The following is a 60,948-nucleotide window of genomic DNA, read 5'->3' as shown; positions in this document are numbered from 1 at the left end:
TCTGAAAATGCCCGACACCGGGCACGGGAAGTCCTGGCCACAGAATCCAATTGGCTCTTTCCAGGGATTCCAATTAACAATTTTCTACCAGGTTTTCAACCAAGAGTACTCTCATGACAGTTGCTGTAAATAGGAACTGTTGCTACTGACCTTCAGTTTTATGGCTCTCTGGCAGGGTTTTCAAAGCAAAAGGAAAATTTGAACCACAAAGATGCCCGTGTGCCAGAAGCAACAGTGCAGCAAGTGCCAGAGAAACTGACCTACAATTCCGATTTGTTTTTTAAAGCCAGTCTTCCACATCTGAAGCTCTGGTCACTCAATCTGGACAAAGACGAGAACTTCATTTACGACAACAAGCAATGGATCCCTAGCCCCCAGGCCCGTGTTTTGCACCTTGTGCACCCACCTCTTCCAGGCCCTGAGGCAAGTTGGCACGGAATATAGATCAAACTGACAGTGAGAGGATAGTGTCAAGCCCAGTATGAGCATGTTGTATTATGTCAGTCAATACTTTTCAAAATTGGATGCTAATAAGCTGGTAAGGTGGCTGCCACAAATCATGTGACTTTGACATTTGTACTACAGACAGTATCAAGTCTCTGACAAATAACTAATGAAATATAGACATTGGTGAGGGTACCTCACAGCCATCTGTGGAATTCACATATCTCATTGGGCAAACACCTAAAGACTATGGAGTTTCCAAACTGACTAAATCCATGTTTCAAACTGGACCAAAACAAAGGTTGAAATGCCATGGCCGCTATCAACTTCCCATTGTATCACAATGGTCTACCCCATCCAAACTAGACTAGGTAGGCCTCATCAGTGTTAACCCAGTGGTCATGTGATTGAAACTGGAGTCAGAGACTGTACCCTTATTACCCCAGGACCCAGCAGATCCATCAGAACCATCAGTTGTCAGCCAGTCTGAGAACCAGGCTCTGAAACTAGCTGCAAGTCATCAAGCAAAGTACTTAATCTGTTCCGGTTTCAAGAGTGACCTGAGGGCCTCCTAGATATTCAACAACAAGAAACCTCGCAACCTGCTGTGGATCCCTCACTTTATAAAAACCTCACTTCAACTTTAATCATTAAAACCATTCAAGGAACCACAGGCCTTCCACATGGGAGACAGGAGATTGTAAATCAGAGACTGAAATAACTATAAGCTATAAGGGTGCATTACCATTATTTGTATCCAACCTTTGTGTGTGTTTGTGTGTGTGTGTGTGTGTGTGAGACCGAGTGTGCGATGTTGTGATAATTCAGGGTAACTGTATCAGAATAAATAACCTTTATTTTAAAACACAAGAAATCTTGCTGCTGAATTATTTAATTGGGATACACACTCCAAGGGTAAGAAGACATACCTCTTTCCATTCAAAACACTCTGATTACAGGCAGTAAGAGAACACATACATTCTGTCCGTGACAATAGAAGCTGTCTGTTTTACACACATGAAGAGTGAACCATTTGGATCAGGTACCAGAGGGGAGGGGGAGAAAGTGGAAAAGGAGAGAGAGAGTGAATACACCGTGAATACCCATTTCACAAACAATATTAAATAATAACTTGTCCCATGAAATGTTGAATAATGCTCAGATTTTATTGATCTTTGTCCAAGGAATATAACAGCTCCAAAGAATCTTAGTCTTGTTCCTGGCCTATCCATTTTGGAAAGTTCCATCACTTTTGAGACACCCCATCACTTGCTGATCTTATTAATATTCATCGTGGAATGGATACTTGGGATGTCCAGCCAACCTGAGATGGAACAGGACAACATGAACGTAACTAAAGAAGCTTAAAATGATTGAGATTTCCCTCTAATAATTGTAGATGAGGGAGTTTAGTCAAAGCTGAATTAGTTACGCCTTCACAACTGGCATTTATGCTGACTAAACACTTGACAGCAGCTCCAGATTAGATCCAGGCAACACATTTATCTCCAATGTTTGATACACTGAAGATGTCAAAAACTCAGTAATTGTTCCTATTCATTTGAGTTCAGCAGGGGATGATTTCGATGACCCCGCAGCTCGGAGGAAGTAGCTCAGCTGCTTTAATCAGCAATTCAATTGGCTAAGTTCCATAAAAGAGCTGTGAGGTCAGGGGTCAACCATTGGTTTCTTGTCCCAAAAAGAAACTCATGATCGCCAGAGATTGTCCATAAAGGCTGGTGGAAAACCAGAGACAAGATGATCTAAAAATCAAAGCCAAGCAGCTTCAAAGGTGTCTCCTCGTCAGAAAAGCTAGAGTTTGCCCACAGTGCACTTTACCTTCTATAGGTGAGAACTAAGTGAAGAAAGATGAGATTTGCTTGGACTGCTATTCTGTTCATTCACTTAGGATTCACTTAGATGAATCAATGGCCCAGATTTGATGGGGCTGTGGTGTCCCCAATCATCAGAAAGTCAGGAGCAACCCTGCCCCAGCCAGTCATGGGAGCTCCGACTGCATTTTACATTCTTTAGGCAGTTAATTACCTGCAGTTGGGGCTTCGATCCCATGGTCCCACACCCAAGAGCTGCCCATCATCCGACTGGCTGGCAGCACCTTCAGCCCCAGAAGTGCCACTGGGAGTAGCGGCCAGCACTGCTAGGACTGTAGCAGGCCCAAGCCAGCCAGGACAGTTGGTTTGGGCTGGCAAGGGTCAATCAGGCAGGCCCCAGTAAGTTAGGGAGGGGAGATAGATCATGAGGGCAAGTAGTGATGGGGGGAGTATTTGGGTGGTGGTTGGGGGCGGGGTGCAGGGAACGGTGGGGCGTGGGTTAGGCCTCCAAGGGCGACAGAATGCCTGATCAGGAGGTTCCCTCCCCCTTCCCAATCCTAAGCCTGTAAAGAGGGCACCAGGATATGCCTGCTGACCTGACCACATGGTGAAGTGCCCACCCGATGCTGGTAAAATACCAGCAGTGGCATAAAGAGGCCCTCAATTAGCCAAATGGTCAGAGGGTGAGAGGACCATCTTCTCCCTTTTCCATCACTGGCAAAGTGCCAATGTTGGCAGATGGGCAATAGGCACACCACCCGCTCCATCCCACCTGCCTGCCAGCATACTGCCTGGGTTGTCTAAAACCACTGCCTTCATTTATAAATCATTCATCAGGCAGTTTTTCCGAAGACTCTAGAAGTGTATGTAATGGTCTGTACACGGATACTCCGGGCAGGATTTTGCCCTTGGCGGGCGGGCTCGGCAGTGGTTGGGAAGCCAACTGCTGCCCGCGACCGGGACCGGGCCAATTAAGGCCCTCCCAGCATGAAACGTGAGCGGCAGCGCACAGCGCTGCCTGTGCAGCTGGTGCCAGGTGGGGGGGAGGAGTGGAGGGCGTGTAGGCTGAATGTGAAGTTCACACGTGTGTGCGCGGTTGAGCCCTTGGCAATCTCCCTGAGCTGCACTATGCAGAATCTCAATCGGTGTGTGAGACAAGCACAAGAAACAGAATTTGAGGATTGATCCATGTCAAGAGCAGGAACTCCTGCTCATAACTTTTCAGAGGAACATGGATAACATCAGTTTCAGACATTAACCAGTATGTCCTTTATGATCAGAACAGAATTTACCCTAGGAACCTCCTCAGCTTTACACAAAGCTGCACCCTCTAAATCCTGGAATGTGGCCATTCAGCCCCGTGCACAGCAAGGCATCTACAGCAGTCAACAAAGCCAGAATTAAGCACCACCGACAGAATGTTTCCTGCCACACTGTATTTGCTTAACCTCTGAGGGCTCCAAATATTGGAAGAAAGGTTTCTGAGCCTCCAGCAGAGACACATGGACAATGTGAAGACTATTTTAACATCGTCAGTGCAAAAAGACCGAACATTTAATCACAAAATGTTCAATCGCAGGGATTGCTAAAGCCAGTAACACCAAAATCCACACGTCAGAACAGACATAGCAACTTCAGAATGGCCAATAGGGAGAGGATGTGGAAAAAGTGTCACTCTTAGCAAGCACCCAAAGTTACAAGTACTACCAGGGACCAACTAAGCCACATTCCTTCCAGTGGTAGGGGGCCCCTTATATTAAGGGTCACAGTACAGGAATTAGACTCAATGGTATTACTCACGGTTTCTGAGATATATATCGGCAGCCTCGGTTTATTCCATCAATCGCTTTCATCTCTTCTTCAGTTAGCTGGAAATCAAAGATCTGCAATTGCATAGAAATAGATTCAATCAGATCTAAGTGTGGAAATTGCTGCATTTCCTTCACTATTACACAACAATCCTTGGACATTGTATTTATATGTCACAGGGTGATTCTATCATCAACCTCCATAACACAGCAATACGTAGCCTCCTCAGTAATTTGATGGGAAACTGGAATGATACAGAACAGAAGGAGGTCATTGGCTCCAATGTGACAATGCCAGCTCTCTGTTACAGCCATCCACCCTTTTCTCCATAGCCTTGTAATGTTTTTCTCTAAGTATTTATCCATTTCTTTTTGAAAGTTATTATTGAATCTGTTCCTTACAACTAGTCTATTCCAGATCACGACTCACTACACGTATGAAAACAAGTGTTTCCTCATTTTACCTCTACTTCTTTTGCCAATCACATTAAATCTGTGCCCTCTGGTTACTGATCCTTTCTGCACTGGAAACAGATTCTCCTTAAATATTTTATCAAAACATTTAATAATTTTAAACATCTCTACCAAGGAGAGCAATCCAAACGAATCCAGTTTCCACTAAAGTCCCTCTTCCCTGGTATCACTGGTCAATCTCTTTTGTAATCTAAAGGCTTTTGCATCATTCCTAACGTGTGGTGCCCAAAACTGAACATTATACTCCAGCTGAGACCTAACCAGTGATTTATAAAGATTTAGCATAACTTTCTTGCTTTTATACTCTAGCTCCATTAATAAAGCCAAAGGTGCCATTTTCTTTTAATACAATTTTCTCAATTTGGTCCTGCCACCTTCAAACATTTGTGTAAATATCGCACTCTTTTCCTGCACCCGTTTAAAGTTTTACCATATGGTTTATATTGCCTCTCCTCATTGAAATGATTCATTTGTTAGGAACAATCCTCCCTGTGTTAAACTTCATCTACCATGTGTCTGCTCTTCACCACTCCGTCTCTTTCCCCCTGAAGTCTGTTACTATCCCCCTGACTGTTTACTACTTTTCCAAGTTTCATAACATCTGCAAACTTTGAAATCATGCCCATTTATACCCAAGTCTAGGTTGTTAATATAAAATGGCAGTACTTCTAAAACCATTGTGTACTTCCCTTTGTCTGAAAAAACAACAGATCACCATTACTGTTTTGCATCCCCCAGCCAATTTAATGTCCATACTGCCGATATCCATACTGCTGATAACTCTTTAATACCAAGGGCTTTAATTTTGCTAACTATTCTTTAGACGGTGCTTTGTCAAATGCACTTCGAAAGTCTACATGCACATCCTGTTCCTCAGTAACTCATTAAATGGGTACAGTTCCGTGGACCAGTCATTTATGGAATACCACATTCAAGGGACCATAATACTCAACAGTACTGTAGGTTTAACACCATCCAGGACAGAGAAATTTGAATGATTGATTCTGCTCTTACTGGACTCAATACCTGCCCTGTCACTGACACATTGACTGCAGAATCTACTACCTACATGATGCATTGCAACAACCTCACCTCAACAGCACCTTCCTCTCATATGGCCTCTGCTACCATGCAGGACAAGAGCAAATCAGAGAAACACCATCTCCAAACGCACTTCAAATCACATGCCATTCTAACTTGGAAAGATATTGACATTCCTCGTCATCACTATATCAATATTCTAGCATTTCATACTGAACAGCATTGTAGGAGCACCATCACCACAGGGACTGCAGAAGTTCAAGGAAAATCCCACCAGCACTTTCATGGTGACCAGGAATGGCCAATGAATGCAGGCTTGCCAGGGTCACAAATAGTTGAAAAATGTTGCAGACAAGAAGAGTTTGAATGAACAAGATATTCAACTGGGTGATTGATCTCCCAAATGCACAGTTGATCCTGTCCACAAACACACAAAGGAAATGGTTCAATGTATTATCCCCACCTTTGCCCTATCTGCACTACCAAGGAGCCAATCAGCCAAGAGCTAGAAGAGGGAAGAATCTGAAGATTAGGGAAGTCAATGTCTGGCTAAAGGGTCGATATCAGGAAGAGGATTTGTCATATGGGTCAAGAACACATTTGTTTTGGTCTTATTTGTCCTGAGAAGGTAACCTTGAACTTCTGCTTAAAACATTGCAATCCTTCTGGTGATGGTGCGAGGTGAAGAATTCCAGGATTGTCACTGGAGGTGAAGTAATGGTAAATGTCTACGTCACAGTGGTGTGAGACTGGGAAGTGGCATTTCCATGACATTGAAGCTCTTGTCCTCATCAGTGAGGATGTGATTTACAAGGAGATACTGTTGAGCAAATTCTGCATATTGCTGCAGAGCATCCAATTGATCCCATGTGCAAATGCAGCGAGACCAGGACAATATCCAGGCTTTGGCTGAAAAGTGGCAAGTAACATTTGCAACAAACAAGTGCCAGGCAATCACCATTGCCAACAAGAGAGAATCTAATGATCACCACTTGACATTCAATGGCATTACCATCACTGAATCCCCTACTATCAACATCCTGGGGTTTACCATCGACCAGAAACTGAACTGGACTAGCCATATAAATACTGTAGCTACAAGAGCAGGTCAGAGGCAAGGAATCCTGCAGTGAGTAACTCACCTCCTGACTCCCCAAAGCCTGTCCACCATCTACAAGGTACAAGTCAGGAGTGTGATGGAATACTCCCCACTTGCCTGGATGAGTGCAGCTCCCACAATACTCAAGGAGCTTGACACCGTCCAGGACAAAGCAGCCCACTTGATTGGCACCCCATCCACAAACATTCACTCCCTCCACCACTGACGCACAGTAGCAGCAGTGTGTACCATCTACAAGATACACTGCAGGAATTCACCGAGGCTCCTTATACAGCACCTTCCAAACCCACGACCACTACCATCTAGAAGGACAAGGGCAGCAGGCACATGGGAACACCACCACCTGGAAGTTCACCTCCAAGTCAATCACCATCCTAATTTGGAAATATATCGCCGTTCCTTCACTGTCTCTGGGTCAAAATCCTAGAACTCCCTCCCTAACAGCACTCTGTGCGTACCTACACCACATGGACTGCACTGGTTCAAGAAGGCAGCTCACCACCACCTTCTCAAGGGCAATTAGGGTTGGTCAATAAATGTTGGCTTAGCCAGCGATGCCCACATCCCATGAATGAATAAAAGATATATTATGTACTGCAGGCACAATGTGTTAATAGTGGAGGGAGTGGACATTCTGTTCAAGGGTACAGGCACTGATCAAATGTATTGCTTTGTCCTGGGTGGTGCTGAGTTTAGTGTTGTTTGTGGCTGCATCCATCCAAGTGAGTGTTCACATTCCTCAGCAGCCTTGTAGATGGTGAAAAGCAGGGGTGGGGGGGGGGGGTCACTTGATGCATAGGACCAAGCCTCTGCACTGTTTCTGTAGCCACTGTGTTAATCTGGCAGCTTCCATTAAACAGGGAATTAAATTTGTCAGGAGGAAGCACCAAGCAGTGTGGAGTGATTTAAAATCTCCAAGTATTAGAAACATGACATTAAGAATGGCTGAAGGTACTGGAACAGCAAAGGCTGTGGACCTAGACAACATCCCTGCTACAGCACTGAAGACTTGTGTCTAGAACTAGCCGTGTCCCTAGCCAAGCTGTTCCAATACAGCTACAACACTGGCACTAATGGTGACTCTCCAAAAAGAAAAAAAGGGAAGGGGCAAGCGGAAGAAGGAAATGGATTGGGAGGGTGTGGGGGGGTGGGGGGGGGGGTGGGGGGGGGGGGGGGGGGGGGGGGTGGGGGGGGAAGGAAATTGACTGGGGTAGGAGCCAGCCTTGATTGTTATAAAACTCTTCTGGGTCCTTTAGGGAAGCAAATCTGCCATCCTTACCTGGTCTGGCCTACATGTGACTCCAGACCCACAGCAATGTGGTTGACTCTTAACTGGTCTCTGAAATGGCCTGGCAAGCCACTCATTTCAAGAGCAAGTAGGGATGGGCAACAAATGCTGGCCTTGCCAGCAATGCCCACATCCCATGAAAGAATAAAGGAAAAAAAGGTTCCAATTCATTTACGTAGAGATTCCCTGTCACTTTAAACTCTAAGTGTTGCTATTGTTTTGGTAAATCCCTGGTGTTTTCAGCACAGCTGGAGACCTGAAGATGTTAGAATGGGGATTGAGAGTGGATAACAGATTATGGAATTCATATGCCTCAAGATTAGTGCAGGTTACTAACAGAATCAATCCAGTGGGATTATAAGCATTTGGTTGGGTGATAAAGGGTGAAGACATCTGGAGGGTTGAGCTGTAATGTGTGCATCTCTGTGGGAATTTGCGGATTGCCACGGTCTCTGAATGATACTCATGGGTTAATTTGGCATGATCTGTCTAATGATTAAAAACACCAGATGGCCATGGCTAACTCGGGAAAGAATGTAGCAAACACGATAAGTCCTTTGTTCCTTACTGTAAAGGCAGGGACCTTCCAGTCGAATTCGGATTTCACCTATGAACTGGGTTTATGACTGCTGGCAAGGAACACGAGGATATCTCTCAGCCAGTTGTCACCGCAGGGTCCCCGACAGGCAGAAGGGTGTGAGGTTATTGCTTGTAGTTGTGTAAATACAATAAAGTCAGTTGTCTCCTTTGATTCCACTAATATTGGTCAGATCCGAACAAAGCATTACCCTATAACACAACAATCTCCTGCCACTGATGCAATCTTGGTGTTGGCCCTGAGTATGTGCAGGTTAATGTAACCTTCAGGTATTTGATTGAATGTGAAACAAAAACAGAATTACCTGGAAAAACTCAGCAGGTCTGGCAGCATTGGTGGAGAAGAAAAGAGTTGACGTTTCGAGTCCTCATGACCCTTCGACAGAACTAAGTAGAAATAGGAAAGGGGTGAAATATAAACTGGTTTAAGGTGTGTGTGTCTGTGGGGGGGGGGGGTGGGGGGGGGGGGGGGCTGGTGCGGGGTGGGTTGGGTGAGGGGAGAGAAGTGGAGGGGGTTGGTGTGGTTGTAGGGACAAACAAGCAGTGATAGAAGCAGATCATCAAAAGATGTCACAGACAACAGAACAAAAGAACACATAGGTGTTGAAGTTGGTGATATTATCTAAACGAATGTGCTAATTAAGAATGGATGGTAGGGCACTCAAGGTATAGCTCTTAACTGGTTGATTAACAATTGATTGAATGTGAATTCATTCCTACAGACAGTATCCTTTGTAATGTGACAAAACTCAAATAGCGAATGCCTCGAGGTGTTTCCCTGAGTCAAAGGTCCTACATTAATGCAAGTTGTTCTAGTTGAGTGGAGGTAAGGAACAAGTGAAAACAAAACAGTTGAAGGCAATAAAAAGGATGAATATTTTACCTCTCTGTTCTGCTTCATCCGCCCAGGATTGAAACTCTTCGGAATAACAACTACGCCTCGTTGCACCTGATAGCGCAGGGCTACTTGAGCTGGGGTTTTGTGGTGTTTTTCACCAATTTTTTTCAGATCCAAATCATTCAGAAGGATGGGATTGCTTGGGTCGAAACTGTGTTGGAAATTGAAAAGAGCCATTGGAAGATCTGAGGGTTTCTCAAAATTCCTCCCTCCCTCTAATATACAGTGGATGCCTCCATCTATCTTTTCTATCTTTGGCACTCTCTTCCCCGGGGACCAGTGGAGGCAGTGTCAATGAATATTTTTAAGGCAGAGGTAGATAGATTCTTAACTAATAAATGAGTCAAATCTTATCAGGGGTAGACGGAATGTGGAGCTGAGGCCACAATCAGATCAGCCATGATCTTATCAAATGGCAGAGCAGGCTCGAGGGGCTGAATGGCCTACTCCTGCTCCTATGTATGTATCTGATGCTGGCAAGTAATAATAAACACAAAGATTAAAGGCCTCTAACCAGGATGGAATTGAGTAATTCGACCCAGAATGTTTTGGTTAAGTAGAGTTGAGATGGCCTAAAAATCACTGGACTGGGAAGTGATAATCAATTAAAAGATAAGTCAAGATCTCCAGCTCTGGTGTGGAGGCCAGAAAACTGTGTGTTTGGTTCAATTATGATGTCCTTCATGACTCAATAGGCTGCCAATATTCACCGCCTGGCCTCCTCACACACAGTCACGTAGATGAGGCATTTGTACAAGTGTCCCTAGTTTCTCAATGAGACTCCAGACCAAAATAATTTTCTCCCTACCATCTGCTAGACTATTTCTGGGAGCAAGAATCCTCACCCTTCAGGGCCTACTCAGAAAAGTGCTCTCCCAAAGAGCTGGTGAGTGCCCCCAGAATCAGCCTGGAGTAGGCCAGCTTCCCCCAAGTAAGAAAATGACAGGCAGCATCGCCAACCAACAGTGTGTAATCAGAAAATCTACTCCTTCCACTTTATCAGGGAAATATCTCTTCCTTCAGCTCTGCCCTGCCACTTGGTGAATACTCTTCTGCCTGGGGGGTGGGGGTACAGTAAGATCAGGAACATTTTGCCAGCCCCACATTTGTGATGGAATATCACCCAGCCACAAGCTGCTACCTCCTCCTCGGTCTCCTTCATTTTATTGCAATAACATTCACCCATTCTTAACCTGTACCTTCCTACTCCTGTACATCTATCACGGTGACATGGGCACAGGGGGAGGAAGAGACTGAGGCTACATTATCTCCTGGTTAACTATGCTGAGAGGGAAAATCAGGAGGAGAGGTTTCAACTGATAGTCCCTGCTGAAATGGTGGTGCCTTCAGCAGGTGAGCGACCCCGCTTGCTGCCGGAGTGGACTGTGCCGAGGCTCTTTAGCTCAGTCACAGCATTATCACCACCACTTCCGGGGTTCCTGACCAGAGAGGCTGGACGGAATCTCACGCCAGATGCCCATCCCTAATTGCCCTTGAGAAGGTGGCGGTGAGCCGCCTTCTTGAGCCGCTGCAGTCCATTTGGTGTGGGTACACCCACAGCGCTGTTAGGGAGGGGGTCCGAGAATTTTGACCCAGTGACAGTGAAGGTATGGCAATATATTTCCAAGTCAGGATGGTGAGTGGCTTGGAGGGGAAATTGCAGGTGTGCCGACTGAAGGATTTCTGATAAAAAGGAACCGAGAAGGGGACAGGAAGGCTGAACTGGACAGTGATTCCTGAGGGTGGAGCAACCCAAGCAGTGGAGAGGAAGCCTGGGAAAGGGGCTTTTAGAGATCCTGCTGTGGGATCTGAGGGATTGCTACAGTGAGGTGAGGAAGACAACAGCAGGCGTGGAAGTCAGCAACAAGAGTACGGTCCCCCAACCAGCAGCCAGTGCAACAAGAGGATCCAGAACTCCAGGAGGGTAGGAAAGGTGAGGGGCCAAACCCCACACTCTGACCTTCAAAGCACCTGCCCACACAGTGCTCCTCAAGACAACACATCTTGCAGCTCCATTCATTCTTCTCAGTCCAGGTACCTCCTCACATGCCCATCCAAAACAGCTAACACTCACCCCGGTGCCTCACAGGCGCCCTCCCCTAATGTTGTCCTTCCTTCCTCGCTGCATAATTCATTTCCCATATCCAAGACTCTGCCTTCTCTCCTTGTAGGAGAGAGTGCAGAACTTTGCAGACAGGCAGAGACCTGAGCATGGGGTAGAGGGGCTAGCCCTCCAGTGACAGGCACCTTGTAATGTGTGCCCACCTGTTCCACTGGGAAAGAGGTCTTGTTCCTGCAGGTGTCAGTGACAACATGCCGAGGGAGCCTCCTGAGGTACTAGTGCTCTGACATGTTGGGAGAGCTGATCCTCCACTTGTAGACTCTCAGTTGATCACACCTCCTTCAGGCTGCATATCTCTGTCCCTCCTTTCTGCCCTTTGGAGGGGAACATGGCTGAGGAGATGGTAGCTGGTGCTGCTCCTGCTGCTGCTTGGTGTTGGTGTTATTGTCTCTCTTGTTGCTCATCAGAGGTGGAAGGTGGAGTTGTATAAGCTGATCCCATGTCATGGTAAAGGCTAGCAGCAGGGACCTCCAAGAAGTTGGCAATCGCCTGTTAAGCACTGAAAGCACTCACTGAGGAGGAGTGCCATGAGCTGCAACTTCTCACCTGGCCATGGCTGCAGCTCTTCAGTTTCATTGATCAGAGCCTTCCCAGCCTGCCTGTTTCACTGGAGAAGCTATCCCTCCTGTGCACTCATCTCGGTGACCCTGCTGAGTTGCTGATGGCTCAGGAGCTGGCTGTTAAAGGCTGAAAGGTAGCTTAAAACAATAATCACTGACTTAGTTGAATATCTTAATTACTTGCCTTACAGCTCCAAGGGGCTTTCCTGTATTGCAACTCATCCAGGTGTAACTGTGAAGAGTGGGGGGGCTAATATTGGGATGATGAGCCTACATCACTTTTAGGGGATTTAGCTCCCCATATGCATATCCATCTTGGCCTCCTCCTGAGATCCCCACCATGTCAGATGTCAGTCTCAAGTCAAATCAATTTACTCCATGTCATATAAAGAAGCGATGTTGCACTGAATACAGCAAAGGCACTGGGCCCTGATACTACCTCGACTGTGTTGTTGAAGGCTGGTGCTCCAGAACTAGCCACGTCTCCAGCCAAGCTGTTCTAATACTGCTGCATCACTGGACTCTACCCAGTCAAGTGGAAGTATGTCCAGATATGTCCTGTCCACATGAAGCAGGGCAAATCTAGTCCTGCCAGGTACCACCCTGTCAGCCATCTTCCAGGAAAATGGCTACTACCGTCCATAAATGTCTCTGAACCTGATATTGATGCTTCAAGCTGACTCCACACTATCTACAAGGCAACTTCATCCATTCATCATCAAGACTTCTACCTTCAAATTCCCTCATCATCTCTTGCCTAGCCTCCATTTACAATCATGACTTGTCCCTCACAATCTGCCATGCCAATCTAATCTGGACTCCGTATCAATTTGACCGTACATTTTGGCTGCCATTACTTCCATGTGCCTATTTTTTGACAAAGCGATTCCTATTAGACAATTCTTTTTTGGCCATTTCCAAGCTGTGCAGACTTATGCTGGTGCACAGCTACTCCAGGCCGCCAGATCTGGCTGGATCACATTAAATATTATCAGGTCTTGCTCGTCCCTGCCAAAAATTCTATTTCTTATTCTTTCATGAGATGTGGGTTTTGCTTGCTAGGCCAACATCTGTTGCTAATTTCCCTTGAGAAGGTGGTGGTGAGCTGCGTTCTTGACCCGCTGCAGTCCATGTGGTGTAGGTACACCCACAGTGCTGTTAGGGAGGGAGTTCCAGGATTTTGACCCAACGACAGTGAAGGAACGGCAATAAGTCAGGATGGTGAGTGGCTTGGAGGGGAATTCCAGGTGGTGGTATTCCCATGTGTCTGCTGCCCTTGTCCTTCTAGGCGGTAGAGGTCGTGGGTTTGGAAGATGCTGTCTCAGCAGCCTTGGTGAGTTGCTGCAGTGCACCTTGTAGATGACACACACTGCAGCTACTGCACAAGGATTAGGGGGAACGTGAGGAAGAACCTTCTGATACAGTGAGTGGCACTGGCCTGGAACTCGCTGTCTACGAGGATGGTGGAAGCGGAGATTTTGAAAGGAAGTTGGATGGGCACTTGATGGAAATAAACTTGCAGGGCTATGGGGATAGAGTGGGGAATGGGGCTGATTGGATTGCTCTACAGAGAGCTGGAATGAACTCAACTGACCGAATGGCTTCCTTCTGTGTCTTACTACTCCACAACTCTAAGAGGACATTTCCATTTGCTAATAAGCTGGGGTTATTAGGATTCCCACAGCCTTCTGGCACCTCACTCGATTGTTTTCTGAATTTTGGCTGTCATGGGAGAGTTGTCAAATTGGCCACTGGTTTTTCTTTCACCTCTGCCAGCTGACTGGGTAGTTACAGGGTGGGTTAATGGTGAATGGGATGCATTGTGTCTGGATGGGGAAAACTCAAACTCTTCTTGACCTATTTGAGGAAACCAGTGTCATAAATCTCAAAGATCCCTTTACATTCTGGATCTCCAGCTCCCCGGACCCAAGGAAGATCTGCAGACAATCACGTCTGATCATACAGAATGCTCAAAATTGAGTTTCACCTTTCAGCTTGATTTCAATGAACTTACTTGCTTGGGTCCTGTGATGTCCCCAAGGGACTGTAGCCCACGAGCACAATATTGTTGGATTTACAGTATTTCAGCAGTTTGTTCTGGTTCAAGTATGGGTGACATTCAACCTGCAAAATCCAAAGGCCAGAACGGTTTATCCGTTTTCTGCAACATGAGGGAAACATGATAAAGCTTAACAACATCTGCATTAAAATATCTCAAATGCTGCCAATGGACTACTCATGGATTTCAGTGAGGCTGCTCAACAGCAGTCATTAGTAAATCCAATTTAGATGCTGCTAGCCAGAGCTGCAGGAGAATTCATTAACTAGTATTGTGGGACCTTGAACATCCACCTGAACAGGCAGATGGAGCCTCAGTTTAACAGGCAGCACCTTTAGAGATACTGCACTCCCTTCGTATCGCATCCGAGTGCCAGCTTAGTTTTTGTGCTCGTGCCCTGGTCTGAAGCTTAAGACACAAGTTACCTACTGAGTCAAACTAACACATGGGTAACCTTAACCATCGCCCCCACGTCGCCCTCCACAACCTCTCCCCCCACCCCAACTCCTGCTAACCCCCAGCAAGGGTGGGAAGTTAAAATATTCAAGGTTTCAAACAGGACCCCAAACGCAGCTACCTCCAGTTCTAACAGAGGCAGGTTAAAGGGTGGACAACCAAACCAATCACTCTGGGAATGGTAATCAGTCATTGAAACTTTTTAAGGTGTCTACGAGCCTCCATTTTGTGAAAGCTTCTACTGCAGATGCTGGAAACCTGAAATCAAAACCGAAAGTACTGTAAACACTCAAGATTTCAAGGTTTCAGAATTTGATGAGAAGTCCTTGCCCTGAAATGTTAACTCTGTTTCTCTCTCCACAGATGCTGCCTGACCGGCTGAGTGTTTCCAGCATTTTCTGTTTTTATTTTTAATTCCATTTTTCCAGGTCTCCCAGCAGGTAAAAAGGGGTTGAGAAGGGCTGAATGCATGAGGTAAATGCCTTCATGGCAGTCCATGTGTGCCAGGAGGAGCCCACAGTGTTTCATCCAGGCCTGACAAGTAAATCCTGTAAACCTGTCTGAGGTTCCTCTTCCCCATCATCACAACCTACCTACTCCTGGCTTGTGGTCTTGTGCTGCAGCTTTCCTCACTGAACAAGCATTTGATCCCATCAATCAGGCTGGCCACCAGCTGAGGATCCTGGGGGAAACCTCCACACTCCCGGCTTTCCCAATCCTCACTCTCCACCCCCACCTGTCCAAAACCAACCTCAGTTGATACTGGAGCCACAATCTCTGTAGCTCAACAGTTGTTGCCTGGGAAACAAGACCGTTTGAAAGGGTGAAGAAACTTATCTCCCAACCATGGCTGAAGACTCAAAATGGAGTGGCACGGGGGTAGAGAGAGAGTTTAGGGTGACGGCAGCTCATCACTATTTGGTATTCCTTGCTGTGTGTGGACTAGATTAGAACAGAATTAAACAATTGTTGGCCAATCAGTGCTATCACTCACTCACTCAACTCCAATTTGAGGGATGAACATTTGGTGAAGGTGCCAGAGGGCTTCAGACCTGCAACTCTGCTGTCCTTTCAGGTTCATTACGAAGTAACTCTCCTGGAGTACAAAGGACAGCTGACCCCAATACTAACAAACACAGCTACTGGGTACGTAACACCATTTCTGATTTCTTAGAGTGCTTCCTGTTCCAAAGAAGAGTCATGCTGGACTGGAAACATTAACTCCATTTCTCTCTCCACAGATGCCGCCAGGCCAGCTTAGGTTTTTCTAGCGTGTCCTATTTGTATTTGCTTCCCGTGTCTTACCTGATTACACACCGGCTTGTATTTCAGCTTGGGCATCTTCAGGATCATCTCCAGCTGGCTGCGGTTGAAGTTGGACACTCCTATAGATCTCACCAAACCAGCATCTTTGCAACTTTCCATAGCCTACAGGGGATAAATGGACAACCTAACTTTATACAGGAAAGATTAAGAGGAGGTTTAATGGAGCTGTTCTAAGGTTTTGATAGAGTGAATAAGAAACTTTTTTCCACTGGCAGGAGGGTCGGTAACCAGGGGGACACAGATTTAAGATAATTGACAAAAGAATCAGGGAGGAAGATGAGAATTTTTTTTTTAAAAAACACAGCGAGCTGTTAGATCTGGAATACGCTGCCCAAAATAGTGGTGCGACCAGGTTCGATCATGACTTCCAAGAGGGAACTGGATAAATAATTAAAGGGAAAAAAAACGCAGGACTCTGGGAAAAATGCAGGGGAGTGAGGCTAACTGGGTAGCTCTTTCAAAGAGCCAGCACAGACATGATGGCCCGAATGAGCTCCTTCTGTGCACCGATTACCAGCCAATTTGTTTAATAAACAATTATTTACTGGTTATGTTTATAAACCTGGTGCTCGTATTCTGTTAACCTAAATTAAACAGTTTGGTAGAATTGGGGCAATCTGGTGGTCTAATCAAACTTTTCACACTTATCTCAGCTCGGGGAGCAGTGAGGCTGATATTACAGCGCAGTATCCCCAGTGAGTCGTGACACATGACACAAAGTTCCCTCCAATTCAATTTGCTCTCATTGTTGCTCCTTGTCTCTTGTATAAAATCTGATTAAATGTCCATATAGACACTCGCCTATCCCCCAAAGCAGCAGCATCAATTGATGAGTCAGATTTAATCTACCTTTCACAACACCACGCTGATGCTAATCAGCTCACACTTTGACCAAGTGCCTGGTCACTAGGTGTCTGATGATAAGATTTCAGTTAGTTCCCACAACTGGTGTTCTGGTCTCACACTCCCTTCTTAAGGCCAGAGTTTTGTGTTCCCTGCAGGTGGGTGCAGGCCTGACCCATCCGGCTGCAAAACAGTGTGAGATGAGGTGGAGCAAGCGTCCCGACATCATCACACACTCGCGCAATATCTCGCCTGGTGGGCGGGCACAGCAATCGGAATTAAGCGGGCAGTTAAGCCCATTACGGAGGTAATGGAAAGTGGCTTTTTGTGGCCTGTCCACATTTATGTTTGGTGGATGGGCCAATCGGCCTTTACATTTTTGCTCGAACCTCGATCCAGGGCAGGATGAAATCTCTGTGGGGAAATGAAATAAAATGAGAGATCTGGAGACTGTCTTTTAATGAGTTGTCCTTCCGGGCGCTTGATTGTGCTGCAAGGACATATTTTGCAGCATTGCTGTAGTTTCCTTTATTCTGTGGAGGTCCTGCAGCTCCATGTGGCAGCTGCCTGACTTCAGGTGACTCCTTCTTCCTGCCCTCACCGGCAGTGCTCAGCCTTTCCCAGCGTGCTAGCCGTTAATGCTCCAGCCAGCGTGAAATCGCGGATGGGGGCTGACACAGTCGGGGACTGATCACAGGCGGGGGCCGATCACAGTCGGGGCTGATCACAGTCGGGGGCCTGTTTCCTGTCCCCTCCTGAGCCCACAAATCATGCGCGGTCGAAGAGCAAGAAATTCAGGCCCAAGTAACTGAATGACATTTGCAATTTTGCAATCCCAGACGATCCCTGTGGAAAATTGGCATTAACACATCAGCAACTCCCTCCCTTATTTCTTTTAGCCACTTGTAGTGGAAAGTATCTGGTCCTGGAGATTTCTCCCTCTTAAGGTCCAACATTTTCTCCACTTTGCTTTTTTTTAACTACACATGTTAGCTCCTCCCCTCGCCTTGTTATTAAGTTCCCTTATTTTTACACATATCCATTCTGCTCACTCCATGACAAAGCCTATGGGTTTGGAACTGTAAGCATCCCATATTTCATTTTTTAACAACTCACAAGATCCTTGCACCTTCTCAACGGCAATTAGGGATGGGCAATAAATGCTGGCTCATCCAGCAACACCCACCATCCCATAAAAGAATAAATAAAAAGGGAGGAAAGGACTTTAGTTTTAGTTATGAATATTCCCAATTGTCACTTACAATTCTACTTCTGACAGTAAGTACCTACCGCCCAAGTTTCACGGAAATCCACATCAAGCTGAAGAATATTTCCACTTGCATCCGTAGGGTACAACTCCTCTTCACTTGGCTGCAACAAACAACAACAACTTGTATTCATATAGCAGCTCCATCATAGCAAAACTTCCCATGGTGCTTAAACAAGATGGCGATGAATTGAAAATGATTGATTACCGAGGCATATAAGGCAATATCAGGTACGGATGGACAAAGAGATGGGCTTTAAGGAGCGTGGCAGAGAGGCTTAGGCAATTCCAGAGCTCCCTGAAAAGGCATGTGGATTAAGCATGGCAGCCAACCATGAGGCAATTAAAATCAGGAATGTGAAGGGGCCAAAATTGAAGAAAGCGAAGAAATCGCACAAGGTTCATAAGACTGGAGAAGGTTACAGAGATTGTGGGGGTGGGGGGTAAGACCACGGGAGGACTTAAAACAAATACGAGGATTTTAAAATGGAGGCCTTGTCAGACTGGGAGCCAGTGTCGGTCAGTGAATACAGGAATGTTATGTGAGCACAGGGTCCCATGTTTTAAGGGATTGTCCCATGTTTTGACTGTTTGCCTTGCGTCCCTTCAGGGACACCTTTTGCCTTTGTTCTAGGACAACCTCATTGGGAGACTGACTGGGAACCTCAGCTTGCCTTTCCCTCTTTTTTTTTGTGAGCAAGTGCACTGTGGCCATTGGCTACCAAGGGGAGTTTGAGTGATTTGAGCGGGATCACAATCTGAGCAGAATCTGAGTCGGCCAACGAGAGGTAATAATGTTGTCATTTTGGAAGATCAGTTGTAAGTTTTGTTTCCCCTAACCTCCGGCCTGACCCCGCCCACCTCCAACCAACCCATCCACCTCGCTCTTATGGTCACCAGAGACCCCTCCCCCATACTTTGGCATGGTGACCGGCACCTAGCTCTATGGTCACCAGCACACCTCAGCATCCCCTCTTGACAGTTGAAGTGTCCTCTATTTTTTTTCGTAAGAGTTGGTGACCCAGTGTGGGCAAGACGTGAAGAAAATTAACATAGGGGCAGCAGGATTTTGAATGAACTCAAGTTTATGAAGGGTGGACGATGGGAGACTCGGACAGCATTGAAATAGTTGTCTTGAGGTTACCAAGGCACGATCGAGAGTGTCTGCAGCAGTTATGCCGGAGTCAGGGAATGTTATGGAGGTGAAGGTAGGCAATCTTATTGATGGTACAGATATAGGATCAGAATTTCATCCCAGGCTCAAACACAACACCGAGTCTGGATCAGTGTCAGGCAGTTGGTAGGAATGGAAACAGCTGCCGGCAACAGAGTTTGGGGCAGGAGTGAAAGGAAATGGCTTCAGACTTCCCAATATTCAGCTAGAGGAAATTTCTGCTCCAGTACTGGATGCCAGACAAGCGGCATGGCATGTTGGAGACAGTGGACGAGTGCAGAGAGGTGGTGGTGAGATAGGGCCAAGTGGTCAGCGTACATGTTACAACTTTGAGTAACGTGTGCAGTTCTGGTTACCACATTACACAAAGTATTGAATTGCTGAGATTTAGGAGGATATTGCCAGGACTGGAAAATTGCAGCTATGAGGAAAGATTGGATAGGCTGGGGTTGTTCTCCTTGGAGCAGAGGAGGCTGAGAGGAGGTTTGATTGAGATGTACAGAATTGTGAGGGGCCTGGATAGAGTGGATGGGAAAGGCCTAGTTACTTTAGCAGAGAGGTCAGTGACTAGGTCGCACAGATTTAGAGTGATTAGTAGGAGGATTAGAGGGGAGATGAGGAAAACGTTTTTCATCGACGGGAATGTAGAGGTCTGGAACTCACTGCCTGGAAGGGTGGTAGAGACAGAAACCCTCAGTTGATTTAAAGGTCTCTGGGAATGCAGCTGTAGTGCTGTAACCTGCAGGGCTACGGACCAGATGCTGGGAGTGGGATTAGACTGGGTGGCTCGTTTTTCAGCCGGTGTAGATACAATGGGCTGAGTGGCCTCTTCCTGTGTCATAAATTCTCTATGGTTCTTGATGTTATTGTCTGAGGATTATATTGTGAAGGATAGGGGGCAAATGAGAAATAGAGGGGGGCAAAGAATAGGTTCCTGTGGGACACCAGAGGTAACGGCGCAGAAGCAAGAAGAGCAGTCATTGCTGGTGACTTTCGGACTATGATTAGATGGATAAGAACATGACCAGGCGAGTGTAGAGCCACCCAGCTGGACCACAGTGGAGAGGTGATGGAGGAGAATGGTGCAGTCACCATCTTGAAGGTTATAGACAGGTCAAGAAGGATGACAAGGGATAATTTACCACAATCACAAAGAATGACATTTGGGACTTTGTTAAGGGCTGTTTCAGTCAATAGTTTGATTGGAGTAGGATTGAGGACGCAAGAGGTGGGTCTTACGGACAAGATCAGCTTGGAGACATTAAGAAAGAAGATAGGATAGAATCCACTGAAATTAGACATTTAGAAATGGAAATTCTGTCAGTAATTTTCCAGTTGTCCCTGGTTTTATGAGGAAGAGCACGTGCTTCCTCAATGGTCTCATAATTGATACAATGCTAGTGCTGTGTTGAGATATAAAGAGCAGTAAAGTCACATTTCTAATATCTGGCAATCCTCAGTTAAGTGATGGCAGGGATGGTACTAGCTTGAGTGCTTCTGGGAGGGTGATAGGTGGTAGGGAGAGAAAGTCAGATATGGCGGCAACCCACAAGTGTTATCTACCAGCTCCTGGCCAGAAAATGCACAGGTGAGGAAAGGGTTAAGTTTGACTATGCCAGCTCGCACAGTCGAATCACCCAGCGGCACAATGTCCAGACTTGGTGCAGTACTGAGGGGGCAATAGAACTGTTATAGAGTCATTTACGGCACAGAAGGAAGGCACTTGGCCCATTGAGTCCATGCCCGGAGCAATCTAGTCAGTCCCACTGCCCAGCTCAATCCCTGTCGCCCTGTGGGTTTATTTCCTTCAGGGTGACCAACTGTACTTTTTTAAAGTTATCCCATAATATTTTGCTCATTGTCCTGCATCCCTTATTTCTCCCCAGGACTTTGTCCTGTACTTTTAAAGTTATTTACACAGCTGCACTTCTGTCATCGGACACAAGGTGGCTTTGGAATGGTGTACCCAGAGCAGCACATGTGGCTGCCATCATTATAGAGGGCAATGTGTAGCAGGCAGTATGTGCAGCCACCATCTTTATAGGAGGCAATGTGCCACCATCTTTATAGGGGGCAACATGCATCAGGGAGCATGCGCTGCTGCCATCTTTATATGGGGCAATATACATCAGGGAGCATGTGCAGCCACCATCTTTATAGGAGGCAATGTGCAGCAGGGACCACGTGGTCATCTTGGGCCAGGAAGCTGGGTGAAAGGGGCTTCACTGGGTCTTCAGTCCAGGGCGACCAACTGCCCTGGAATTTCCGGGACCGTCCTGTAACTTGGTCTTCTGTCCTGTATCGGGCCTTTCCAAGATGCATTTGTCCCTGATTTCTGGTGTCTCAGCAGTCCTTTTGTCTGCGCATGTGTCGGGCATGGCTTATAGTCATAGAGTTATACAGCACGGAAAGAGGCCCTTCGGCCCATTGTGTCCACGCTGGTCATCAAGCCCCAATTTAATCTAATCCCATTTTCCAGCACTTGGTCCATAGCCCTGTATGCTATGGCATTTCAAGTGTTCATCTAAATACTTCTTAAATGTTGTGAGGGTTCCTGCCTCTACCACCCTTTCAGGCAGTGAGTTCCAGATACTCCCCAGCCTCTGGATGAAAAAACTTTTCTTCAAATCCCCTCTAAACCTCCTGCCCCGTCTCTTAAATCTATGCCCCCTGGTATTGTCCCCTCCACTAACGGGAAAATTTTCTTCCTATCTACCCGATCTTTGCCCCTCATAATTCTATACATCTCTATAAGGGCCTCCCCTCAGCCTTCTCTACTCTAAGGAAAACAACCCCAGCCTATCCAATCTCTCTTCACAGCTGAAACGTTCCAGCCCAGGCAAATCCTGGTGAATCTCCTCTGCAGCCTCTCAAGTGCAATCACATCCTTCCAATAGTGTGGTGAACAGAACTGCACACAGTACTCCAGCTGTGGCCTAAGTAACATTTTATACAGCTCCAACATAACCTCCCTGCTCTTGCATTCTATGCCTCGACTAATAAAGGCAGATATCTCATATGCCTTCCTACCCACCTTATCTACCTGTCCTGCTGCCTTCAGAGATCTATAGACGTGCACACCAAGGTCCTCCTGATCCTCTGTACTTCCTAGGGTCCTACCATTCATCATGTACTCCCTTGCCTTGTTAATCCTCCCAAAATGCATCACCTCACACTTTTCAGGATTAAATTCCATTTGCCACTGTTCTGCCCATCTGACCAGCCCATCTATATCATCCTGTAATCTAAGGCTTTCCTCCTCGCTATTTGCCACACCACCAATTTTCGTGTCATCTGCGAACTTACTGATTATACCTCCTACATTCATGTCTAGATCATTAATGTACACTACAAACAGCAAGGGACCCAGCACCGAACCCTATGGTACACCACTGGACACAGGCTTCCAGTCACAAAAACAACCTTCAACCATCACCCTCTGCCTCCTGCCACTAAGCCAATTTTGGATCCAATTTGCCAAATTGCAGTGGATCCCATGAGCTCTTACCTTCTTGACCAGTCTCCCATGCAAGACCTTGTCAAAAGCCTTACTGAAGTCCTTGTAGACTACATCAACTGCACTACCCTCACCTACACAATGTAGTCACCTCCTCGAAAAATTCAATCTAATTTGTTAGAAATGATCTCCCTCTGACAAAGCTGACTATCCTTGGTTTAACCCTTGCCTCCCCAAGCAGAGATTAATTTTGTCTCTCTGAATTTTTTCCAAAATTTTCCCTACCACTGACATCAGACTCACTGGCCTTTAGTTCCCTGGTTTATCCCTACCACCCTTCTTGAATAATGGTCCAACACTAGCTGTCCTCCAGTCCTCTGGCACCTCTCCTATGGCCAGAGAGGATTTGAAAATTAATGTCAGAGCCCCTGCAATCTCCTCCCTTGCCTCGCACATCAGCCTGGGGTACATGTCATCTGGGTCAGGGGATTTATCCACTTTTAAGCCTGCTAAAACCGCTAATACCTCCTCCCTTTCAATGCTACTTTGTTCAAGTATATCACAGTCCCCCTCCCTGATTTCTACATCTACATTGTCCTTCTCCATAGTGAATTCAGATGCAAAGTACTCATTTAGATCCTCATCTACATTTTCCAGCTCCTCACACAGATTGACACTTTGATCCCTGGGCCCTACTCTTTCCCTGGTTATCCTCTTGCCCCTAATATACTTATAAAACATCTTTGGTTTCTCCTTTATTTTACCCACCAGTGTTTTTTTCATAACCCCTCTTTGCTCTCCTAATTTCTTTTTTACCCCCCGCACTTTCTATAATCCTCTAGGGCTTCTGCTGTTGTGGGACTTTACAGAAAATGTGAACTGTGGGAACACAGAGTGAAAGACCAAGCAGCAAGGTGGTTAAGAACCCAGTATGTGGGAATCAGAGACCAGTCAGCATTCATTTTGTGGCCCAGGCTAAATTTATCCTCCAATAATTTGCTGCTGACACAGAACCAGCCAAGTGGGCAGGGTCACCTGCCCGGTTATTCATTGTGCCCTGTACAGTCCTGGTCTGGAGCAAGAGGGAGCAGCGCCTCCTGGGAGGAATTGCAGCTACTTAAAGATAGGTAACTGTCCATGGGGGTAACTGTCCATGGGGGTAAACACTCTGGAGAGCTTTAAGAAACACTCTAAGTGTATTTTAGCGAAAGATCGAAATGGAAGAAGTGAAAATCTAATGTGGAGGCTTACCCCAGCGCAGTGGGGGCTGTTGTACATTCTGATCACACATCAGGGGCTGGCAAAGTGAAGACGCTTCAATTGGTGGGTGACTCCAGGCCGTCCTCCCAGATGACAGCAGTATACCACACCGCGTATACACCCCCTGGAGGACCAGGGGATAGAGGCAGGAAAGGGTGGCACGCTTTCATAGACTCCGGTAGGAGAAGCAGCTTGGCTTTCTACTTTTTAAATGCTAATCATTTGGGGAAAGGGTGTAAAAAGGTGCTGAGTGGGTGCTGTGCTAATAAAACAGGCCTCTTTAAAGGCAGGTTTTAGCCCATAAATTTGGGGCATTTCTTTTAATTTAGCCACAGAATGTGGCAAAGCCAGCATTATTTATTGCCCATCACTAATTGCTCTTAAGCAAGTCGTGGTGGGAACTGAGTAGCTTACTCGGCCCCTACAGAGGGCAGTTAGAGTTTACATTTAACAAGCTATGATTTGGTTCCATTGTAAGCTGTTTTTTGCAATGGCACACAGAAACCGTGAAAGCCACTTTGCACAATTTGTTTAGCTTCTGCTTGAGTAACATTACAAAATTAACTAATATCTTTAACACTAACTCGCTCAAGGACCTTGTTAATTAACATTGAAAGATGGGATCATTGTCTGTCTCTTCTGTCTGGCTGATGGTCTAGAAGATCTCCCCCTTATTAACTCACTTCTGCTGAAAGTGTTAATTCGTAAAAAAGCCTCTTTTGAAGGACCAAAGAGACCCAAAAAATATTGTCAACATCGCAGTTCTAGACATCTGAATGACTGACGATTGCTAGCAAATGGGCCAGTGTTTGAGGCCTCTGTGAATTTTAAATCATCGCCTGTGTCTGTGACTAATTGAGCATGGGGCTTTAGAAATGATCACCTTTCAGGTTAGCCTCTGCCTCAAGATACATGTTCAGACAGCTGTTGTTTGTTCCTAGAAAATGACCACCAAATCCCAAACTGTGAGGTGGAACTGGCGCTGGGGTAGTTGGAGAATTATCATGAGGGGGAACCCTGGCTACTCTGACACAAGATCTCCGAGGGCAATTGTTGAACCTTGATTGAGATCAGCTAACCCAGCACAGACTAAGGATTGAAGCTGAGAATTCTCATTTGTTTAGCCCAGTACTAGACAAGCCTATTCACTCACAGGGCATTGGGAGCTCCATCTTTCACTAATTTTTTTTACTAATTTTTACTTTACCTTCAAACCCATAGGCCAGTGCATAAGGTATAGATCAACGTAGTCCAGCTTCAGGCGTTTCAATGTTGCCTCAAGGGCTTTCTGGACCAGGCTGGGAGACAGACAGGTCATCCATAGCTACAGTCAAAACACAACAAGGGTTGTTAGTTCAATCAGAAAACCATCCAGTGCAGCTGCTTTTATTCTGAACATTAAGGTATCCTCCATGATCTTCTGGGCATGTTTATAGATCGTAGTGTTCTGGTCACCCAACAGAGTTTATTCAAATTTTAACCCACTAGCTGATTGCCCTCATTTTGCTCAATGGGATCCTAGAATCTCGATCACAGTTGCGATGTTCAACTTAGACTGTCCTTTTTATGTCAATCAAGCTTTAAATAGACAAATGCCATAAATAAACAGGTTACAGTTATGCGTAAGGCAGTTATGGCTCCCTCTGAATCTGTGCTTTCAATACAATTAGAGGTTATCCTTTTAGGACAGGGATGAAGAGAATTTTTTTCTCTCTGAGGGTTGTGTGACATTGGAACTCTCTGCCTCAGAAGGTGGTGGAGGCGGGGCCACTGAATATTTTTAAGGCAGAGGTAGACAGATTCTTGTTAGGCAAGAGAATCAAAGGTTATCAGGGTAGATGGGAATGTGGAATTTGAAACACAAACATATCAGCCATGATCTTATTGAATGGTGCAGCAGGCTCGAGGGGCCGAATGGCCTACTTCTGCTCCTATTTCGTATCTTTGTATGTGACTTCATTGGCTGTAAAGCACCTTGAGACACCTGATGGTCATGAAAAGTTCTATAGGAATCTTCTTTTCCCGTGAGGAAGAGCAAAGGAAGAGGCCAACAATATAAGACAGTCACCAAGAAATCCAATAAGGAATTCAGCAGAAACTTCTCTACCCAATGAGTGGTGAGAATATGGAACTCACTACGGGGAGAGGTTGAAGTGAATAGTATAGATACATTTAAGGGAAAACTAGACAAACATTAGGGAGAATGGAATAGATGATTATGATGATCAAATTAGATTTAAGACAGATGAGTGGAGGCTCGATTGGAGAATAAATGCATGGACAGGTTGGTAAAAACCTATCTGGTTCACTAATGTTCTTTAGGGAAGGAAATCTACCGTCCTTACCTGGTCTGACCTACATGTGACTCCAGACCCACTGCAATGTGGTTCACTCTTAATTGCCCTCTGAAATGGCCGAGCATAGCATTCACTTCAAGGGCAGTTAGGGATGGGCAGCAATGCTGACCTTGTCAGTGATGCCCACAACCCATGAAAGAATGAAGAAAAAAAGAGAATGGCCTGTTTCTTGCCATTTATTTATCTAATACTATGTAATCCTAAAACCTCATGGAATCGTGGAACAGGTTCAAGGGGCTGAATGGCCTATTCCCGTGTACCTGGATGAATTCCTAACCTGCTAAGTGATTCATGCATTTTTGGTTTTTACCTTCAGCTTTCCAGCTCCCACAGTATTCTGCTTTTGTCGAGACACTGGTGGGATGTCGGGAGCGGGAGTTGGTCTATCCACCAACTACTTTTGTCTGAAGACACTTGTAACCATTTCAGCCTTTGCTGTACCATGCTGGAGGATGGAGATGATCATTGTTCTGGTCAGTTGTCCATTCTCTGTTGGATAATGTAGGGCCGCAGAGCTTTGTTCTGACCAGTTAGTTGTGGGCCTATTTACCTGTCAATACTTTGCTGCTTTTGCAGCCAAGCAAGCCGAGGTAGCGTCGTGTGGCAGCTTCACTCATACATCATTCCAAAGCATGCCAGGGTGCTGCTCCTGGCATAGCCTTCTGCAGTGAACCAGGGTTAGTCTCCTCGCTAATGGTGATCACAGCATGTATCAGGCCATGAGGTTATAGATGGTAGCAGTAGTCAATTCAGCTGGTGTTGAATGTCCAGCTTTGGGCTGTGTAAAACCATTGGCTTGATAACACCACAAGGCACACAGTACATTGAAATCAACTGGCAGCAACTCTTGCTTTACTTCCCAGCAAAGGTGCTGTAATCTGAACAGAAACATAGACCCCTTCCACCACTCTCAACATTCAGCACATTTAATACAATAAAACATCACAAGGTATTTGTGTCACGATGACAGGAAATTGTGACTGAGTGAGATCTACCTATAACTTCACCAGCTAACCAAAAACATATTGAACTGTTTAAAGAGGACCAGTTCCCTAACATCTGTCATGAGGAAAATGTTAGAAGCTATTATTAAAGATGTTATAGCAGGGCACTTAGAAAAATTCAAAGCAACTGGGCAGAGTCAACATGGCCAACTTATTGGAGTTCTTTGAAGGGTTCACTTGTGCTGTGGATAAAGGGGAAGTGGTAGATGTACTGTACTTAGATTTCCAGAAGGCATTTGATAAAGTGCCACATCAAAGGTTATTGTGTAAAATAAAAGCTCATGGTGTAAGGGATAACATGATGGCATGGATAGAAGATTGGGTAGCTAACAGGAAGCAGAGAGTTGGCATAAATGGGTCTTTTACTGGTTAGCAAGACGTGACAAGTGGTGTACCACAGGGATCAGTGCTGGGGCCTCAACTCTTTACAATTTATATAAATGACCTGGATGGAGGGATGGATGGTTTGGTTGCCAAATTTGCTGATGGCACAAAGATAGATAGAAAAGTAAGCTGTGAAGAGGACATAACGAGGCTACAAAGGGACATAGATAGGTTAACTGAGCGGGCAAAGAACTGGCAAAAGGAGTATAATTTGGGCAAATGTGAAAATGTTCATTTATGCAGGAAGAATAAAAAAGAAGCACATTATCTAAATGGTGAGTGATTGCAGGGCCCTGGGATTCAGTCGGTTCTGGGTGTCCTAGTGCATGACTCACATAAGACTAGTATTCAGGTACAGCGAGTAATTAGCAAAGCTAATAGAATGTTATCATTTATTGTGAGGGGACTTGATTACATGAGTAGGAAGGTTATGCTTCAGTTATACAGGACACTGGTGAGACCACATCTGGAGTATTGTGTACAGTATTGGTTTCCTTATTTAAGGATAGATGTAAATGCTTGGAAGCAATTCAGAGAAGGTTTACCAGACTAATACCAGGAATGGGTGAACTGTCTTATGAGGAAAGGTTAGACAGGTTAGTCTTGTATCGGCTGGAGCTTAGAAGAGTAAGAGGCGACTTGATTGAAACCTTTAAGATCTTGAGGGGTCTTGACAGGGTGGATGTGGAGAGGATGTTTCCTCTTGTGGGAGAATCTAGAACTAGGGGTCACTGTTTAAAAATAAGGGGTCGCTCATTTAAGATAGATATGAGGAGAAACTTTTTCTCTCAGAGGGTTGTGTCTTTGGAACTCTCTTGCTCAAAAGGCAGTGGAAGCAGAGTCTTTGAATATTTTTTAAAGCAGAGCTAGATAGATTCTTAATAAACAATGGGGTGAAAGGTTATCGGGGGTAGGTGGGAGGTTAGAATCAGATCAGCCACAATCTTATTGAATGGCAGAGCAGGCTCGAGGGACCCAGTGGCCTACTCCTGCTTCTAATTCGTATGTTCCTATGAGATGCTCAAAGGTGTGGTCATTTCCAGAGGACTTGGGCGTGGGGTCAGGCTAACGTGAAGGCTACAGCCCCACTACCATTGTGAGCTGGGCAGGTGGTGGAAAGTATAGCCTGGGGGGGGCGGGGGTGCTTCATTAAGGGGAAAGGTGTCACCACCCTTCAGCCATTTCTCCATCAAGGCCATGTTGTCATTGTGATCATGCACAAAAAGCTCATGGGCGGCAAAGGCCTTGTTCACAAGAGAATGTATTTTCTGCAGGGCGATGCAGTGAGGGCCAGTGAAAGCAGATCCACTGGCAGAGTTCAATGAGGTCAGAGCTGGGATCAATGGAAGGGCCAAGGTGGGGGCGGGGAGGAGATTGGCCAGATTAACTCTCCCACTGTGTGCCTGCTAGAGGGTCAGTAGCAGGGGCCAAGTGAGGTTCCCGTTCATGAGGGGAAAGTGAAAAGAACCTTAATGGGGCTTTTGGAGAATGGAGGGGGAAGATATGGGGGGTGTTCAGCCTGGGATAGCAGCTGGAGAGTAGGAAAAGTGAACAGTGCTGAAGGATTGGGGTTTGAGGATAGAAGGTGGCGAAAAGGAAGGAACAATGATGTTAATGTATTGTCAATTACTTTGTTAAGGTTAAGAGAAACTGGTGATGGGTATGAATTGTCCTTGAGCATATATAAATAGGTGATGGCTGAGACACTGGATTGTGTGGGAGGACAGCTGGGAGACTGAACAAATCAATGAATCTCTCATTAAATAAAATCTCTGTGTCTCGGTTTCGGCTTCACCAACTGGCTTGGATGGTGCTAACAATGATAAAGGTAGGGATACAGAGAAAACAGGATCAACAGAGAGATAAGGGAAGTAGAAGTGAAGAGCTCGGGTCCAGAGCAGCAGCCAAAACACACAAATGAATGGAGACAGGGAAATTAAGCTACATAGGCATGGTCACTTACTAGTTTAAGGTAGCTATACTGAAAAATTAACAGAGGGCAGAGGGGAGACAACATATGAAAAACACTTGATTTAAAGTCAGGGGTCTGATGAAGTTGATCTACTTTGATATACTGGCGTCTAATAAAGTCTGTGAAATTAGTGACAAGGTGAATGACAGCAGAAGTTATTTGATGGGCAGAACATTGAGTGCCTTTCCAAAAATGCAAGCATTTCCTGTGGCCATATTGAAACAATGGTTGCTGCTGCTTGCCACACAAAGAAAAAGTGGCACCTTGACAAGCTCTGCTGATAAATCGATAAGTCACAAGAACAAAGTAGCATTTCTCCAACTGAGAATCAAAAATCATATTCATGGTTTCCTATTAAAGACCAGGTGCTTGGAAACTAAGTAATTCCCCAGTTCTCACTGCCAGCAGATCAAGAAGCAGTGAGAACTTGCCATTCCAACTACTGTTGCTCTAAGGCCCTTGGAGTGACTAGATAGGGAGACAGCCTGAGAATATAGAGCAGGGTCCATCAGGGACATTCTCTGCTGCCTGAGTTTCACAAGAAGAATATTGACTGTTGTAGCGTACTGAAAATTGCATTATTCATTTTGTCCACTTGAGACAATCATTCACACATGTACCAGCAGGAGGAGTCTGCTCGGAAGGGATAATAAAGGATCCATATTTAATAGTCCATACAGTTCCAATTCTAAGTGTCTCTGGCTGAATATATAACAGTTTCTGTCGTAAGAACTTCACAACTGTGGGGTGGATCGATGTCAATATCGTCAGTGTTTTTTCAGTTACTGTGCCAATCGAGGCAGGTGTTATGAATTGACTGGTGTATTTCATCAGAAAGATGAAGGTGTCCTAATAGTTCTACTCAGAAAGCCAGCCCTCTTCTCCAGTGCTACAAGGTCTCAGGTCCTCTTTGAAACAAACCCCAGTTCGGTTGAAAAGTTACAGGGTACAGCCCTACTGTTAAGCCAGGTGAGAAGTTCCCCGAAATAAATGGCTAGGACGAAAACCATGTTCCTTCCTCTAAGCAGAAGCAATGCTGGGTGTTGGGGGCTGGGTGGGGTGGAGGGCGGGGTGGGGTATCTCAGTACATGATGTATGAGGTAGGTGCTGAGACTGTGAATCTTGCTCTAAAAAGGCTGCCTACCAAGACTAGAGGACCAAACTATAAGCAAGTGAAAGATCAATTTAGAAGTGAAGAACTGGATTAACCAAGCAGGCTGGGGAGGAGAGATACAGACTCCATGACATTTAAACATTTGTTGTAAGACAGGCTGAGAGAAGATGAGCAAAGGATGTTGGCAGCTTTGTCTAGTCCACAACTTCTCAGGTTATGTGGCTGTTTTTGATCTACTATATAAAAGCACTAAGTCTTCTAGATGAAGGAATCCAATTACAGACTGTACTGAGCCAGGGGATGTCAGCAAGGGCACCTTTGCCATACCACAGTTAGCTTAATGAATTGGAGAGGGCAGGGAGTTGGCAGAGAAAACACAAACACAAAGAGAACTCAATTCCTAAGGACTGTCACTTTCTGGGACGTCTGTGGGCTCACACGCCAGCTAAAGACACAGTCTGGGCTTCAAACAGCCTATTGAATGAAGGTCCACAAAGCAGCAAGAACCCCATAGGGAGCTCAGCATCATGACCAGAGGAAACAACACAATAGCAGACAATATTTTTGAAAAAAGGAGTTTCAATGTCTAGCTCTGTGAAACAGAACAGTCTGAGTGTGAACAGTGTGAAATTTAATTACGAACCTGCAGCTAAAGTTGGCTGTATACAGCTTATGAGGTGACTCATGAGCAGCCAAAAGCCACAAGTGAAGAGAAGTGAAATCTTATCACTAACATGGGAGTTAAAACAGAAAATGCTGGAAACACTCAGCAGATCTGGCAGCATCTGTGAGAGACAAACAGAGTTAATGTTTCAGCTCAGGGACCCTTCATCAGAACTGGGGAAAGTTGGGAGTTGTAATAGAAACCTAGGACTTAGCAGCAGGAGTAGGCCATTTGGCCTTTTGAACCTGCTCTGATCTGATTGTGATCTCCACTCCAATTTCCTGCCTTCCCCGTAATAACCTTTGACTCCCTTGTCTATCAAAAACCTGTCTAAATGAGCCTTGAACAAATTCAATGACCCAGCCTCCACCACTTTCTGGGGAAGAGAATTCCACACACCGAGAACACACAGAAAAAAAATTCTCCTAATCTTCATTTTAAAAGGGAGACCTCTTATTTTTAAACTGTGTTGTCTAGTTCTATTCTCCCCACAAGGGGGAAAGATCCCAATATCCACCCTGTCAAGTCCCCTCAGGATCTTCTATGTTTCAATAAGATCACCTCTGATTCTTCTAAACTCCAATGGGTACTGGCCCAACCTGTTCAACCTTTCTTCATAAGATAAGCCCTTCATCCCAGGAATGAGTCGAGTGAACATTCTCTGAACTGCTTCAAATGCAATTATATATTTCTTCAAATGTGATGACCAAAACTGTACACAGTATTCCAGATGTGGTCTCACCGAGGCCCTGTAGAGCTGCAATAAAACATCCCTATTTTTATAAATGGAAAATACTGCGGATGCTGGAAATCTGAAATAAAAACAGAAAATGCTGGAAGCATCTGTGGAGAGAGAAACAGAGTTAGCATTTCAAGTTTGTGTGCCTCTTCCTCAGAGTTGAGAAGAGTCATATGGACTCGGAACATCAACTCTGTTTCTCTCTCCACAGATGCTGCCAGACCTGCTGAGTTTTTCCAGCATTTTCTGTTTTTATTCCCTACTTATGTGTTCCATTCTGCTTGCAATAAATGCCAACATTCCATTTGCCTTCCTAATCTCTTGCTGTACCTCCATACTAACTTTTTTGTGATTCATGTACCAGGACACCCAGATCCCTCTGTACCTCAGAGTTCTGCAATCTCTCTCCATTTAAGTAGCATGCTGCTTTCTCTATTCTTCCTGCTAAAGTGGATAAGTTCACATTTTTCCACATTATACTCCATCTGCCAAATTTTTGCCCATTTACTTAATCTGTCTATATCACTTTGTTTTAACAACTTACTTTTCTACTTATCTTGGTGTCATCTGCAAATTTAGACACCATACATTTGGTCCCTTCATCCAAGTCATTGATATAGATTGTAAATAGTGGAGACCCCAGCACTGATCCCTTTGGCGCTCCATTATTTACAGCTTGCCAACCTGAAAATGACCAATTTATGCCTACTCTCTGCTTCCTGTTAGCTAACCAATCCTCTATCCACGCTAACATGTTACCCCTACTGCAGCAACCTTTAATGTGGCATCTTGTCAAATGCCTTTTTGAAACCACATCTATAAGTCCTGTTAGGGGAAATCCATTGATCTGTGTGCCTCTGTGGATTATACCTTTTAAGGTACAGCAAGTTCCAATGTTGTTCCATTAGTTCCTGCCTAGCAACAAGGGCGGGACCCTGTGGGAGTGTTTTGATTGGTCTCCCAGAACAGTTCAAGGGTCAGTGAAGAGCAGTTCAAGGGTCAGTCAGTTGAATCAGTCAGAGAAGAGGTTCCAGGCAGCAACAGTGCTGTGAGCTGGCTGTGCAGTTGGGATTCAGGAGAAGGCCCAGGAGCTGTTTGGTGACTCCGTGCCGTGGAAAAGGTTAAGGCTAAAAGAAACCCTGGGAGCCACTGATAGTTCTGTGCAACTGAGAGTGGGGTCAAGTAAACCCACAAGCAGTGTTCACTTGGGATAGCTGGGGAAGATTGGTGCTCAGAGAAATTCAGGGGCAGTGCCAGCTCGGTGAAGCTAGCTGCTCGGTAAAATGTTCAAATTGTGCCAGTAATTAGTCGCTTGCGAGCAGTCTCCAGAATCCTGGAGAATGCAGTCGCAGGAGAAGAGATTAAACAATCGGGAGGTGGTCAGTCATTGAGGCAGTCTGAGTCGGAGTGGCCATGAGGGAGTTCCGAGGCTAGATCTTCAAAAGTGCAGAATTGGAATCCCTTGTGAAGGAGACAGAGTGTTAATGAGATCTGGTGATTCTCAGTGTTCCTGACGTCTGGGTGGGTTGCTGAGAAATCCATGGGATCTGTCTTGACTGCATCTGCATGTGCTCTGTGGGGTGTCCAACCACAGTTTGTCTGTTAATCCATGTATACGCAGGTTAATTCTGACGTTAGAGTTTAAGGAATATTGTAAATTGTTTTGCTTTTCTAACTTTGTGCAGTAAGGTTTGTTTTTATTTGTTCAAAACCCGTAGAATTTGTGGCTTTATTCCAAAAGCAGGTGCCTTGAATCTCAACCTTTATTTCAAACAAAATGTTACTGGTCCCTAACAGACCTCCCCCCCCGCATCCCAGGGTCTGGCCAAGGACCCCCTTTATCCAAGTTGCTTGTTACTACCTCAAAGAATTCTAATAAATTAGTTAAACACAATTTCCCTTTCACAAAAATCATGGGCGGAACCTTTGGCTCGGTGAGTGGGGGTGGGAACCGCTCGCTGAGGTGTAAAATGATGCAGGGTGACATCGGGTGTGCGTCCCGACATCACCACGCGTCATCTAGATTTTCAGTTCGGCTGTTGGCTAAGGAATTCTGGAGGATTACAACCAGACCCTCTGCTATCTCTGTGGGACTTCTTTTAAGGCCCCAGGCTGCAGGCCATCTGGTCCTGGGGACTTGCCAGCCTCTATGTCTAATAGTTTTCTCAGTACTTTTTCCCTCAAGTTCCTCCTCCCTCCCTTTCATCTCTTGATTTTCAAGTATCTTTGGGAAGTTTTCTAAGTATTCTTCAGCGAAGACAGACACAAAATACCTGTTAACGTTTTGGTTTTGAGCAAGGGATGAGTAGAACAAGGGACAAAAGGAATGGTGATGGGGAAAGAACAGAAGAGACGGCTACAAATCTTTGGACACGTACTTTGGAGAGAGAAGCTCAAACATCTGGGAGTCAATGTTAAATTGAGAGTAGCAAACAAAGAGGAAGACAAAGGATGACAGTTTAAGATGCAGAACAGGTGTAAGATTTGAGAACAGCACCAAGATGTTGGCTGCTATCAAGGACCATGAAAGTTGGAGAGCCATGATCACTGATGTTGTAAAGCCTGGTACCTGAGGAGGAGGACCAAGTGTACTGCTGTCTGAAACCAGGAATTTTCTACATATCCCACACAAAGACATGGGGCCCATGAGAGTATCCATAGCCACACCTTTTATTTGCAGGAAGTGAGAGGAGCTGAAGGAGAACTTATTCAGTGAGAGAACAAGTTCAGCCAGACGAAGGAGAGTGGTGGTGGATGGGGATTGTTCGGGCCTCTGTTCAAGGAAGAAGTGGAGAGCCCTCAGACCAACCCAGTGGGGGATGGAGGTGTAGAGCGATAGGATAAAAGGGACCCTCCTTCAGTTCTTCCCTACTGCATTTTATCTCTTTTCTTGTGCTTCCTCTCTCTCTTCTTCCATTTGTACCATTGTTTTTCCCTCCATACCCCAGGATGGTCTGAGGGCTCTCCACTTCTTCCTTGAACATCAGTGATCATGGCTCTCCAACTTTCATGGTCCTTGATAGCAGCCAACATCTTGTTGCTGTTCTCAAATTTTACACCTGTTCTGCATCTTAAACTGTCGTCCTTTGTCTTCCTCTTTCTTTGCTACTCTCAATTTAACATTGACCAGGGAAACCCAGTCTCTCATTCCCTTTCATCTCCCAGCCCCTCGCATGTCATATTCTCTTCACCAGCCCTCATATCCTTTCGTCCTCCCCTCCCCTGTAGAGTATTGGGTTAATGATCATTTTAGTGAGACCATGATGAGTAACGTCAGTGGTCAGGTGACTGAGAGGCTCCAAGAGAGGTAGGTACAGAACAGATAGTGACTTATAAGTAGTGTAAATAAATAGTTTTAGCAAAACTATACCGCCTATCTCATGTCACTCGCAGACTAAGTTAAATCTCACCGAAACACCTCCTTCATTTGCTTTCTTTACTCAGTTCAACTCCTCCCATCCTTTTCTCCCACAACTCACCTCCTGATCTTCCTCTCCTCTACTTTCTATGGTCCCATTTACCCCCCCCAACTCTTTCCACACTAGATCACCTCTCTCAACCATTACTCCCACCTCTGACTCATCCCCCGCTGCCTTCTCTTACCACTTTCTCTGTTTTCACAAACCTTTGTTTATAAATCCTTCTTGCCTTGAAAGCCAACAGAAATGGCAGGGGGTGGGGGGGGGGGGGGGTGGGAGTCTTATCCCTGGAGCTTTATCCAAGTACACAGCAGCTGCCTGTGACGGTGTGTAAAAAGGAACACTTCATACCTTGCTGGTGTAGAAGATGTCTTCCCGATTCACTGTGCCATCAGCAATCTTTGCCTGAATGGCCTCGCCAACTTCATCTTCATTGTTGTACATAAAGGCTCCATCTAGGTGGCGGTACCCAATTTCAATGGCAGCTTTCAAAGCTTTTACTGTCTCACCTTTAATGGGCTGTCAAAGCAAGCATCAATGTTACATTCAAAATGTACAGCTATACCCATCCACCCATTCTCACCTCAGACTCCACTTCACAGTTAGGCTTTCACCCCATTTCTGACAAGCCTTTGAAAACTGCGATTGGCAGTAGGGTGATTTCCATTGGCTTGTAGAAGGGTGCTCTTGCTCCATTTCTGTAGGCCTTCTTCTCTGCTCCAGCACAGAAAGCAGACAGGGAGAAGATCTCACCTCAGCCAGGTCATTCAACCCACACATAGAGGCAGTCTGGAGCTAGACAGAGTCTGGAACAAACAGAGACAGGAAACATACAAGATTCTAAAGGGGCTTGACAAGGTAGACACTAAGAGATTGTTTCCCCTGGTTGGGGGATCTAGAACATGGAAGCACACTCTCAGGATAAGGAGTCGATCATTTAGGACTCAGATGAGGAGAAATTACTTCACCCAAAGGGTGGTGAATCTTTGGAATTCTCTATCCCAGAGGGTTGTGGATGCTCCATCGTTGAATATGTTTAAGGATGGGACAGAGTTTGGTCTCTCAGGGAATTAAGGGACATGGGGAGCAAGTGGGAAAATGGAGTTGAAGGTAAAGGTCAGCCACAATCATACTGAATGGTGGAGCAGGCTTGATGGGCTGAATGGTCTACTCCTGCTCCTATTTCTTACATTCTTATGTCCTCAAGTGTGAGTATAACATCATTTAGCACAGCAGTACAAACACATTTAGACTGGATTTGGAAATACTAGTCTAATTGCAGCCAGCTCCTTGGCTCACAATAGCCAATCATCCATCATGTGTACAGCATATTGTTATCTCCAGCAATAAATCAGAAACTGAACCTACACCCTTCTGTTCAAGCAACACAGGCTATTCACTGCAGGAGCATTTCAACACATCCTGCTCAGTAATTTAGATTTATTCCAAACAACTTGCAGACAATGCTAAACAAAAACAGAATTACCTGGAAAAACTCAGCAGGTCTGGCAGTATCGCGGAGAAGAAGATGCTGCCAGACCTGCTGAGTTTTTCCAGGTAATTCTGTTATTGTTTTGGATTTCCAGCATCCACAGTTTTTTGTTTTTATATTATTATTATTATTATTGCAGACAATGCTATTATTTTTCTCCTTAGCTCTCGTGGAGATCCTAACTCTCAGCTCAGTCCAGCTCCACAATCACAAACAGCCTTACCCAGTACCTCACACAGGTCCAATCCCACCCTCGCCAACACTCACACCTTCAGTTTCAGAAGGAGTTCAATGAATAGGCAAGATGAGGAATGCTGGTCAACCTTTCTCTTCCTGGCCCACTGCCAATCACTGGCCTCTAGATGCTTTCCAGATTAACATGTGCAAACTCACAGACTGAATTCCAGCCCTGGAACTTGGTAGTCTAGTCCTCCATTGGACAGGGCCTTTGCTCACCAGGTTACGAGGGGAAAGCAGCTATCAATTTTAAATAAACATTAATGCTCGAGCCAGGTCACCTTCTGGATTGGGAATGAGAAAGAGGTTCTAGCTCTTCTTCTTTATCCAGTTTATCTGCCTGAAAGCACACATGTGAGCACAGGGTTTGATACTGTTTACAACAGCCACATTCCTTTGCACTCTCTGCTGGATCTGCTGATGTAAACTGCTGATGCCAAGGCCACTATGCACCGCTACTGAACCCCTGGGTCAACCTCTGTTGGCTCACGGTTAAATCTCTACTCCTCTTTGGTCCCAATGGAGTTGGAGGCTCCTTGTCCCAATCACAGGACCATGAGGATGAAAGGCTGCTCCCCCGTCTTGTGGAGAAGATTTCCCTCCAACCTGATGGCCCTGCGTGCTCTTTAACTGATCACTCCTGCCCAGGCAGCTCAAGGTGCCCTCACACTCACCAGTCTGCCTGGGCAGCACTCATCTCCCCCCAGTGGGCCTGCCAGCCTGACATTGCTGCAGACCCACTGACTGAACCTCCAGCCTCAGGAGCCCACCCACCATCCTTAATAGGACAGCGAGCACAGAGGCACCAGTTAGGAGGCTGCCTCCTGGGCAGGTGCACCAGCGGACATGGTGACAAGATGGCCGGGCTCGAGACTCCCCCGATGAGGGGCTAACTCTGGGTTCCTGAGGCCTACCAGAAAATGCAGCTTCTATATTATCGCATCTGAAAATACTTTACAAAAAAAAACTGCTGAAATACTACATGTTAAAAAAAGGAGGCACACTTCCACCACACTAGTACAAGACAGGGCAGAGGGAGGCTGTTCAGCCCACTGTGCCTGTGCCAGCTCTTTGCCTGACCTATCTGATTAGTCACAATCCCCTTAGCCCTGTAAATGTTTTCCCATCGATTATTTATCCAATTCCCTTTCCCCCCCCACGTCCCACCCCTAATTGTAAAACTGCCTCTTGCTGAACAACTAGTACCTCAACCAAGCAACTCCTCAATCAGCAATTCAGCCATGAGGGGCATCAGAGAAGAGCACAATCTTGTTTTCACTCAATATCCACACAATAACTGTTAGCAGCCGACCACTACAGACTTAAGACAGGGACAGCAGCCTGTGCAAAAGCACTCATGCTTGGTTTCAAACTCCTGGTTTTTGTCAGCTTCCCTCTAAGTTCCTCATCCTCAAGTACCTCTCTAGCTCCCTTCTAAACCTCCTTAGAGAATTAGCTGCCACCATCTTGTCACACCGAGTGGCTCAGATCCCAACCAGTCTCCCAGAGAAGAAACCTCCAATCTCCTCTTCAGATCTCATATCTTGGACACACTCCCATTTCTTTTAATATTACTGCATCAGGTTTTGGAAAGGTGCTTCCTGAGATTGTGAAGGCCGAAGTTAAGTTGTTTAAAAGCAGAGGGATGGAGTGATGGTCCAGTCTCAGCTGTATGAATTGTTAAAGTGCCGATGCTGAGCTTCTCGTGGAGGTGGGTCTGACTTTGCAGCCTTCAATCTCTCTAGTGATCTACAAGGAGAGGAGAGGCTGCTGGAAGCAGCATTGACATCTATAGGCTGTGAGTCTGAACGGCAAACAAGCTTCACTGTCCTCACCCCACCCCCCGTGTCCTCCTCACCTTGAGCAGGGAGAAGGTTCCCAACCCCAGGATCGGGATACTGTTCCCGTCACTAAAGGGGAGCCGCTGCTGATCCGCCGCTTCACTCATCCCTCCCGGAGCTGGAGCCGGAGCCGCAGCTGGAGCCGGAGCAGCCCCGGTTCATAAAGCCTTGGGCTGGCCCAGGGAGGAGTTAGGCACAGGGTGTTCCCAGCCAGACCCACACAAACCCTCCCTCCACCTTCCTCACGCCTCTTTCCAATTCTGCGTTTGCAGCAACCTGAGCAACGTGTTGAAGTTCCAACAGGCTGCACTGGGGAGCGGTACAATTGAAGCAGCACTCTCTCCACAAATACAACTCTCCCTTCAGACTTATACTCCTCGTTTCGTTACTTTTTTTCCCCTCCAATTTGTTTCCAGCCTGTCCTAGAATGAAAAGGAAAGCTCGTGTTTAGATCGCACTTATCACAATCCGAGGGGGTCTCTCTTTGCTGCCCATGAAATATTATTGAGGTGAAGTCACTTTTGTGATGGACGGAACGCGGCAGCCAATCTACACACAGCAAACATCGCTTACTGAGGCTGGGCTTGGTCAGGGCACCACAGAGATCTCCCCTGATGTTCTTTGGAGTGGTGCCTTGGGACCTTTTGGGTTCACACGAGAGGACAACACTTCTGACAGTGCAGCACTTCCACAGTACAGACCCTCTGACAGTGCAGCACTCCCAAAGTACAGACCTTCTGACAGTGCAGCACTTCCACAGTACAGACCCTCTGACAGTGCAGCACTCCCACAGTACAGACCCTCTGACAGAGCAGCACTCCCACAGTACAGACCTTCTGACAGTGCAGCACTGCCACAGTACAGACCCTCTGACAGTGCAGCACTCCCAAAGTACAGACCCTCTGACAGTGCAGCACTCCCACAGTACAGACCCTCTGACAGCGCAGCACTCCCAAAGTACAGACCCTCTGACAGTGCAGCACTCCCACAGTTCAGACCCTCTGACAGCGCAGCACTCCCTCTGAATTGCCCCTCAGACAGCGCAGTACTCCTTCAGTACTGACCTTTGACATGCAGCACTCCCTCAGTACTCACCCTCCAACAGTACAACACTCTCTCAGTACTGATCCTCTGACAGTGCTGCAGTCCCTCAATACCGCCCATCTGACAGTGCAGCACTCCCTCATTACTGACCCTCTGACAGTGCTGCACTCCCTCAGTACCTACCCACCGACATTGCAACACTTCCTCAGTACTGACTCTCCAACATTGCAGGAAATCCTACTGAGCCTAGAAAAATGTAGCATTCCTTCAGTACTGCCCTTCCGACAGTGCAGCACTCCCTCAGTATTCACCCTCTGACAGTGTGGCCCTCCCTCAGTATTAGCCATCTGAGAGTGTTGCGCTCCCTTGGTATTGACCCTCCGATCATGCACCTCGCTTTCACTACTGCTCCTCTGCCAGTGCTCCCTCAGCACTGATGCTCTGACAGTGCTGCACTCCCTCAGTACTGCACTGCAGTGTCAGCCTATGTTATGTGCACAAGTCTCTGGAGTGGGACTTCCAACTAAACAATTTTCTGACTGAGGGATGAGTATACTATAGTTGATGGTGGCCAGGTAAGGAGGTTTTATACAAACTCCATTGTTACGGTCACCTCACAGAACTTCCTGTTCTTTCTGTGTGAGTGACATGAATGTCTATTCAGTAATAGCTGGGAGTTTGGTTCATAAGCACCACAGTGTGTATAATTGCTGGCAGGCCTGCACACTGCATGGCTGGGGGCCATGCCTGCTCTGAGTTGCTCTGAAGCTTTAGTGTGGGATTGTGAGTATCCCAGCTTCCATGTGTCATCACAAAGAGGCTGTGATGTCCTTTGACCCAGAGGCAGTGCAGAGAGAAATTTGTAATGTCTTTAAAATATCAATGGAATCTGCAGCTGGTTTTCATAATGTTTGAAAAGGATTTTTAAACTTGCATAAATTGTAAAGGGATTGTCAAGTCCATAAGACATGAAAGAGAGCATAAACTGCTTAAATCAAACTTTGCTTTCTGCTTATTTAAAAACGGACTTCGCTGGAACAAAAACATGGCCACTGCAGATCACATGATTTGCAAATTGGCTACCGTTCTGGAAATTTCCAACCGTAATTACAGGACAAAGCTCAACCCTCATCCTCACACCTATCATTGTGGGGGCCCATTACAATCGATGAAACAAGGGAGGAGCAAGTAGTCTGTCTCCCCAGCCTGGGCTTAGGACAAAGAGGGAGCCATCGAAACGTCTTTTATCTGCAAAGGTACTAATTGTCATAATCATTCTCCTCAGGTGAACAATGGGTTTTGACCAGAGGCATAGAAACTGATTGTTACCCTGAAACTGACTCATCAATGGGCAACACCACATGACCTAAGTTCCTTTCACCTTAGGAAAGATCTCCCAGGGCAGTCTGCTGTCAACACCAAAACCAGGCTCCAGGCTGATAACAACGCCTGGCTTAAGTCTCAATCCCCTCGAAGCCTGGTTCTCTGGAAGATTCCTGCCATTGCCTGTAGCACGGACCAACCTCATCTTGTGTCATCACCAACTTTAAAGGGATTCTGCATCTCCTGCTTTCAGCTAGCCGAACCTGCCCGAATGTTAACTCCTTTGTGAAGGAACCCTCGCTGACATTCACATAAATGACCCATTCAGGCGTAAAATAGCACGCAATGATGGCAGGAAAGCATCCTGAGCTCATCGTGCACTCCCTGTTAGGCACAAGATCTTACTCCCACTCTTGAATGCTTAATTCAAATGCAAATTCAAATTTACACCTTACCTTTTAACTTCCTTACCTTTATCTAATTAATATCTCAAAACTACTATAAATCAAAGCACCCAGACTAGCTGGTTTTAATCCAATTAAGACACACAGGCACAGACACCACTAAACTCTATTTTTTTAAAAAAGAAATTCCAATAACATTATAGACATTAATACTTCTCCATGACACTGGATATTTCAGTCTGCAGGCGTGAGTGGTGCCAGAGTCATGCCCACCATTAATTAAGAGGCCATGAAACAGCCAATTGACTGACTTTTCCTTGCCTATGCGATTTCCTGTTCATTGCACAGGCAAAGCGGGCAGGGGGCCAGCCGACATTTTCAAAACCTCATCCATGGGCAGGATAAAAAGGGCCAGCAGCATTGCCAGTGTCAGTAGTGAGGAGTTTGGAGATAGTTTGCTGCTGGTGACTTACTGGTACTTGGCAGCTTCATCCCTGCTCAGGGCTTCATTATTAGAATTTCCAGACTTCATTTCAAGACTTCTTGGTGTCTCCAAGGGCCCCAGAGAATTCAGAATGAATAGGCCCTTCCAGGTATCAGACAGCCTTCCCTTACCCTGGGAATGGGGATTGAGCTCTCCACTGGAGGCACCTCCTCTGAGGAAGAAGAGAGGGGCAGAAGGGAGAGGAGGCCAGATGTCCCAATGCAGCTTCCAGGGGAGGGACCTGTGGGAGGAGAGACGCAGGCACAAGGTGGGCAGGGCCAGCAGGTAGTCTAAGGTGGAAGGGGCAGCACAAGATGCCACTATCCTGCTGCCAGGGTTTACAGGTGGCGATGCAGCTACCTTAATATGTCTGAGGTGCAGTGCTGAAGGGGGCTCCACCTCTCCAGGGAGACTGTGACCCCCATTTGCCAGATGATTGGGCCTGAGATCAGCTCCGACTGTGTGGGTGAACACCCCATGTCAGTGTCTCTGAAGGTCACAGTGGCCCTCAACTTCTAAGTCTCTGGCTCTTTCCATGGGTCAGTGGGGGATCTTTGTGGAGTCTCCCAATCAGCTGTCCACAGTTGCATCAAGCTGGTGACAGAAGCTGGGTTCAGGCGGGTCCTGACCTTTATTCTTTACCGTATGGATGAGGCCAGCTAGACACAGTGAGCCAGAGGCTTCACAACCATTGCTGGCTTCCCCCGTGTCCAGGGTGCTATAGACTGTACACATGTGGCCATCAAGGCGCCAGCAGGTGAGCCCGCTGCCTTCATCAACAGGAAGGGCTTCCACTCCATGAACGTGCAGATAGTGTGTGAACACAGGATGCTGATTCTACAAGTCTGTGCAAGGTACCCAGGCAGCTCCCACGACGCCTACATCCTCAGACACTCCCAGGTGCCAGGGCTCTTCAGTGCTCCAGCCCGGCTGGATGGATGGCTGCTGGGTGACAAGGGCTATCCCCTCAGAAGGTGGCTCATGAGGCCTCTCCACCATCCAAGAACAGGGGCAGAGCAGTGTTATAATAGGAGCCACGGCTCCACAGGGCTGCAGTGGAGAGAACTATAGGTCGTGTCATGATGGGCTTATGATGCCTGGACCATTCAGGAGGAGCACTGCAATAACCCCCAGAGTGGGTGTCAGTGATAGTGGATGCATGCTGCGCTCTCCACAATCTGGCACTGGCAAGGGGGCATCCACTGGAGGAAGAGGATGTTGATGCAGCTGCACAGGCCACAGATGTTGAGTCCAGTAGCGAGTTAGAAGAGGAGCACGGTGAGGAGAACGCTGAGGGTGAGGAATCAGACCTCAGTACGCTCCAGGGAGGCAGGGACACCTGGGATGCCTTGATCCAATGCTTCTTCAGCTAGGCTGCCAAAGATCAGCTTCAAACACATGCCGCCTCCATCCCGGATGTCTGAAAGGACACTTTTATTTGAACCCGAAGAACACTCAGTGCCTATGCAATAAAGTTCAGAGCCACCTACGTCCAGCATCACATACTGGTGTATCCTTACTGGTGTAGACTTAACTGGCCCACCAGCATTAAATTGTGGTTGGAGGTCGATCGCGGGCGATGGACCGTTTCTTAGCCACTCCCAAGCTTGCCAACTGCACCTGCCCGACCACCTCAAAATCCTGCCCCATGCCTTTGATTTTTTTAAAGCTATTGCTAGTTGTAAAGCTCTTTTCTTTCCCATTTCCTTCTTGTGTGCTTATGTGTGTGTATGTAGTTGCAATGATCATCCCCCGGGTTTGATTGTATGAATAAACAATAATTCCGATTTAACCCTAAAGAGAGTTTGCTGTGTGTTGCTTTAAAATTAACTTCACAGGCAGAGGGGTTGGTGAAACATGCCATAACCTTTTTCAAAAATTAAAGCACCTTTGCTTACAGAGAGATGGTGAGAAAAATAAAGGAGTTCAGTTTGCCTCTCTCCCCTGTCCGTAACAGGATCAAATGTATTTTTCTTAAACAATAAGAAATATTGGTTCATTTGAACTGGCAACCCTTGACTTGAAACAGTACCAAAAGGAAGGAAGCAAGTTAAGACCAGAAGCCATGCGGCTGGTAGACACAAAGGAGATCTGCAGACAAATGAAGGTTACGAGCAGGAGAGCGTGAGAGCAATGGCAACCAGTGCACAGATGCAGGCCCAAAGACAAAGCAGACAGAGATAGAAAGAGGGACACAAGAATTCTTGTGAGGAGAGGAAGCAAATCACTCTCAGGAAGAAGTCAGTTTTTCAGTCGGTGAAAAAAGGAGACAGGAGTCCTTGGAAGCACTATGTGAGCTGGCTAAAAAGGTCTAAAATTTGGAAGGCTGTGTGAATAGGTCAGACACACTACAGAGCTGGGAGCTTCCCCAGAAGTGGCCAAACAATGAACTGGGTTGTTATGATATGGTCAGTTGGAAAGGAACTCTGGAAAGCTACATCATCAGGTCTGTATGTAGGATACAGGATGGAGAGAGGGTTCATAGAAGTGTGCCTTGCTGATGATAATCATACCCATGATGCTCAAAGATGAAAGCTGTTGTCAGACAGGAATCTTAACTGACCCCACATAAATAAAGAACCACATGTTGTGGAACTGTATAGCTCTGTCATGCCATGTTTGTACAGGGAATGATGTGAATGCTTGTGGTTGCATAAGACACATCTTTGTTGTATCAACTATTTAAAGTTTTTTTTTATTTGAATAATCATTTGCCTGTCAATTCATGTGTAATTTGCACTGGTTCTGATTCTTGTTAAAGTAGATGATACAAAAAATGGAATCTTATTGGTAATTTCTTCACTTGGGTGTCATTCAGTAAATTTGGTTATTTTAATTTACGGTTACCCCACGGGATTGTAATAAGACACAGCTGAGGGCATACCCATGGAAAGGCCCTATATTGACCGGGAGAATCATAGAATAGAATAGTGCAACACAGAAGGAGGCCATTTGACCCATCAAGTCTGTACTGACTCTTTCAAAGAGCAATTGAATAATTCCAGTATAGTAAGTGGAAAATGAGAAGTAAACCAGCAAGGAAAAGGTGGATACTTGTTAACATTCTTCACCCTCACACTAGACTCATCACATTAGCATGTTGGACATACAAAGCTGCATCCAAACAGGGGCTTAATAGATAGACGCAAGGAAGTTACACCGATCTTTTAGAAAGCTCTGATTAGGCATCAACTGGAGTACTGTGTTCTGTTCTGGTCATCACAGTGTAGGATGGAGGTGAGGTTCCTTGAGATGATGCAGAAGAGATTTAGCAGAATGGCTCCAGGGATGGGGGGTTTTATTTACAAGGTTAGGTTGGGACACCAGGCAAGTGTCCCAATGTCATCGCGCACTCTGATGATGTTTAGGTCTATGGGCACACCCACATACAATTAAGAGGCCTCTTCAGGCCCTTAAGTAACTAATTAAATTAGACTTTTTGCTGCCCGCTCAACCGTTCAGTTGGCAGGCAGTGAATAGGCCAGACGGCCTTTGCATTTTTAATGAAACCTCATCCATGGACGGGATGACGTTTCCAACAGTAACTAAAAAAACAATAAAAATTCTTTAACATCCTTTTTTACATGTCCCTCTTCATGTGACTGAGTTACATGTGGGGATATGTTTATCTCAGTGTATTTAAAATCTGACAGCTCCTAAGGCAGTTCTGTGCCTTCAGGGAGCTGTCAATGCACACACACACACACACCACACCCCCCACCCCCCCCACCACCATGCAAACTTCTGCGCTCGTGCTCCTCCTACCCCCACGCTGGCAGCACTGAAGCTCTTAGTGCACCGTTAATTGGCCAGCCAACGTGAAATTGCAGTCAGAGCCCGATCATGGTCAGTCTTGTGGGCCGGCCCGCTGTGCCCGCCCAAAAAAGGGAAAATCCTTCCCTATGACTCTATGACACTATCCCAGCTCTCTGATTCCTGTTAGTGAGCCAACCCTCTATCCTTTTATGTGGTGCCATATCGAATGCCTTTTGGAAAATCCAAATACACTATATCTACTGGTTTCCCTTCATTCTCAATGACCTCTAATAAATTTGTTAATACGATTTCCCTTTCAGAAAACTATTTTGACTCTGCCTTATTGTGTTATGATTTTCTAAATGTCCAGCTACTACTTCCTTAATAATGGATTCCTGCATTTTTCCAATGACAGTCATTCAGCTAACTAGCCTGTAGTTCTTGCTTTCTGTCTCCCTCCTTTCTTAAGTGGAGGCATTGCAAAAGAGATAGAATGGGTCAAAGAACAGTTTATGATGAATGATTAACAGACACAACACTGCAACACAGATAGTTTCGCCAGGCAAGCAAAGTTCAACGCAGCTGTTCTCAGATATGCACTGTACCTACTGTATGTTATACCTTTACATGACACTTTACAAAGTCCTAGCATTATGTTGTAGATATAAACTAATATACAGAAGTGATTATAGTATCATTCAAAAATATACAGTGACATCCTTTAAAAATGCCCTAATGTAGGACTGGTACTAATGTGCTCACTTCTTGTTCTTCTCATTGATGCAGATGGCATTCCTTATAATTAATGTCTGAGTTGCTACTGATTCTCATAAATATGAACTTTCCCAGAAAGTCCTACTTCTTTCGAGCTTTACTAGAAGATTCATCACTCAGTGAATTTGATTCATTTTTTTCTGCTTCTCCCTCCAAGTCTCTTAGCCCCAGTTCTGATGTGTAAGTGGCGCTCTTCCACAGTGTTAGACACTCACTGCTAGCTTGTCCCTGTGGGAGCCAAGGCAATGGGTCTCAACAGGTTGTTTAACCATGATAGTCAATGCCATACCTAATTCTGATCACTCTGTCTATTTACAATTCTCTTAGCTTTGCTAGTATTAGGTGAAAAGGTGAAATATTTATTTATTGATTTATTGATTACATTTGATAACAGCTTTACACTTTGCTATTCTCTGCCAGCTTTCAAACTCCAGCTTTCAGGCTGAATATCTAACTGGCTATTTACACAAATATAAACGATAACCCTTTAAAATTGGACTACCCCTGACTAACTGGTTATCACTGACTGAAAAGGACTAAACAATGATTTAGCATTGCACCTTCTTTTCTGCATTGCAAATAATTTGAGCATGCTTAAGGGACTGTTTTCCATTCTAAGACCAGGTGAAGCCATGTTTTTTTCAAAATAAATAATTCTACTTGTTGTATCAGAAGGTTCATTAGGAGATTGGGGTACTATCTTAACAGAAAGCAGGGAACGAATTACAAAGATTGTTTAAGAGCATGATTAATTTTTTTATATATAAAACTATAGTATTAATATTTTGTGTCTGTCTTCACATTAGAAATGCAAACTGCATAGCAGAAATAGAAGTTAAACTACATGCTAAAGAGGGTGAAGAAATTAAGGAAATGAATATCAGCAGAATAAAAGCACCAGAGAAAGGGACTAAAATCCAACAAATCCCTGGGACCTGATGGCTTACACCCTAAGGTGCTAAGAGGGATAGCTGCAGAGATAGTGAATGTGCTAGCTATGACTCTCCAAAATTCCTTAGATTCAGGAATGATCCCAGCAGATAAACCAGTAGATGTCATATACCTGGATTTTCAAAAGGCATTCAATAAAGTGACACACAAAAGGTTAATGGGCAAGATAAAGGTTGATGGAGTTGTGGGTATGGATAGAGGATTGATTAACAGATAGAAAACAGAGAGTAGGGATAAATGGGGCATTCTCAAGTTGGCAGGCAGTGAATAGTGGAGTGTCGTAAGGATCAGTGCTGGAGCTTCAGCTATTTACAATCCATACTGATGACTTAGAGGAAGATCCAGGGAGTAATGTATCAAAGTTTGCTGATGGTACAAAACTGGGTAGAAATGTAAGCTGTGAGGAGGACACAGAGAAGCTGCAAAGAGATATATACAGGTTAAGTGAATGGGCAACAACTTGGCAGATGGAGTATAATGTGGCAAGTGTGAAGTTATTCACTTTGGTCGTAAGAATAGAAAAGCAGAATATTTTTGTAAAAGGCATGACACTTGTAATTGTTGATCTTCAAAGAGACTTGAATGTGTTTGTACAATGAAAGCAGAAAGTTAGCATGCAGGTGCAGCAAGCAATTAGGAAAGCAAATGGCCATTGTTGCAAGGGAATTGGAGTACAAGAGTAAAGAAGTTTTGCCACAATTGTACAGGGCTTTGATGAGGCCATATCTGGAATAGTGTGTGGGGTTTTGGCCTCCATTTATAAGGAAGTAGATACTGCACTGGAGGCTGTACAGTAAATGTTCACTAGATTTGTCCCTGGGATGAAGGTTGTTCTGTGATGAGAAATTGGTATATATTGTCTGCAATTTAGAAGAATGAAAGATGATCTCATTCAAACATTCAAGATTCTGAAGGGTAGACACTGAGATGTTTTTTCTCCTGGCTGGGGAATCTAAAACATAGGGGCACAGACTCAGGAAAAGAGGCTAATCGTTTAGGACTGAGATGAGGAGAAATTTCTTCTAATAGTGATTTGGTATTACAGAACTTGGGTATTGCTGAAAAAAGAGACTTTTTATCGAAGTTTTTCATCTTGCACTCATCAGGACAATTCACAAGAACACCAATTGTAAAGGAAACAATTTATACTATATGAAAAGACACTGCTGTTTGGTTGGTAAGTGGATTCTGATTGGTAGAAGTGCTGCCATGGAGAATGCACCTGTTGATGGTGATTGACAGTTAACTGCCAAGCATTGTTTGAAATTTAAACTAGGCAGCATGATTCTGATTCACATCAAAAAATTTCTTCACTCAGATGGTCGTGAATCTATTGAATTTACTACCTCAGAAGGTTTTGGATGATCCATCATTGAATATATTTAAGGCTGAGATAGATTTTTGGTCTCCCAGGAATGAAGGAATATAGGGAGAGGGCAGGAAAGTTGAGTTCAAGCCCCAAGATCAGTCATGGTAGTATTGAATCATGGAGCCCTTGTGTTCTTGTGTACTCTCCACAACTCTGTTTTCTACCCCTTAAGCAATTTAGAATCCATGCTGCTAAGTGCAGCCAACTGTCTCTATGATCATGGCCTTCAGGTGATATATAGGAGAAGTACTAGAATTGGAAAAAGAAAGGCACATGGAGCCACGGTGGGAGCTATTTCTTGTGAGGGGTGTGATGATTGCACCCTGGATATTGGAGGTGCCCCCAATCCTGTAAAACTGCATGATCCTACATGACTGAAGAATTCGCCAGCTCTCCTGCAATGTGCTTTTGTGGATTGAATGGTGAATGATTTAGTATGGACAGGGTGATTGCAGGATGGGGGTAGTGGATGGCAGATAGTAGAGAGGGATGGAGAGTTTTTGCCGAGAGACAGATTTTCCAGAGACAGGAATTTTGCACAGAGAAGGATTTTGTAGAGAGAGACAGATTTTAGAGAGAGAATTTTGTTGAGGAAGGTATTGCAGAGTGAGGGAATCTACAGAGACGAATTTTAAAGAGAGGAGGACTTTACAGAGCTGGGACTTTCCAGCAATATGACTTTTTCAAGAGAGATTTCCCAGAAAGAGTTATTTTCCAGTGTCACAACTGCTTTAACCTTTTATATAATCAACATGTTGATGTTTGCAATTCAGCAGTTTACAAGTATGGACATTGCCTGGTTACTTATTAGTGTTTGACATTGAACTTGCAACCTTGAAAATTATTAGACTGTTTGTCAAAAAATCAAAGGTTAACGTTCTGCAAATAAAGATGGTTTAGTACCTGATGCTGAACAATCAGTCTGTGTGGAGCATCAGTCAACATGAGAATGATAGGGGGAGTTCAAGTCAGTTTCTCAGGGGAATGAAGCAAGAGCCAAGTCCGTAGCACCACAAGTGGCTCAACTGCACAGTGCAGGGGAAAAAAGAGTGGGAGAGCAATAGTGATAGGGGATTCTATCGTTAGGGGAACAGATAGACCTTTCTGCAGCCACAGACGTGACATCATGATGGAATGTTGCCGCCCTGGTGCCAGGGTCAAGGATGTCACTGAGCCGCTGTAAGGCATTCTGAAGGGGGAGGGTGAACAGCCAGAGGTCATGGTCCAAATTGGTGCCAACGACATAGATAAAAAGAGGGACGATGTCCTGAAAGCAGAATACGGGGAGCTAGGATATAAATTAAAAAGCATGACATCAAAGGTAGTAATCTCAGGACTACTCCCAGTGCCACGTGCTAGCGAGATCAGGAATAGGAGAATAAACCAGATGAATGTGTGGCTGGAGAGATGGTGTAGGAGGGAGGGCTTTAGATTCCTGAGACATTGGGACCGATTCTGGGGAAGATGGGACCTGTACAAGGTGGACAGGTCACACCCCAGCAGATCTGGGACCAATATCCTCACAGGGGTATTTGTTAGTACTGGAGGGTTGGGGGTTTAAACTAGAGGTGGGGGGATGGGAACCTGAGCAGGGAGACACAAGAGAGGGAAACAAAGATAGGAATGAAAGGCAGAAAAGTAGAAAGCAAAAGTGGAATGCAGAGGAAATAGGGGCTAGCAGCAAATAGGGCCATAGTATAAAAAAATGTGTAGAAATATTAAAAAGACAAGTCTAAAGGCATTGTATCTGAATGCACGGAGCATTTGCAATAAGGTAGCTAATTAAAGTGCAAATAGATGTGAACAGGTACGATATGATTATGATTACAGAGACATGCTGCAGGGTGACCAAGGCTGGGAACTGAATATCCAAGGGTACTCGGTATTTAGAAAGGACAGGCAAAAAGGAAAAGGAGTTGTCATGACGTGATTAGTTAAGGATGAAATCACTGCAATAGTGAGAGAGGATATTGGCTCAGAAAATCTAGGGCCAGAATTTTTACCCCATTGAGCGGTCTCGGCGGGTGTGGTTGGGAGAGGCCAGGAAGCTGAAAGCCGCCCGTGATTGAGGCCGGACCACAATTTCATGCTGGCAGGCCAATTAAAGCCCATCCAGCGTGAAACGCACACAGCGATGCACAGCGCTGCCTGTGTGGCGTGGGGGGAGGAGGACCAGGTTCAGGTGCACTCTGGAAAAGCTCCCTGAGGCACACAGCTGCCTCAAGGAGATGAAGATATAAAAAGTAAGAACATAAGAGCATAAGAAATAGGAGCAGGCCTTTTGGCCCCTCAAGACTGTCCCACCATTCAATAAGCTCATGGCTAATATGCCCCAGACCTGAATTCCTCTATCGTGCCGGCTCCTCATAGCCCTCAACTCCCTGATATTTCAAAAATCTATCTACCTCCTCTTTAAATACTTGCAGTGATCTAACATCCATAACTCTCTGGGATAGAGAATTTCAGACATTCACTACCCTCTGAGAGAAGAAATTCCTTTGCATCTCAGTTTTTAATTAGTGTTCTCTTATTCTGTAACTCTGTCCCCTAGTTTAAGACTCCCACACTAGTGGAAACATCTTCTCAACATCTACCCTGTCAAGCCCCCTCAGAATCTTGCAGATTTCAATAAGGTTACCCCTCATTCTTCTAAACTCCTAATCTGTTTAGCTGTTCTTGATAAGTCAACCCCTCCATTCCAGGAATCAGCCTAGTGAATCTCTTTTGAACGGCTTCCAATGCCAGTATATCCTTTCTTAGATACAGGGAGCAAAACTGTACACAGTACTCCAAGCATGGCCTCACCCACACCCTGCGCAGAATATTAGCTTACCCTATATGCTAACATAGGGAAGACTTCCCTGTTTTTGAGTTCCAACCCCCTAGCAATACAGGCCAAAATTCCATTTGCCTACTTAATTACTTGCTGCACCTGCATGCTCACCTTTTGTGTTTCATGCACAACAACACCCAGATCCCTCTGTGCTACACTTTTGGAATCTCTTTCCATTTAAATAATGGTCTGCCTTTTGATTCTTCCTACCAAAGTGCATGACCTGACACTTTCCCACATTAAACTCCATCTGCCAAGGTTTTGCCCACTCACTCAACCTGTCTCTATCCCTTGCAGATTCCTATGTCCTCATCACAACATGCCCTCCCACCAATTTTTGTATCATCAGCAAATTTGGATACATTACTCTCTGCCCCTCCTCCAAGTCATTACTATAGATAGCAAATGATTGAGGCACTATACTGATCTTTGTGGGATTCCACTGGTTATGTCTTTCCACCCTGAAAAAGAACCATTAATCCCAACTCTCTTCGGTGTGTTAACTAATCCTCAATCTATGCTAATACATTACTCTCAATACTGTGAGCTCCTATCATGTGCAATAGCCTTTTATATGACACCTTATGGAGTGCCTTCTGGAAATCCAAATACACTACATTCACCAGTTCCCCTTTATCAACTCTTGTTATATCCTCAAAGAACTCCAACAAATTTGTCAAACATGATTTCCCTTTCACAAGACCATGTTGACTCCGTTTGATTGTGTTAAGCTTTTCTAAATGTCCTGCTATTTCTTCCTTAATAATTGACTGTAGCATTTTCCCAATGACAGATGTTAGACTGACTGACCCAGTTCCCTTCTTTTTGTTTCCCTCCCTTCTTGAACAGGGGCGTCACATTAGCGATTTTCCAATCTGCTGGGACCCTCCCGGAATCCAGTGAGCTCTAGAATATTTCAACCAACGTGTCCACTATCTCTGCAGCCACTTCCTTTAAAACCCTTGGATGCAGACCATCAGACCTTGATGACTTGTTTGCCTTTAAGACCCATTAGTTTGTCAAATACTTTGTCCCTCATGACAGAGACTGTTACAAGGTCTTTCCTCCCATTAGCTCCTTGCTTATCTGATTTGGAATGTTTATAGTGTCCTCCACCGTGAAGTCTGAAGCAAAATATTGGTTTAAATTATCTGCAATTTCCCTGTTCCCCATTATCAATTCTCCAGTTGCATCCTCCAAGAGTCCCACACTCACTTTAGCCAATCTCTTTCTTTTTATTTACCCATTGAAGCTCTTACTGTTTGTTTTTATATTTCTTGCTAATTTACTTTCATTATCAATATTCGCCCTCTTTATTAGCTTTTTAGTCATCCACTGCTCACTCCAAAAAAATTCCTAGTCCTCTGGTCTACCACTAGCTTTTGCCACTTTGTATGCCTTAGTTTTTGATTGGATATTCTCCTTGACCACCTCTATTAACCACGGGTGGTTCATCCTTCTCATCGAGTCCTTCTTTTTGACCGGGACAAATTTTTGCTGAGCTTTTGTCTGCCACTGACCTTCCCCTTAGTCTATTTCCCCAGCCCGCCTTGGACAACTCTTTCTTCATATCTCTGTAATTGCCCTTACTTAAGTTGAGGACATTGGTTTGAGACCCAAGTTTCTCGCCCTCAAACTGAATTTAAAATTCCACCATGTTGTGGTCACTACCCCTTACAGAATCCTTAACGACAAGATTTCTCATTAAGCCTACCTCGTTACACATTACTAGATCTAAAATAGCCTGTTCCCGGGTAGGTTCTGCAACATATTGCTCTAAGAAACAATCCCTGATGCACTCTACAAATTTGTCTTCCATGTTAACCCTGCCAATCTGATTTGTCCAGTCAACATGTGGATTAAAAGCACCCATGACAATTGTAGCACCCTTCTTACATGCCTCCATTATATCCTGATTTACATTTTATCCTACAGTGAAGCAACTCTTCGGGAGCCTATAGACGACTCCCACCGGCAACTTCTTCCTCTTACTATCCCTTATTTCCACCCAGACTGATTCCACATCATGATCAATTGCATCTCTATCATTACTCACCACTGCAATGATACCTTCCTTTATTAACAAAGCTACCCCACCTCCTTTCCCTTTTTGCCTTTTTTCCAGAACCTCAAATACCCTTGAATGTTGTGTTCCCAGTCTTGGTCACCCTGCGATCACATCACTCTAACAGCTATCAAGTCATATTCATTTATTTCTATTGGTGCCATCAATCATCTATCTGGTTACAAATGCTGCATGCATTCAAATAAAGAGTTGACCTTTGACTTTTTACCATTATTACTCATTCTGGTTCTGATTTCTGCTGCACTCTTCTGCTTATATTTTCTGCCCCTTCCTGTCACATTTTGATCATCGTTCACCTCTTCACTACCCTGTACCTCTGCTTGCTCGTTTCTTTTTGATTTTTTATACTTCCTTTCAGTTGAACCCTTCCCGCAACTAATTAGTTTAAAGTCCTATGTACAACCCTAGTTATATGATTCGCCAGGACACTGGTTCCAGCATGGTTCAAATGAAGCCTGGCCCAACAGAACAGCTTTCTCCTTCTCCAGTACTTGTGCCAGTGCCCCTTGAATTGGAACCCATTTCTCTCACATAAATCTCACATTTACCTCTCTAATCTTGTTTATTCTACACCAATTTGCACATGGCTCAAGTAGTGATCCGGAGATTATTACCTTTATGGTTCTGCTTTTTAATTTAGCCCCGAGTTGCTTGTAGTCCCTCAGCAGAACCTCTTTCCTAGTCCTACCTATGCCATTGGTACCTACGTGGACCACAACAACTGGTCCATCCCCACCCACTCTCCAAGTTCCCCTCCAGCCTAGAAGAGATGCCCTTAACTTTGGCACCAGGTAGGCAACACAGCCTTCAGGACTCTGTCTTTGCTGCAGAGAACAGTATCTGTTCCCCTAATAATGCTATTCCCTATTACTACTACATTTCTCTTTTCTTCCCCCACTTGAATGGTGCTCTGTACCACAGTGCTGTGGTCAGTTCGTTCATCTCCCTGCAGTCTGTGCCCCTCATCCACACCGGGAGCAAGAACCTTACACCTTACACCTTTGTCACATGAGCAGGGACATGTTCTTAATGAAATGTTAAGATTTTAATTTTATTTTTATTTGCTGTTAGAAACCTCATCCCGCCCGTGGATGAGGTTTCCTAAAAAATGCAAAGGCCGCTTGGCCTTTTTGCCTACCCGCCAATTGTAAGTTTGGATGGGCAGCGAAAAATAACATTTAATTTGGACTTTAATGGCCTTAATAGACCTTTTAATTGTCAGCGGGTGTGCTGCCGACTCCCACACGTGCCCACCGATCGAAATATCGCGCAAGTGCATGATGACGTTGAGACACTTGTCTGACGACATCATCGCGCATCATTTTACGAGCGTTCGGGTTTGGCACATGCCTGCCTGACAAGTGTCATATTCTGGCCTAGATGTAGACTCAGTCTGGGTGGAGCTAAGAAGCAACAAGGGGTAGAAAACATTAGTGGGAGTTGCCTATCGACCTCCAAACGGTAGTGATAAGGGAGGCACAGCCTTAACCAGGAAATTAGAGATGCATGTAACAAGGGGGCGACAGTGATCATAGGTGACTTTAATTTAAATGCAGACTGGGCAAACAAAATTAGCAATAATACTTTGGTGGATGAAATCCTGGAGTGTGTAGGAGCTGTTTTTTTAGACCAATATGGCTTTCGTAGATTTGGTATTGTGCAATGAACAGCATTTAATTAATAATCTTGCTGTGCAGGGTCTTTTACAGAACACAGACTATAACATGATAGAATTGTTCATTAGGATGGAAAGTGAAGTAGTCCGATCTGAAGCTAGAGTCCTAAATCTTAACAAAGGAAACAACCAAGGTATGAGGTGTGAGTTGGCTAAGATAGATTGGGGAACTTCATTAAAAAGCATGATGGTGGATAAGGCAAAAGGCTAATATTTAAGGAGCGAATGTAAGCATTGTAATAGTTATACATCCCTTTCTGGTGCAAAAACACAACAGGAAAAGTGGCCCAACCATGGCTAACAAAAGAAATTAAGGATAGTATTAGGTCCTAAGAGGAGTCGTATAAAGTTGCTAGAAAAAGTAGCAAGCCTGAGGATTGGGAGCAGTTTAGAATTCAGCAAAGGAGGACCAAGAGATTGATTAAGAGGGGAAAAATAGAGTATGAGAATAAACTTGCAGGGAACATAAAAGTGGACTGTAAAAGTTTCTATAAGTTTGTAAAATGAAAAAGATTAGTGAAGACAAATGTAGTTCCTTTACAGTCTGAAACAGGAGAATTTATAATAGAGAACAAGGAAATGGCAGAGCAATTAAACAACTACTTTAGTTCTATCTTCACAGAGGAAGACACAAATAACTTCCCAGAAATACTAGTGGGAAGACAGAATTTTTAAAAAATTCATTCATGGGATGTGGGCTTTGCTGGGTAGGCCAGCATTTATTGCCCATCCCTAGTTGCCCTTGAGAAGGTGGTGGTGAGCTGCCTTCTTGAACTGCTGCAGTCCATGTGCTGTAGGTGCACCCACAGTGCTGTTAGGAAGGGAGTTCCGGAATTTTGACCCAGCGACAGTGAAGGAATGGTGATATATTTCCAAGTCAGGATGGTGAGTGAATTGGAGGGGCAATTCTACGTGGTGGTGTTCCCATTTACCTGTTCATCTTGTCCTTCTAGGTTGGAGTGGTTGTGGGTTTGGAAGGTACTGTCAAAGGAGCCTTGGTGAATTCCTGCAGTGCATCTTGTAAATGGTACCCACTGCTGCTACTCTGCGTCGGTGGTGGAGGGAGTGAATGTTTGTGGATGTGGTGCCAATCAAGCAGGCTGCTTTGTCCTGGATGATGAAGGAAATTATTATAACTAAATCAATAGTGCTGGAGAAATTAATGGGGCTGAAAGCCAATAAATCCCTAGGGCCTGATAAACCACATCCCAGGGTTCTAAAGGAGGTGATTGTGGGAATAGTGGATGCATTGGTTGTCATCTTCCAAAATCCTATAGATGCTGGAATAGCCCCGACAGATTGGAGGGTGGTAAATGTAACCCCACTATTTAAAAAAGAAAGGATGGAGAAAACAGTGGGTTACGGACCGGCTAACCTAACATCAGTAGTAGGGAAAATGCTAGAGTCTATTATAAAGGATGTGATAACAGGACACTTAGAAAAGATCAATGGGATTAGACAATGTCAACATGGATTTATAAAAGGGAAATCATGTTTGACAAACCAACTGGAATTCTTTGAGGACATAACTAGCAGAATAGATAAGGGAGAACCAGTGGATGTGGTGTATTTGAATTTTCAGAAAGCTTTTGATAAAGTCCCGAATAAGAGATTAGTGTCTAAAATTAAAGCACATGAGATTGGGGATAATATATTGACATGGATTGAGAATTGATTAGCAGATAGGAAACAGAAAGGAAGAATAAATGGGTCTTTTTCAGAGTGGCAGGCGGTGACTAATGGGGTACCGCAGGGATCAGTGCTTGGCCCCCAGCTATTCACAATGATTTGGATGAGGGAACCAAATGTAATATTTCCAAGCTTGCTGATGACATGAAACTTGGTGGGAATGAGAGCGATGAGGAGGTTGTTAAGAGGCTTCAAGGTGATTTAGACAGGTTGAGTGAGGGGGCAAATACATGGCAGATGCAGTATAACGTGGATAAGTGTGAAGTTACCCACTTTAGTAGGAAAAACAGAATGGCAGAGTATTATTTAAATGGTGATAGATTGGGAAATGTTGATGTACAAAGGGATCTGTGTCCTTGTACACCAATCACTGAAAGCAAACATGAAGGTGCAGCAAGCTGTTAAGAAGGCAAATGGTATGTTGGCCTTCATTGCAAGAGGACTTGAGTACAGGAGCAAGGATGTTTTATTGCAGATGTACAGGGTCTTAGTGAGACCACACCTGGAGTATTGTGTGCAGTTTTGGTCTCCTTACCTAAGAGGGGATATACTTGCCATAGAGGGAGTGCAGCAAAGGTTCACCAGCCTGATTCCTGGGATGGCAGGATTGTCGTATGAGGAGAGATTGGGCTGACTAGACCTGTATACACTGGAGTTTAGAAGAATGAAAGGGGATCTCATTGAAATGTACAAAATTCTGACAGAGCAGGACAGACTGGCTGCAGGGATGATGGTTCCTCTGGCTGGGGGGTCTAGAACAAGGGATCACAGTCTCAGGATACAGGGTAGACAATTTAGGACTGGGGTGAGGAGAAACTTCTTCACTCAGAGGGTGATGAACCTTTGGAATTCTCTACCACAGAGAGCTGTGGAGATCAAGTCACATATTGAAAAAGGATATAGATAGATTTATGGACTCTAAAGGCATCAAGGAGTCTGGGGTGACTGGGAGTACAGTTTTGAGATAGAGGATCAGCCATGATCACATTGAATGGTGGTGTTGGCTTGAAGGGCTGAATGACTGACTCCTACTCCAATTTTTCAATTTCTATACTGCAGTCAGCAGACATGTGGAGCAGCGAGTGGACATATAGAGCAGCAAGCAGACATATAGAGCAGCGAGCAGACCATATAAAGCAATGAGAAGACATATAGAACAATGAGGAGAAGAATAGAGCAGTGAGCAGACGTATAGAGCAGTGAGCAGACATATAGAACAATGAGCAGATGTATAGAGCAGTGAGAAGACATATAGAGCAATGAGCAGACATATAGAGCAGTGAGCAGACATATAGAATAATGAACAGATGTACAGAGCAGTGAGCAGACATATACAGCAATGAGCAGGTGAACAGAGTAGCCAGCAGCCATATGGAGCAGCAAGCAGACCTATAGAGCAACAAGCGGACATATAAAGTGGCGAGCAGACATGCAGAGCAGTGAGCAGACATATAGAGCAGTGAGTAGACATATAGAACAATGAGCAGATGTATAGAGCAGTGAGAAGACATATAGAGCAATGAGCAGACATATAGAGCAACGAGCAGGCATACAAAGCAGCGAGCAGACATGTGGAGCAGCGAGCAGACATACAGAGTAGTGAGCAGACATATAAAGGAGTGAGCAGATGTACAGAGCAGTGAGCAGACATATACAGCAATGAGCAGGTGAACAGAGTAGCCAGCAGCCATATGGAGCAGCAAGCAGACCTATAGAGCAACAAGCGGACATATAGAGTGGCGAGCAGACATGCAGAGCAGTGAGCAGACATATAGAGCAGTGAGCAGACATATAGAGCAGCAAGCAGACATATAGAGCAGTGAGCAAAGATGTAGAGCAATGAGCAGACATATAGAGTAATGAGCAGATGTATAGGGCATGAGCAGGTGAATAGAGTAGCGAGAAGACATATAGAGCAGTGAGCAGACATATAGAGTAATGAGCAGATGAATAGAGCACTGAGCAGATGGATTGACTACCGAGCAGACATATAGAGCAGTGAGCAGATGTGTAGAGCAGTGAGCAGACTTACAGAGCAGTGACCAGACCTGTAGCGCAGCAAGCAGACATGAAGTGCAGTGAGCAGACATATATTGCAATGAGCAGACGTATGGAGCAGCGAGCATAGTATTCAGCAATGAGCAGATATGTAGAGTAGTGAGCAGACATATCGAGCAGTGAGCAGATGTATAGAGCAATGACCAGATGTATATTGCAATGAGCAGATGTATAGAGCAATGAGCAGATGTATAGAGTAGTGAGCACACATATAGAGCAGCGAGCAGACATATAGAGCATTGAGATGACATATAGAGCATTGAGCAGTCATTTAGAGCAGTGACCAGAGGTATAGAGTAGCAAGCAGACACATAGAAAAATGAGCAGACATATAGAGCAACGAGCAGGCGTACAAAGCAGCGACCAGACATGTGGAGCAGCGAGCAGACATACAGAGCAGTGAGCAGACGTATAACAGAGTGAGCAGACATATAGAGCAATGAGCAGGTGAACAGAGCAGCAAGCAGACACATAGAGCAGCGAGCAGACGTGTAGAGCAGCGAGCAGATGTGAAGAGCAGTGAGCAGACATGTAGAGCAATGAGCAGACGTGAAAAGCAGCGAGCAGACATATAGAGTGGCGAGCAGACGTGAAGAGCAGCGAGCAGACGTGAAGAGCAGTGAGCAGACATGTAGAGCAATGAGCAGACGTGAAGAGCAGTGAGCAGACATGAAGAGCAGTGAGCAGACATTCAGAGCAATGAGCAGACATACAGAGCAGTGACTAGGCATTCAGAGCAGTAAACAGACGCGTACAGCAATGAGCAGACATGTAGAGATACGAGCAGAGGTATCGAGCAGTGAATAGAATAGCGAGCAGACGCATAGAGCAGTGAGCAGACATATAGAGCAGTGAGCAGGCGTACAGAGCAGTGACCAGAAATGTAGCGCAGTGAGCAGACATGAAGAGCAGCAAGCATACATATACAGCAATGAGCAGACATATAGAGTAGTGAGCAAATATGTAGGACAGTGAGCAGACATATAGAGCAATGAACAGCCATGTAGAGCAGCGAGCAGATGTACAGAGGAGTGAGCACACCTATAGAGCAGTGAGCAGACATATAGAGCAATGAACAGATGTATATTACAATGAGCAGACATATAGAGCAGCGAGCACACATAGAGAGCAGCAAGCAGACATATAGAGCAGTGAGATGACATATAGAGCATTGAGCAGTCATTTAGAGCAGTGACCAGAGGTACAAAGCAGCAAGCAGACATATAGAACAATGAGCACGTGTATAGAGCAGT

General features: G+C 45.2%; 1 protein-coding gene across 1 annotated transcript; it reads right to left on the bottom strand.

The window, feature by feature from the left end:
• Positions 1–1,318: 1,318 nt before the first annotated feature.
• Positions 1,319–39,424, bottom strand: LOC121293123 (aldo-keto reductase family 1 member D1-like). Its single transcript, XM_041215817.1, has 9 exons — positions 39,267–39,424; positions 36,031–36,198; positions 25,234–25,350; positions 18,159–18,239; positions 16,005–16,127; positions 14,199–14,308; positions 9,488–9,653; positions 4,077–4,159; positions 1,319–1,768 (listed from the first exon to the last, which is right to left on the bottom strand). The coding sequence occupies exons 1-9, from the start codon at positions 39,354–39,356 to the stop codon at positions 1,726–1,728; spliced, it is 981 nt and encodes a 326-aa protein (XP_041071751.1). The 5' UTR covers positions 39,357–39,424; the 3' UTR covers positions 1,319–1,725.
• Between the last annotated feature and the right edge of the window lie 21,524 nt (positions 39,425–60,948).

Source organism: Carcharodon carcharias, chromosome 21 (assembly GCF_017639515.1).
Source record: "Carcharodon carcharias isolate sCarCar2 chromosome 21, sCarCar2.pri, whole genome shotgun sequence".
Taxonomy (NCBI): domain Eukaryota; kingdom Metazoa; phylum Chordata; class Chondrichthyes; order Lamniformes; family Lamnidae; genus Carcharodon; species Carcharodon carcharias.
Note: the sequence above shows the minus strand (reverse complement) of the source record. Positions and strands in the feature narration are given on the sequence as shown.

What these genes read in the sequence shown, in the direction of transcription:
- LOC121293123 (XM_041215817.1), bottom strand. Translation starts at nt 39,356, where the DNA reads ATGAGTGAAGCGGCGGATCAGCAGCGGCTCCCCTTTAGTGACGGGAAC. An exon ending in GAACCTTCTCCCTGCTCAAG is followed by an intron (nt 36,199 to 39,266) that starts GTGAGGAGGACA and finishes TTGCTTTGACAG; the next exon opens with CCCATTAAAGGTGAGACAGT. An exon ending in CGATATATATCTCAGAAACC is followed by an intron (nt 1,769 to 4,076) that starts GTGAGTAATACC and finishes GTTCCATCTCAG; the next exon opens with GTTGGCTGGACATCCCAAGT.